This window comes from Triturus cristatus, chromosome 10 (assembly GCF_964204655.1).
Source record: "Triturus cristatus chromosome 10, aTriCri1.1, whole genome shotgun sequence".
NCBI lineage: Eukaryota > Metazoa > Chordata > Amphibia > Caudata > Salamandridae > Triturus > Triturus cristatus.
This window is the reverse complement of record NC_140593.1, coordinates 824,780,194-824,852,282: the sequence shown is the minus strand read 5'-3', so window position 1 is coordinate 824,852,282 and position 72,089 is coordinate 824,780,194.

Below are 72,089 nucleotides of genomic sequence, written 5' to 3'. Positions count from 1 at the left end.
AGGCATTAAAGTGACTCTAAACACACTTGTTTTTGTTCCAAAAGTGATAATTTACATGGAATAGTCATTTGCAGTCAAAAAATTAAACATTAAAAAATTTACATTTCTGACCATCTGGAGAAATTTCGACAGGTCACGGGTCATCGTTTTTCACCAGAAAATTGATTTTTTGGACTGTAGAAAAATTGATTCAAAATGTCATTTGGATTGTGCCTCATGTTGAATAACTCTTTTTAAAGCCTCAATGTGACCAAAATTGCCTTATTACAGACATTTTCTCCTATTCAGAAGCTTCTATTTCGGCCTATTTCAGGCATTAAAGTGACTCTAAACACACTTGTTTTTGTTCCAAAAGTGATAATTTACATGGAATAGTCATTTGCAGTCAAAAAATTAAACATTAAAAAATTTCCATTTCTGACCATCTGGAGAAATTTCGACAGGTCACGGGTCATCGTTTTTCATCAGAAAATTGATTTTTTGGACTGTAGAAAAATTGATTCAAAATGTCATTTGGAATGTGCCTCATGTTGAAGAACTACTTTTTAAAGCCCCAATGTGACCAAAATTGCCATTATTACAGACTTTTTCTCCTATTCAGAAGCTTCTATTTCGACCAATTTCCTGCATTAAAGTGACTCTAAACACACTTGTTTTTGTTCCAAAAGTGATAATTTACATGGAATAGTTATTTGCAGTCAAAAAATTAAACTTAAAAAATTTTCCATTTCTGACCATCTGGAGAATTTTCGACAGGTCACGGGTCATCGTTTTTCATCAAAAAATTGATTTTTTGGACTGTAGAAAAATTGATTCAAAATGTCTTTTGGAATGTGCCTCATGTTGAATAACTACTTTTTAAAGCCTCAATGTGACCAAAATTACCATTATTACAGACTTTTTCTCCTATTCAGAAGCTTCTATTTCGACCAATTTCAGGCATTAAAGTGACTTAGTCTAAACACACTTGTTTTTGTTCCAAAAGTGATAATTTACATGGAATAGTCATTTGCAGTCAAAAAATTAAACTTAAAAATTTTTCCATTTCTGACCATCTGGAGAAATTTCGACAGGTCACGGGTCATCGTTTTTCATCAAAAAATTGATTTTTTGGACTGTAGAAAAATTGATTCAAAATGTCTTTTGGAATGTGCCTCATGTTGAATAACTACTTTTTAAAGCCTCAATGTGACCAAAATTACCATTATTACAGACTTTTTCTCCTATTCAGAAGCTTCTATTTCGACAATTTCAGGCTTTAAAGTGACTCTAAACACACTTGTTTTTGTTCCAAAAGTGATAATTTACATGGAATAGTCATTTGCAGTCAAACAATTAAACTTAAAAAAATTTCCATTTCTGACCATCTGGAGAAATTTCGACGGGTCACGGGTCATCGTTTTTCATCAGAAAATTGATTTTTTGGACTGTAGAAAAATTGATTCAAAATGTCATTTGGAATGTGCCTCATGTTGAAGAACTACTTTAAAGCCTCAATGTGACCAAAATTGCCATTATTACAGACTTTTTCTCCTATTCAGAAGCTTCTCTTTTGACCAGTTTAAGGCATTAAAGTGACTCTAAACACACTTGTTTTTGTTCCAAAAGTGATAATTTACATGGAATAGTCATTTGCAGTCAAAAAATTAAACATTAAAAAATTTACATTTCTGACCATCTGGAGAAATTTCGACAGGTCACGGGTCATCGATTTTTCACCAGAAAATTGATTTTTTGGACTGTAGAAAAATTGATTCAAAATGTCATTTGGAATGTGCCTCATGTTGAAGAACTACTTTTTAAAGCCTCAATGTGACCAAAATTGCCATTATTACAGACTTTTTCTCCTATTCAGAAACTTCTATTTCGACCAATTTAAGGCATTACAGTGACTCTAAACACACTTGTTTTTGTTCCAAAAGTGATAATTTACATGGAATAGTCATTTGCAGTCAAAAAATTAAACATAAAAAAATTTCCATTTCTGACCATCTGGAGGATTTTCGACAGGTCCCGGGTCATCGTTTTTCATCAGAAAATTGATTTTTTGGACTGTAGAAAAATTGATTCAAAATGTCATTTGGATTGTGCCTCATGTTGAATAACTACTTTTTAGAGCCTCAATGTGACCAAAATTGCCTTATTACAGACATTTTCTCCTATTCAGAAGCTTCTATTTCGACCAATTTCAGGCATTAAAGTGACTCTAAACACACTTGTTTTTGTTCCAAAAGTGATAATTTACATGGAATAGTCATTTGCAGTCAAAAAATTAACCATTAAAAAATTTCCATTTCTGACCATCTGGAGAAATTTCGACAGGTCACGGGTCATCGTTTTTCATCAGAAAATTGATTTTTTGGACTGTAGAAAAATTGATTCAAAATGTCATTTGGATTGTGCCTCATGTTGAATAACTCTTTTTAAAGCCTCAATGTGACCAAAATTGCCTTATTACAGACATTTTCTCCTATTCAGAAGCTTCTATTTCGGCCTATTTCAGGCATTAAAGTGACTCTAAACACACTTGTTTTTGTTCCAAAAGTGATAATTTACATGGAATAGTCATTTGCAGTCAAAAAATTAAACATTAAAAAATTTCCATTTCTGACCATCTGGAGAAATTTCGACAGGTCACGGGTCATCGTTTTTCATCAGAAAATTGATTTTTTGGACTGTAGAAAAATTGATTCAAAATGTCATTTGGAATGTGCCTCATGTTGAAGAACTACTTTTTAAAGCCCCAATGTGACCAAAATTGCCATCATTACAGACTTTTTCTCCTATTCAGAAGCTTCTATTTCGACCAATTTCCTGCATTAAAGTGACTCTAAACACACTTGTTTTTGTTCCAAAAGTGATAATTTACATGGAATAGTCATTTGCAGTCAAAAAATTAAACTTAAAAAAATTTCCATTTCTGACCATCTGGAGAAATTTGGACAGGTCGCGGGTCATCGTTTTTCAACAGAAAATTGATTTTTTGGACTGTAGAAAAATTGATTCAAAATGTCTTTTGGAATGTGCCTCATGTTGAATAACTACTTTTTAAAGCCTCAATGTGACCAAAATTGCCATTATTACAGACATTTTCTCCTATTCAGAAGCTTCTATTTCGACCAATTTCAGGCATTAAAGTGACTCTAAACACACTTGTTTTTGTTCCAAAAGTGATAATTTACATGGAATAGTCATTTGCAGTCAAAAAATTAAACATTAAAAAATTTACATTTCTGATCATCTGGAGAAATTTCGACAGGTCACGGGTCATCGTTTTTCATCAGAAAATTGATTTTTTGGACTGTAGAAAAATTGATTCAAAATGTCATTTGGAATGTGCCTCATGTTGAAGAACTACTTTTTAAAGCCTCAATGTGACCAAAATTGCCTTATTACAGACATTTTCTCCTATTCAGAAGCTTCTATTTCGACCAATTTAAGGCATTACAGTGACTCTAAACACACTTGTTTTTGTTCCAAAAGTGATAATTTACATGGAATAGTCATTTGCAGTCAAAAAATTAAACATAAAACAATTTCCATTTCTGACCATCTGGAGGATTTTCGACAGGTCCCGGGTCATCGTTTTTCATCAGAAAATTGATTATTTGGACTGTAGAAAAATTGATTCAAAATGTCATTTGGATTGTGCCTCATGTTGAATAACTACTTTTTAAAGCCTCAATGTGACCAAAATTGCCTTATTACAGACATTTTCTCCTATTCAGAAGCTTCTATGTCGAACAATTTCAGGCATTAAAGTGACTCTAAACACACTTGTTTTTGTTCCAAAAGTGATAATTTACATGGAATAGTCATTTGCAGTCAAAAAATTAAATATAAAAAAATTTCCATTTCTGACCATCTGGAGAAATTTCGACAGGTCACGGGTCATCGTTTTTCATCAGAAAATTGATTTTTTGACTGTAGAAAAATTGATTCAAAATGTAATTTTGATTGTGCCTCATGTTGAATAACTCTTTTTAAAGCCTCAATGTGACCAAAATTGCCTTATTACAGACATTTTCTCCTATTCAGAAGCTTCTATTCCGGCCTATTTCAGGCATTAAAGTGACTCTAAACACACTTGTTTTTGTTCCAAAAGTGATAATTTACATGGAATAGTCATTTGCAGTCAAAAAATTAAACATTAAAAAATTTCCATTTCTGACCATCTGGAGAAATTTCGACAGGTCACGGGTCATCGTTTTTCATCAGAAAATTGATTTTTTGGACTGTAGAAAAATTGATTCAAAATGTCATTTGGAATGTGCCTCATGTTGAATAACTACTTTTTAAAGCCTCAATGTGACCAAAATTGCTATTATTACAGACTTTTTCTCCTATTCAGAAGCTTCTATTTCGACCAATTTCCAGCATAAAAGTGACTCTAAACACACTTGTTTTAGTTCCAAAAGTGATAATTTACATGGAATAGTTATTTGCAGTCAAAAAATTAAACTTAAAATTTTTTCCATTTCTGACCATCTGGAGAAATTTCGACAGGTCACGGGTCATCGTTTTTCATCAAAAAATTGATTTTTTGGACTGTTGAAAAATTGATTCAAAATGTCTTTTGGAATGTGCCTCATGTTGAATAACTACTTTTTAAAGCCTCAATGTGACCAAAATTGCCATTATTACAGACATTTTCTACTATTCAGAAAATTCTATTTCAACCAATTTCAGGCATTAAAGTGACTATAAACAAACTTGTTTTTGTTCCAAAACTGATAATTTACATGGAATAGTCATTTGCAGTCAAAAAATTAAACATTAAAAAATTTCCATTTCTGACCATCTGGAGAAATTTCGACGGGTCACTGGTCATCGTTTTTCATCAGAAAATTGATTTTTTGGACTGTAGAAAAATTGATTCAAAATGTCATTTGGAATGTGCCTCATGTTGAAGAAATAATTTTTAAAGCCTCAATGTGACCAAAATTGCCATTATTACAGACTTTTTCTCCTATTCAGAAGCTTCTATTTCGACCAATTTCAGGCATTAAAGTGACTCTAAACACACTTGTTTTTGTTCCAAAAGTGATAATTTACATGGAATAGTCATTTGCAGTCAAAAAATGAACCATAAAAAAATTTCCATTTCTGACCATCTGGAGAAATTTCGACAGGTCACGGGTCATCGTTTTTCATCAGAAAATTGATTTTTTGGACTGTAGAAAAATTGATTCAAAATGTCATTTGGAATGTGCCTCATGTTGAATAACTACTTTTTAAAGCCTCAATGTGACCAAAATTGCTATTATTACAGACTTTTTCTCCTATTCAGAAGCTTCTATTTCGACCAATTTCCAGCATAAAAGTGACTCTAAACACACTTGTTTTAGTTCCAAAAGTGATAATTTACATGGAATAGTTATTTGCAGTCAAAAAATTAAACTTAAAATTTTTTCCATTTCTGACCATCTGGAGAAATTTCGACAGGTCACGGGTCATCGTTTTTCATCAAAAAATTGATTTTTTGGACTGTTGAAAAATTGATTCAAAATGTCATTTGGAATGTGCCTCATGTTGAAGAACTACTTTTTAAAGCCTCAATGTGACCAAAATTACCATTATTACAGACTTTTTCTCCTATTCAGAAGCTTCATTTCGACAATTTCAGGCTTTAAAGTGACTCTAAACACACTTGTTTTTGTTCCAAAAGTGATAATTTCCATGGAATAGTCATTTGCAGTCAAAAAATTAAACTTTAAAAAATTTCCATTTCTGACCATCTGGAGAAATTTCGACAGGTCACGGGTCATCGTTTTTTAACAGAAAATTGATTTTTTGGACTGTAGAAAAATTGATTCAAAATGTCTTTTGGAATGTGCCTCATGTTGAATAACTACTTTTTAAAGCCTCAATGTGACCAAAATTGCCATTATTACAGACATTTTCTACTATTCAGAAAATTCTATTTCGACCAATTTCAGGCATTAAAGTGACTATAAACAAACTTGTTTTTGTTCCAAAACTGATAATTTACATGGAATAGTCATTTGCAGTCAAAAAATTAAACATTAAAAAATTTCCATTTCTGACCATCTGGAGAAATTTCGACGGGTCACTGGTCATCGTTTTTCATCAGAAAATTGATTTTTTGGACTGTAGAAAAATTGATTCAAAATGTCATTTGGAATGTGCCTCATGTTGAAGAAATAATTTTTAAAGCCTCAATGTGACCAAAATTGCCATTATTACAGACTTTTTCTCCTATTCAGAAGCTTCTATTTCGACCAATTTCAGGCATTAAAGTGACTCTAAACACACTTGTTTTTGTTCCAAAAGTGATAATTTACATGGAATAGTCATTTGCAGTCAAAAAATTAACCATAAAAAAATTTCCATTTCTGACCATCTGGAGAAATTTCGACAGGTCACGGGTCATCGTTTTTCATCAGAAAATTGATTTTTTGGACTGTAGAAAAATTGATTCAAAATGTCATTTGGATTCTGCCTCATGTTGAATAACTCTTTTTAAAGCCTCAATGTGACCAAAATTGCCTTATTACAGACATTTTCTTCTATTCAGAAGCTTCTATTTCGGCCTATTTCAGGCATTAAAGTGACTCTAAACACACTTGTTTTTGTTCCAAAAGTGATAATTTACATGGAATAGTTATTTGTAGTCAAAAAATTAAACTTGAAAATTTTTCCATTTCTGACCATCTGGAGAAATTTCGACAGGTCACGGGTCATCGTTTTTCATCAAAAAATTGATTTTTTGGACTATAGAAAAATTGATTCAAAATGTCTTTTGGAATGTGCCTCATGTTGAATAACTACTTTTTAATCCTCAATGTGACCAAAATTACCATTATTACAGACTTTTTCTCCTATTCAGAAGCTTCTATTTCGACAATTTCAGGCTTTAAAGTAACTCTAAACACACTTGTTTTTGTTCCAAAAGTGATCATTTACATAGAATAGTCTTTTGCAGTCAAAAAATTAAACTTTAAAAAATTTCCATTTCTGACCATCTGGAGAAATTTCGACAGGTCACGGGTCATCATTTTTCAACAGAAAATTGATTTTTTGGACTGTAGAAAAATTGATTCAAAATGTCTTTTGGAATGTGCCTCCTGTTGAATTACTACTTTTTAAAGCCTCAATGTGACCAAAATTGCCATTATTACAGACATTTTCTACTATTCAGAAGCTTCTATTTCGACCAATTTCAGGCATTAAAGTGACTCTAAACACACTTGTTTTTGTTCCAAAAGTGATAATTTACATGGAATAGTCATTTGCAGTCAAAAAATTTAACATTAAAAAATTTCTATTTCTGACCATCTGGAGAAATTTCGACAGGTCACTGGTCATCGTTTTTCATCAGAAAATTGATTTTTTGGACTGTAGAAAAATTGATTCAAAATGTCATTTGGAATGTGCCTCATGTTGAATAACTACTTTTTAAAGCCTCAATGTGACCAAAATTGCCATTATTACAGACATTTTCTACTATTCAGAAAATTCTATTTCGACCAATTTCAGGCATTAAAGTGACTATAAACAAACTTGTTTTTGTTCCAAAACTGATAATTTACATGGAATAGTCATTTGCAGTCAAAAAATTTAACATTAAAAAATTTCTATTTCTGACCATCTGGAGAAATTTCGACAGGTCACTGGTCATCGTTTTTTAACAGAAAATTGATTTTTTGGACTGTAGAAAAATTGATTCAAAATGTCTTTTGGAATGTGCCTCATGTTGAATAACTACTTTTTAAAGCCTCAATGTGACCAAAATTGCCATTATTACAGACATTTTCTACTATTCAGAAAATTCTATTTCGACCAATTTCAGGCATTAAAGTGACTATAAACAAACTTGTTTTTGTTCCAAAACTGATAATTTACATGGAATAGTCATTTGCAGTCAAAAAATTAAACATTAAAAAAATTCCATTTCTGACCATCTGGAGAAATTTCGACGGGTCACTGGTCATCGTTTTTCATCAGAAAATTGATTTTTTGGACTGTAGAAAAATTGATTCAAAATGTCATTTGGAATGTGCCTCATGTTGAAGAAATAATTTTTAAAGCCTCAATGTGACCAAAATTGCCATTATTACAGACTTTTTCTCCTATTCAGAAGCTTCTATTTCGACCAATTTCAGGCATTAAAGTGACTCTAAACACACTTGTTTTTGTTCCAAAAGTGATAATTTACATGGAATAGTTATTTGCAGTCAAAAAATTAAACTTGAAAATTTTTCCATTTCTGACCATCTTGAGAAATTTCGACAGGTCACGGGTCATCGTTTTTCATCAAAAAATTGATTTTTTGGACTGTTGAAAAATTGATTCAAAATGTCTTTTGGAATGTGCCTCATGTTGAATAACTACTTTTTAAAGCCTCAATGTGACCAAAATTACCATTATTACAGACTTTTTCTCCTATTCAGAAGCTTCATTTCGACAATTTCAGGCTTTAAAGTGACTCTAAACACACTTGTTTTTGTTCCAAAAGTGATAAATTCCATGGAATAGTCATTTGCAGTCAAAAAATTAAACTTTAAAAAATTTCCATTTCTGACCATCTGGAGAAATTTCGACAGGTCACGGGTCATCGTTTTTTAACAGAAAATTGAATTTTTGGACTGTAGAAAAATTGATTCAAAATGTCTTTTGGAATGTGCCTCATGTTGAATAACTACTTTTTAAAGCCTCAATGTGACCAAAATTGCCATTATTACAGACATTTTCTACTATTCAGAAAATTCTATTTCGACCAATTTCAGGCATTAAAGTGACTATAAACAAACTTGTTTTTGTTCCAAAACTGATAATTTACATGGAATAGTCATTTGCAGTCAAAAAATTAAACATTAAAAAATTTCCATTTCTGACCATCTGGAGAAATTTCGACGGGTCACTGGTCATCGTTTTTCATCAGAAAATTGATTTTTTGGACTGTAGAAAAATTGATTCAAAATGTCATTTGGAATGTGCCTCATGTTGAAGAAATAATTTTTAAAGCCTCAATGTGACCAAAATTGCCATTATTACAGACTTTTTCTCCTATTCAGAAGCTTCTATTTCGACCAATTTCAGGCATTAAAGTGACTCTAAACACACTTGTTTTTGTTCCAAAAGTGATAATTTACATGGAATAGTCATTTGCAGTCAAAAAATTAACCATAAAAAAATTTCCATTTCTGACCATCTGGAGAAATTTCGACAGGTCACGGGTCATCGTTTTTCATCAGAAAATTGATTTTTTGGACTGTAGAAAAATTGATTCAAAATGTCATTTGGATTGTGCCTCATGTTGAATAACTCTTTTTAAAGCCTCAATGTGACCAAAATTGCCTTATTACAGACATTTTCTTCTATTCAGAAGCTTCTATTTCGGCCTATTTCAGGCATTAAAGTGACTCTAAACACACTTGTTTTTGTTCCAAAAGTGATAATTTACATGGAATAGTTATTTGTAGTCAAAAAATTAAACTTGAAAATTTTTCCATTTCTGACCATCTGGAGAAATTTCGACAGGTCACAGGTCATCGTTTTTCATCAAAAAATTGATTTTTTGGACTGTAGAAAAATTGATTCAAAATGTCTTTTGGAATGTGCCTCATGTTGAATAACTACTTTTTAAAGCCTCAATGTGACCAAAATTACCATTATTACAGACTTTTTCTCCTATTCAGAAGCTTCTATTTCGACAATTTCAGGCTTTAAAGTGACTCTAAACACACTTGTTTTTGTTCCAAAAGTGATCATTTACATAGAATAGTCTTTTGCAGTCAAAAAATTAAACTTTAAAAAATTTCCATTTCTGACCATCTGGAGAAATTTCGACAGGTCACGGGTCATCATTTTTCAACAGAAAATTGATTTTTTGGACTGTAGAAAAATTGATTCAAAATGTCTTTTGGAATGTGCCTCCTGTTGAATAACTACTTTTTAAAGCCTCAATGTGACCAAAATTGCCATTATTACAGACATTTTCTACTATTCAGAAGCTTCTATTTCGACCAATTTCAGGCATTAAAGTGACTCTAAACACACTTGTTTTTGTTCCAAAAGTGATAATTTACATGGAATAGTCATTTGCAGTCAAAAAATTTAACATTAAAAAATTTCCATTTCTGACCATCTGGAGAAATTTCGACAGGTCACGGGTCATTGTTTTTTAACAGAAAATTGATTTTTTGGACTGTAGAAAAATTGATTCAAAATGTCTTTTGGAATGTGCCTCATGTTGAATAACTACTTTTTAAAGCCTCAATGTGACCAAAATTGCCATTATTACAGACATTTTCTACTATTCAGAAAATTCTATTTCGACCAATTTCAGGCATTAAAGTGACTATAAACAAACTTGTTTTTGTTCCAAAACTGATAATTTACATGGAATAGTCATTTGCAGTCAAAAAATTAAACATTAAAAAATTTCCATTTCTGACCATCTGGAGAAATTTCGACGGGTCACTGGTCATCATTTTTCATCAGAAAATTGATTTTTTGGACTGTAGAAAAATTGATTCAAAATGTCATTTGGAATGTGCCTCATGTTGAAGAAATAATTTTTAAAGCCTCAATGTGACCAAAATTGCCATTATTACAGACTTTTTCTCCTATTCAGAAGCTTCTATTTCTACCAATTTCAGGCATTAAAGTGACTCTAAACACACTTGTTTTTGTTCCAAAAGTGATAATTTACATGGAATAGTTATTTGCAGTCAAAAAATTAAACTTGAAAATTTTTCCATTTCTGACCATCTTGAGAAATTTCGACAGGTCACGGGTCATCGTTTTTCATCAAAAAATAGATTTTTTGGACTGTAGAAAAATTGATTCAAAATGTCTTTTGGAATGTGCCTCATGTTGAATAACTACTTTTTAAAGCCTCAATGTGACCAAAATTACCATTATTACAGACTTTTTCTCCTATTCAGAAGCTTCTATTTCGACAATTTCAGGCTTTAAAGTGACTCTAAACACACTTGTTTTTGTTCCAAAAGTGATAATTTACATAGAATAGTCTTTTGCAGTCAAAAAATTAAACTTTAAAAAATTTCCATTTCTGACCATCTGGAGAAATTTCGACAGGTCACGGGTCATCATTTTTCAACAGAAAATGGATTTTTTGGACTGTAGAAAAATTGATTCAAAATGTCTTTTGGAATGTGCCTCCTGTTGAATAACTACTTTTTAAAGCCTCAATGTGACCAAAATTGCCATTATTACAGACATTTTCTACTATTCAGAAGCTTCTATTTCGACCAATTTCAGGCATTAAAGTGACTCTAAACACACTTGTTTTTGTTCCAAAAGTGATAATTTACATGGAATAGTCATTTGCAGTCAAAAAATTAAACTTAAAAATTTTTCCATTTCTGACCATCTGGAGAAATTTCGACAGGTCACGGGTCATCGTTTTTCATCAAAAAATTGATTTTTTGGACTGTAGAAAAATTGATTCAAAATGTCTTTTGGAATGTGCCTCATGTTGAATAACTACTTTTTAAAGCCTCAATGTGACCAAAATTACCATTATTACAGACTTTTTCTCCTATTCAGAAGCTTCTATTTCGACAATTTCAGGCTTTAAAGTGACTCTAAACACACTTGTTTTTGTTCCAAAAGTGATAATTTACATGGAATAGTCATTTGCAGTCAAACAATTAAACTTAAAAAAATTTCCATTTCTGACCATCTGGAGAAATTTCGACGGGTCACGGGTCATCGTTTTTCATCAGAAAATTGATTTTTTGGACTGTAGAAAAATTGATTCAAATTGTCATTTGGAATGTGCCTCATGTTGAAGAACTACTTTAAAGCCTCAATGTGACCAAAATTGCCATTATTACAGACTTTTTCTCCTATTCAGAAGCTTCTCTTTTGACCAGTTTAAGGCATTAAAGTGACTCTAAACACACTTGTTTTTGTTCCAAAAGTGATAATTTACATGGAATAGTCATTTGCAGTCAAAAAATTAAACATTAAAAAATTTACATTTCTGACCATCTGGAGAAATTTCGACAGGTCACGGGTCATCGTTTTTCACCAGAAAATTGATTTTTTGGACTGTAGAAAAATTGATTCAAAATGTCATTTGGAATGTGCCTCATGTTGAAGAACTACTTTTTAAAGCCTCAATGTGACCAAAATTGCCATTATTACAGACTTTTTCTCCTATTCAGAAGCTTCTATTTCGACCAATTTAAGGCATTACAGTGACTCTAAACACACTTGTTTTTGTTCCAAAAGTGATAATTTACATGGAATAGTCATTTGCAGTGAAAAAATTAAACATAAAAAAATTTCCATTTCTGACCATCTGGAGGATTTTCGACAGGTCCCGGGTCATCGTTTTTCATCAGAAAATTGATTTTTTGGACTGTAGAAAAATTGATTCAAAATGTCATTTGGATTGTGCCTCATGTTGAATAACTACTTTTTAGAGCCTCAATGTGACCAAAATTGCCTTATTACAGACATTTTCTCCTATTCAGAAGCTTCTATTTCGACCAATTTCAGGCATTAAAGTGACTCTAAACACACTTGTTTTTGTTCCAAAAGTGATAATTTACATGGAATAGACATTTGCAGTCAAAAAATTAACCATTAAAAAATTTCCATTTCTGACCATCTGGAGAAATTTCGACAGGTCACGGGTCATCGTTTTTAATCAGAAAATTGATTTTTTGGACTGTAGAAAAATTGATTCAAAATGTCATTTGGATTGTGCCTCATGTTGAATAACTCTTTTTAAAGCCTCAATGTGACCAAAATTGCCTTATTACAGACATTTTCTCCTATTCAGAAGCTTCTATTTCGGCCTATTTCAGGCATTAAAGTGACTCTAAACACACTTATTTTTGTTCCAAAAGTGATAATTTACATGGAATAGTCATTTGCAGTCAAAAAATTAAACTTTAAAAAAATTCCATTTCTGACCATCTGGAGAAATTTCGACAGGTCACGGGTCATCGTTTTTCATCAGAAAATTGATTTTTTGGACTGTAGAAAAATTGATTCAAAATGTCATTTGGAATGTGCCTCATGTTGAAGAACTACTTTTTAAAGCCCCAATGTGACCAAAATTGCCATTATTACAGACTTTTTCTCCTATTCAGAAGCTTCTATTTCGACCAATTTCCTGCATTAAAGTGACTCTAAACACACTTGTTTTTGTTCCAAAAGTGATAATTTACATGGAATAGTTATTTGCAGTCAAAAAATTAAACTTAAAAATTTTTCCATTTCTGACCATCTGGAGAATTTTCAACAGGTCACGGGTCATCGTTTTTCATCAAAAAATTGATTTTTTGAACTGTAGAAAAATTGATTCAAAATGTCTTTTGGAATGTGCCTCATGTTGAATAACTACTTTTTAAAGCCTCAATGTGACCAAAATTACCATTATTACAGACTTTTTCTCCTATTCAGAAGCTTCTATTTCGACCAATTTCAGGCATTAAAGTGACTCTAAACACACTTGTTTTTGTTCCAAAAGTGATAATTTACATGGAATAGTCATTTGCAGTCAAACAATTAAACTTAAAAAAATTTCCATTTCTGACCATCTGGAGAAATTTCGACGGGTCACGGGTCATCGTTTTTCATCAGAAAATTGATTTTTTGGACTGTAGAAAAATTGATTCAAAATGTCATTTGGAATGTGCCTCATGTTGAAGAACTACTTTAAAGCCTCAATGTGACCAAAATTGCCATTATTACAGACTTTTTCTCCTATTCAGAAGCTTCTCTTTTGACCAGTTTAAGGCATTAAAGTGACTCTAAACACACTTGTTTTTGTTCCAAAAGTGATAATTTACATGGAATAGTCATTTGCAGTCAAAAAATTAAACATTAAAAAATTTACATTTCTGACCATCTGGAGAAATTTCGACAGGTCACGGGTCATCGTTTTTCACCAGAAAATTGATTTTTTGGACTGTAGAAAAATTGATTCAAAATGTCATTTGGATTGTGCCTCATGTTGAATAACTCTTTTTAAAGCCTCAATGTGACCAAAATTGCCTTATTACAGACATTTTCTCCTATTCAGAAGCTTCTATTTCGGCCTATTTCAGGCATTAAAGTGACTCTAAACACACTTGTTTTTGTTCCAAAAGTGATAATTTACATGGAATAGTCATTTGCAGTCAAAAAATTAAACATTAAAAAATTTCCATTTCTGACCATCTGGAGAAATTTCGACAGGTCACGGGTCATCGTTTTTCATCAGAAAATTGATTTTTTGGACTGTAGAAAAATTGATTCAAAATGTCATTTGGAATGTGCCTCATGTTGAAGAACTACTTTTTAAAGCCCCAATGTGACCAAAATTGCCATTATTACAGACTTTTTCTCCTATTCAGAAGCTTCTATTTCGACCAATTTCCTGCATTAAAGTGACTCTAAACACACTTGTTTTTGTTCCAAAAGTGATAATTTACATGGAATAGTTATTTGCAGTCAAAAAATTAAACTTAAAAAATTTTCCATTTCTGACCATCTGGAGAATTTTCGACAGGTCACGGGTCATCGTTTTTCATCAAAAAATTGATTTTTTGGACTGTAGAAAAATTGATTCAAAATGTCTTTTGGAATGTGCCTCATGTTGAATAACTACTTTTTAAAGCCTCAATGTGACCAAAATTACCATTATTACAGACTTTTTCTCCTATTCAGAAGCTTCTATTTCGACCAATTTCAGGCATTAAAGTGACTTAGTCTAAACACACTTGTTTTTGTTCCAAAAGTGATAATTTACATGGAATAGTCATTTGCAGTCAAAAAATTAAACTTAAAAATTTTTCCATTTCTGACCATCTGGAGAAATTTCGACAGGTCACGGGTCATCGTTTTTCATCAAAAAATTGATTTTTTGGACTGTAGAAAAATTGATTCAAAATGTCTTTTGGAATGTGCCTCATGTTGAATAACTACTTTTTAAAGCCTCAATGTGACCAAAATTACCATTATTACAGACTTTTTCTCCTATTCAGAAGCTTCTATTTCGACAATTTCAGGCTTTAAAGTGACTCTAAACACACTTGTTTTTGTTCCAAAAGTGATAATTTACATGGAATAGTCATTTGCAGTCAAACAATTAAACTTAAAAAAATTTCCATTTCTGACCATCTGGAGAAATTTCGACGGGTCACGGGTCATCGTTTTTCATCAGAAAATTGATTTTTTGGACTGTAGAAAAATTGATTCAAAATGTCATTTGGAATGTGCCTCATGTTGAAGAACTACTTTAAAGCCTCAATGTGACCAAAATTGCCATTATTACAGACTTTTTCTCCTATTCAGAAGCTTCTCTTTTGACCAGTTTAAGGCATTAAAGTGACTCTAAACACACTTGTTTTTGTTCCAAAAGTGATAATTTACATGGAATAGTCATTTGCAGTCAAAAAATTAAACATTAAAAAATTTACATTTCTGACCATCTGGAGAAATTTCGACAGGTCACGGGTCATCGTTTTTCACCAGAAAATTGATTTTTTGGACTGTAGAAAAATTGATTCAAAATGTCATTTGGAATGTGCCTCATGTTGAAGAACTACTTTTTAAAGCCTCAATGTGACCAAAATTGCCATTATTACAGACTTTTTCTCCTATTCAGAAACTTCTATTTCGACCAATTTAAGGCATTACAGTGACTCTAAACACACTTGTTTTTGTTCCAAAAGTGATAATTTACATGGAATAGTCATTTGCAGTCAAAAAATTAAACATAAAAAAATTTCCATTTCTGACCATCTGGAGGATTTTCGACAGGTCCCGGGTCATCGTTTTTCATCAGAAAATTGATTTTTTGGACTGTAGAAATATTGATTCAAAATGTCATTTGGATTGTGCCTCATGTTGAATAACTACTTTTTAGAGCCTCAATGTGACCAAAATTGCCTTATTACAGACATTTTCTCCTATTCAGAAGCTTCTATTTCGACCAATTTCAGGCATTAAAGTGACTCTAAACACACTTGTTTTTGTTCCAAAAGTGATAATTTACATGGAATAGTCATTTGCAGTCAAAAAATTAACCATTAAAAAATTTCCATTTCTGACCATCTGGAGAAATTTCGACAGGTCACGGGTCATCGTTTTTCATCAGAAAATTGATTTTTTGGACTGTAGAAAAATTGATTTAAAATGTCATTTGGATTGTGCCTCATGTTGAATAACTCTTTTTAAAGCCTCAATGTGACCAAAATTGCCTTATTACAGACATTTTCTCCTATTCAGAAGCTTCTATTTCGGCCTATTTCAGGCATTAAAGTGACTCTAAACACACTTGTTTTTGTTCCAAAAGTGATAATTTACATGGAATAGTCATTTGCAGTCAAAAAACTTAAACATTAAAAAATTTCCATTTCTGACCATCTGGAGAAATTTCGACAGGTCACGGGTCATCGTTTTTCATCAGAAAATTGATTTTTTGGACTGTAGAAAAATTGATTCAAAATGTCATTTGGAATGTGCCTCATGTTGAAGAACTACTTTTTAAAGCCCCAATGTGACCAAAATTGCCATTATTACAGACTTTTTCTCCTATTCAGAAGCTTCTATTTCGACCAATTTCCTGCATTAAAGTGACTCTAAACACACTTGTTTTTGTTCCAAAAGTGATAATTTACATGGAATAGTCATTTGCAGTCAAAAAATTAAACTTAAAAAAATTTCCATTTCTGACCATCTGGAGAAATTTGGACAGGTCGCGGGTCATCGTTTTTCAACAGAAAATTGATTTTTTGGACTGTAGAAAAATTGATTCAAAATGTCTTTTGGAATGTGCCTCATGTTGAATAACTACTTTTTAAAGCCTCAATGTGATCAAAATTGCCATTATTACAGACATTTTCTACTATTCAGAAGCTTCTATTTTGACCAATTTCAGGCATTAAAGTGACTCTAAACACACTTGTTTTTGTTCCAAAAGTGATAATTTACATGGAATAGTCATTTGCAGTCAAAAAACTTAAACATTAAAAAATTTCCATTTCTGACCATCTGGAGAAATTTCGACGGGTCACGGGTCATCGTTTTTCATCAGAAAATTGATTTTTTGGACTGTAGAAAAATTGATTCAAAATGTCATTTGGAATGTGCCTCATGTTGAAGAACTACTTTTTAAAGCCTCAATGTGACCAAAATTGCCTTATTACAGACATTTTCTCCTATTCAGAAGCTTCTATTTCGACCAATTTCAGGCATTAAAGTGACTCTAAACACACTTGTTTTTGTTCCAAAAGTGATAATTTACATGGAACAGTCATTTGCAGTCAAAAAATTAAACATTAAAAAATTTCCATTTCTGACCATCTGGAGAAATTTCGACAGGTCACGGGTCATCGTTTTTCATCAGAAAATTGATTTTTTGGACTGTAGAAAAATTGATTCAAAATGTCATTTGGAATGTGCCTCATTTTGAAGAACTACTTTTTAAAGCCTCAATGTGACCAAAATTGCCATTATTACAGACTTTTTCTCCTATTCAGAAGCTTCTATTTCGACCAATTTAAGGCATTACAGTGACTCTAAACACACTTGTTTTTGTTCCAAAAGTGATAATTTACATGGAATAGTCTTTTGCATTCAAAAAATTAAACATAAAAAAAATTCCATTTCTGACCATCTGGAGAAATTTGGACAGGTCACGGGTCATCGTTTCTCAACAGAAAATTGATTTTTTGGACTGTAGAAAAATTGATTCAAAATGTCTTTTGGAATGTGCCTCATGTTGAATAACTACTTTTTAAAGCCTCAATGTGACCAAAATTGCCATTATTACAGACATTTTCTACTATTCAGAAGCTTCTATTTCGACCAATTTCAGGCATTAAAGTGACTCTAAACACACTTGTTTTTGTTCCAAAAGTGATAATTTACATGGAATAGTCATTTGCAGTCAAAAAATTAAACATAAAAAAATTTCCATTTCTGACCATCTGGAGAAATTTCGACAGGTCCCGGGTCATCGTTTTTCATCAGAAAATGGATTTTTTGGACTGTAGAAAAATTGATTCAAAATATCTTTTGGAATGTGCCTCATGTTGAATAACTACTTTTTAAAGCCTCAATGTGACCAAAATTGCCATTATTACAGACATTTTCTACTATTCAGAAGCTTCTATTTCAACCAATTTCAGGCATTAAAGTGACTCTAAACACACTTGTTTTTGTTCCAAAAGTGATAATTTACTTTGAATAGTCATTTGCAGTCAAAAAACTTAAACATTAAAAAATTTCCATTTCTGACCATCTGGAGAAATTTCGACGGGTCACGGGTCATCGTTTTTCATCAGAAAATTGATTTTTTGGACTGTAGAAAAATTGATTCAAAATGTCATTTGGAATGTGCCTCATGTTGAAGAACTACTTTTTAAAGCCTCAATGTGACCAAAATTGCCTTATTACAGACATTTTCTCCTATTCAGAAGCTTCTATTTCGACCAATTTCAGGCATTAAAGTGACTCTAAACACACTTGTTTTTGTTCCAAAAGTGATAATTTACATGGAATAGTCATTTGCAGTCAAAAAATTAAACATTAAAAAATTTACATTTCTGACCATCTGGAGAAATTTCGACAGGTCACGGGTCATCGTTTTTCATCAGAAAATTGATTTTTTGGACTGTAGAAAAATTGATTCAAAATGTCATTTGGAATGTGCCTCATGTTGAAGAACTACTTTTTAAAGCCCCAACGTGACCAAAATTGCCATTATTACAGACTTTTACTCCTATTCAGAAGCTTCTATTTCGACCAATTTAAGGCATTAAAGTGACTCTAAACACACTTGTTTTTGTTCCAAAAGTGATACTTTACATGGAATAGTCATTTGCAGTCAAAAAATTAAACATAAAAAAATTTCCATTTCTGACCATCTGGAGAAATTTCGACAGGTCCCGGGTCATCGTTTTTCATCAGAAAATGGATTTTTTGGACTGTAGAAAAATTGATTCAAAATGTCATTTGGATTGTGCCTCATGTTGAATAACTCTTTTTAAAGCCTCAATGTGACCAAAATTGCCTTATTACAGACATTTTCTCCTATTCAGAAGCTTCTATTTCGGCCTATTTCAGGCATTAAAGTGACTCTAAACACACTTGTTTTTGTTCCAAAAGTGATAATTTACATGGAATAATCATTTGCAGTCAAAAAATTAAACATTCAAAAATTTCCATTTCCGACCATCTGGAGAAATTTCGACAGGTCACGGGTCATCGTTTTTCATCAGAAAATTGATTTTTTGGACTGTAGAAAAATTGATTCAAAATGTCATTTGGAATGTGCCTCTTGTTGAAGAACTACTTTTTAAAGCCTCAATGTGACCAAAATTGCCATTATTACAGACTTTTTCTCCTATTCAGAAGCTTCTATTTCGACCAATTTAAGGCATTACAGTGACTCTAAACACACTTGTTTTTGTTCCAAAAGTGATAATTTACATGGAATAGTCATTTGCAGTCAAAAAATTAAACATAAAACAATTTCCATTTCTGACCATCTGGAGGATTTTCGACAGGTCCCGGGTCATCGTTTTTCATCAGAAAATTGATTTTTTGGACTGTAGAAAAATTGATTCAAAATGTCATTTGGATTGTGCCTCATGTTGAAGAACTACTTTTTAAAGCCCCAATGTGACCAAAATTGCCATTATGACAGACTTTTTCTCCTATTCAGAAGCTTCTATTTCGACCAATTTAAGGCATTAAAGTGACTCTAAACACACTTGTTTTTGTTCCAAAAGTGATAATTTACATGGAATAGTCATTTGCAGTCAAAAAATTAAACATAAAAAAATTTCCATTTCTGACCATCTGGAGAAATTTCGACAGGTCACGGGTCATCGTTTTTCATCAGAAAATTGATTTTTTGACTGTAGAAAAATTGATACAAAATGTCATTTTGATTGTGCCTCATGTTGAATAACTCTTTTTAAAGCCTCAATGTGACCAAAATTGCCTTATTACAGACATTTTCTCCTATTCAGAAGCTTCTATTCCGGCCTATTTCAGGCATTAAAGTGACTCTAAACACACTTGTTTTTGTTCCAAAAGTGATAATTTACATGGAATAGTCATTTGCAGTCAAAAAATTAAACATTAAAAAATTTCCATTTCTGACCATCTGGAGAAATTTCGACAGGTCACGGGTCATCGTTTTTCATCAGAAAATTGATTTTTTGGACTGTAGAAAAATTGATTCAAAATGCCATTTGGAATGTGCCTCATGTTGAATAACTACTTTTTAAAGCCTCAATGTGACCAAAATTGCTATTATTACAGACTTTTTCTCCTATTCAGAAGCTTCTATTTCGACCAATTTCCGGCATAAAAGTGACTCTAAACACACATGTTTTAGTTCCAAAAGTGATAATTTACATGGAATAGTTATTTGCAGTCAAAAAATTAAACTTAAAATTTTTTCCATTTCTGACCATCTGGAGAAATTTCGACAGGTCACGGGTCATCGTTTTTCATCAAAAAATTGATTTTTTGGACTGTTGAAAAATTGATTCAAAATGTCTTTTGGAATGTGCCTCATGTTGAATAACTACTTTTTAAAGCCTCAATGTGACCAAAATTACCATTATTACAGACTTTTTCTCCTATTCAGAAGCTTCATTTCGACAATTTCAGGCTTTAAAGTGACTCTAAACACACTTGTTTTTGTTCCAAAAGTGATAATTTCCATGGAATAGTCATTTGCAGTCAAAAAATTAAACTTTAAAAAATTTCCATTTCTGACCATCTGGAGAAATTTCGACAGGTCACGGGTCATCGTTTTTTAACAGAAAATTGATTTTTTGGACTGTAGAAAAATTGATTCAAAATGTCTTTTGGAATGTGCCTCATGTTGAATAACTACTTTTTAAAGCCCCAAAGTGACCAAAATTGCCATTATTACATACTTTTTCTCCTATTCAGAAGCTTCTATTTCGACCAATTTCCTGCATTAAAGTGACTCTAAACACACTTGTTTTTGTTCCAAAAGTGATAATTTACATGGAATAGTTATTTGCAGTCAAAAAAGTAAACTTAAAAAATTTTCCATTTCTGATCATCTGGAGAATTTTCGACAGGTCACGGGTCATCGTTTTTCATCAAAAAATTGATTTTTTGGACTGTAGAAAAATTGATTCAAAATGTCTTTTGGAATGTGCCTCATGTTGAATAACTACTTTTTAAAGCCTCAATGTGACCAAAATTACCATTATTACAGACTTTTTCTCCTATTCAGAAGCTTCTATTTCGGCTGATTTCAGGCATTAAAGTGACTCTAAACACACTGGTTTTTGTTCCAAAAGTGATAATTTACATGGAATAGTCATTTGCAGTCAAAAAATTAAACTTAAAAAAATTTCCATTTCTGACCATCTGGAGAAATTTGGACAGGTCACGGGTCATCGTTTTTCAACAGAAAATTGATTTTTTGGACTGTAGAAAAATTGATTCAAAATGTCTTTTGGAATGTGCCTCATGTTGAATAACTACTTTTTAAAGCCTCAATGTGACCAAAATTGCCATTATTACAGACATTTTCTACTATTCAGAAGCTTCTATTTCGACCAATTTCAGGCATTAAAGTGACTCTAAACACACTTGTTTTTGTTCCAAAAGTGATAATTTACATGGAATAGTCATTTGCAGTCAAAAAACTTAAACATTAAAAAATTTCTATTTCTGACCATCTGGAGAAATTTTGACGGGTCACGGGTCATCGTTTTTCATCAGAAAATTGATTTTTTGGACTGTAGAAAAATTGATTCAAAATGTCATTTGGAATGTGCCTCATGTTGAAGAACTTCTTTTTAAAGCCCCAATGTGACCAAAATTGCCATTATTACATACTTTTTCTCCTATTCAGAAGCTTCTATTTCGACCAATTTCCTGCATTAAAGTGACTCTAAACACACTTGTTTTTGTTCCAAAAGTGATAATTTACATGGAATAGTTATTTGCAGTCAAAAAATTAAACTTAAAAATTTTTCCATTTCTGACCATCTGGAGAATTTTCGACAGGTCACGGGTCATCGTTTTTCATCAAAAAATTGATTTTTTGGACTGTAGAAAAATTGATTCAAAATGTCCTTTGGAATGTGCCTCATGTTGAATAACTACTTTTTAAAGCCTCAATGTGACCAAAATTACCATTATTACAGACTTTTTCTCCTATTCAGAAGCTTCTATTTCGGCCTATTTCAGGCATTAAAGTGACTCTAAACACACTTGTTTTTGTTCCAAAAGTAATAATTTACATGGAATAGTCATTTGCAGTCAAAAAATTAAACTTAAAAAAATTTCCATTTCTGACCATCTGGAGAAATTTGGACAGGTCACGGGTCATCGTTTTTCATCAGAAAATTGATTTTTTGGACTGTAGAAAAATTGATTCAAAATGTCATTTGGATTGTGCCTCATGTTGAAGAACTACTTTTTAAAGCCCCAATGTGACCAAAATTGCCATTATGACAGACTTTTTCTCCTATTCAGAAGCTTCTATTTCGACCAATTTAAGGCATTAAAGTGACTCTAAACACACTTGTTTTTGTTCCAAAAGTGATAATTTACATGGAATAGTCATTTGCAGTCAAAAAATTAAACATAAAAAAATTTCCATTTCTGACCATCTGGAGAAATTTCGACAGGTCACGGGTCATCGTTTTTCATCAGAAAATTGATTTTTTGACTGTAGAAAAATTGATACAAAATGTCATTTTGATTGTGCCTCATGTTGAATAACTCTTTTTAAAGCCTCAATGTGACCAAAATTGCCTTATTACAGACATTTTCTCCTATTCAGAAGCTTCTATTTCGACCAATTTCCGGCATAAAAGTGACTCTAAACACACATGTTTTAGTTCCAAAAGTGATAATTTACATGGAATAGTTATTTGCAGTCAAAAAATTAAACTTAAAATTTTTTCCATTTCTGACCATCTGGAGAAATTTCGACAGGTCACGGGTCATCGTTTTTCATCAAAAAATTGATTTTTTGGACTGTTGAAAAATTGATTCAAAATGTCTTTTGGAATGTGCCTCATGTTGAATAACTACTTTTTAAAGCCTCAATGTGACCAAAATTACCATTATTACAGACTTTTTCTCCTATTCAGAAGCTTCATTTCGACAATTTCAGGCTTTAAAGTGACTCTAAACACACTTGTTTTTGTTCCAAAAGTGATAATTTCCATGGAATAGTCATTTGCAGTCAAAAAATTAAACTTTAAAAAATTTCCATTTCTGACCATCTGGAGAAATTTCGACAGGTCACGGGTCATCGTTTTTTAACAGAAAATTGATTTTTTGGACTGTAGAAAAATTGATTCAAAATGTCTTTTGGAATGTGCCTCATGTTGAATAACTACTTTTTAAAGCCCCAATGTGACCAAAATTGCCATTATTACATACTTTTTCTCCTATTCAGAAGCTTCTATTTCGACCAATTTCCTGCATTAAAGTGACTCTAAACACACTTGTTTTTGTTCCAAAAGTGATAATTTACATGGAATAGTTATTTGCAGTCAAAAAAGTAAACTTAAAAAATTTTCCATTTCTGATCATCTGGAGAATTTTCGACAGGTCACGGGTCATCGTTTTTCATCAAAAAATTGATTTTTTGGACTGTAGAAAAATTGATTCAAAATGTCTTTTGGAATGTGCCTCATGTTGAATAACTACTTTTTAAAGCCTCAATGTGACCAAAATTACCATTATTACAGACTTTTTCTCCTATTCAGAAGCTTCTATTTCGGCTGATTTCAGGCATTAAAGTGACTCTAAACACACTGGTTTTTGTTCCAAAAGTGATAATTTACATGGAATAGTCATTTGCAGTCAAAAAATTAAACTTAAAAAAATTTCCATTTCTGACCATCTGGAGAAATTTGGACAGGTCACGGGTCATCGTTTTTCAACAGAAAATTGATTTTTTGGACTGTAGAAAAATTGATTCAAAATGTCTTTTGGAATGTGCCTCATGTTGAATAACTACTTTTTAAAGCCTCAATGTGACCAAAATTGCCATTATTACAGACATTTTCTACTATTCAGAAGCTTCTATTTCGACCAATTTCAGGCATTAAAGTGACTCTAAACACACTTGTTTTTGTTCCAAAAGTGATAATTTACATGGAATAGTCATTTGCAGTCAAAAAACTTAAACATTAAAAAATTTCTATTTCTGACCATCTGGAGAAATTTCGACGGGTCACGGGTCATCGTTTTTCATCAGAAAATTGATTTTTTGGACTGTAGAAAAATTGATTCAAAATGTCATTTGGAATGTGCCTCATGTTGAAGAACTTCTTTTTAAAGCCCCAATGTGACCAAAATTGCCATTATTACATACTTTTTCTCCTATTCAGAAGCTTCTATTTTGACCAATTTCCTGCATTAATGTGACTCTAAACACACTTGTTTTTGTTCCAAAAGTGATAATTTACATGGAATAGTTATTTGCAGTCAAAAAATTAAACTTAAAAAATTTTCCATTTCTGACCATCTGGAGAATTTTCGACAGGTCACGGGTCATCGTTTTTCATCAAAAAATTGATTTTTTGGACTGTAGAAAAATTGATTCAAAATGTCCTTTGGAATGTGCCTCATGTTGAATAACTACTTTTTAAAGCCTCAATGTGACCAAAATTACCATTATTACAGACTTTTTCTCCTATTCAGAAGCTTCTATTTCGGCCTATTTCAGGCATTAAAGTGACTCTAAACACACTTGTTTTTGTTCCAAAAGTAATAATTTACATGGAATAGTCATTTGCAGTCAAAAAATTAAACTTAAAAAAATTTCCATTTCTGACCATCTGGAGAAATTTGGACAGGTCACGGGTCATCGTTTTTCAACCGAAAATTGATTTTTTGGACTGTAGAAAAATTGATTCAAAATGTCTTTTGGAATGTGCCTCATGTTGAATAACTACTTTTTAAAGCCTCAATGTGACCAAAATTGCCATTATTACAGACATTTTCTACTATTCAGAAGCTTCTATTTCGACCAATTTCAGGCATTAAAGTGACTCTAAACACACTTGTTTTTGTTCCAAAAGTGATAATTTACATGGGATAGTCATTTGCAGTCAAAAAACTTAAACATTAAAAGATTTCCATTTCTGACCATCTGGAGAAATTTCGACGGGTCACGGGTCATCGTTTTTCATCAGAAAATTGATTTTTTGGACTGTAGAAAAATTGATTCAAAATGTCATTTGGAATGTGCCTCATGTTGAAGAACTACTTTTTAAAGCCCCAATGTGACCAAAATTGCCATTATTACAGACTTTTTCTCCTATTCAGAAGCTTCTATTTCGACCAATTTCCGGCATTAAAGTGACTCTAAACACACTTGTTTTTGTTCCAAAAGTGATAATTTACATGGAATAGTTTTTTGCATTCAAAAAATTAAACTTAAAAAATTTTCCATTTCTGATCATCTGGAGAATTTTCGACAGGTCACGGGTCATCGTTTTTCATCAAAAAATTGATGTTTTGGACTGTAGAAAAATTGATTCAAAATGTCTTTTGGAATGTGCCTCATGTTGAATAACTACTTTTTAAAGCCTCAATGTGACCAAAATTACCATTATTACAGACTTTTTCTCCTATTCAGAAGCTTCTATTTCGGCTGATTTCAGGCATTAAAGTGACTCTAAACACACTTGTTTTTGTTCCAAAAGTGATAATTTACATGGAATAGTCATTTGCAGTCAAAAAATTAAACTTAAAAAAATTTCCATTTCTGACCATCTGGAGAAATTTGGACAGGTCACGGGTCATCGTTTTTCAACAGAAAATTGATTTTTTGGACTGTAGAAAAATTGATTCAAAATGTCTTTTGGAATGTGCCTCATGTTGAATAACTACTTTTTAAAGCCTCAATGTGACCAAAATTGCCATTATTACAGACATTTTCTACTATTCAGAAGCTTCTATTTCGACCAATTTCAGGCATTAAAGTGACTCTAAACACACTTGTTTTTGTTCCAAAAGTGATAATTTATATGGAATAGTCATTTGCAGTCAAAAAACTTAAACATTAAAAAATTTCTATTTCTGACCATCTGGAGAAATTTCGACGGGTCACGGGTCATCGTTTTTCATCAGAAAATTGATTTTTTGGACTGTAGAAAAATTGATTCACAATGTCATTTGGAATGTGCCTCATGTTGAAGAACTACTTTTTAAAGCCTCTCTGTGACCAAAATTGCCTTATTACAGACATTTTCTCATATTCAGAAGCTTCTATTTCGACCAATTTCAGGCATTAAAGTGACTCTAAACACACTTGTTGTTGTTCCAAAAGTGATAATTTACATGGAATAGTCATTTGCAGTCAAAAAATTAAACATAAAAAAATTTCCATTTCTGACCATCTGGAGAAATTTCGACAGGTCACGGGTCATCGTTTTTCATCAGAAAATTGATTTTTTTGACTGTAGAAAAATTGATTCAAAATGTCATTTGGAATGTGCCTCATGTTGAAGAACTACTTTTTAAAGCCCCAATGTGACCAAAATTGCCATTATTACAGACTTTTTCTCCTATTCAGAAGCTTCTATTTCGACCAATTTAAGGCATTAAAGTGACTCTAAACACACTTGTTTTTGTTCCAAAAGTGATACTTTACATGGAATAGTCATTTGCAGTCAAAAAATTAAACATAAAAAAATTTCCATTTCTGACCATCTGGAGAAATTTCGACAGGTCCCGGGTCATCGTTTTTCATCAGAAAATGGATTTTTTGGACTGTAGAAAAATTGATTCAAAATGTCTTTTGGAATGTGCCTCATGTTGAATAACTACTTTTTAAAGCCTCAATGTGACCAAAATTGCCATTATTACAGACATTTTCTACTATTCAGAAGCTTCTATTTCGACCAATTTCAGGCATTAAAGTGACTCTAAACACACTTGTTTTTGTTCCAAAAGTGATAATTTACATGGAATGGTCATTTGCAGTCAAAAAACTTAAACATTAAAAAATTTCCATTTCTGACCATCTGGAGAAATTTCGACGGGTCACGGGTCATCGTTTTTCATCAGAAAATTGATTTTTTGGACTGTAGAATAATTGATTCAAAATGTCATTTGGAATGTGCCTCATGTTGAAGAACTACTTTTTAAAGCCTCAATGTGACCAAAATTGCCTTATTACAGACATTTTCTCCTATTCAGAAGCTTCTATTTCGACCAATTTCAGGCATTAAAGTGACTCTAAACACACTTGTTTTTGTTCCAAAAGTGATCATTTACATGGAATAGTCATTTGCAGTCAAAAAAATTAAACATTAAAAAATTTACATTTCTGATCATCTGGAGAAATTTCGACAGGTCACGGGTCATCGTTTTTCATCAGAAAATTGATGTTTTGGACTGTAGAAAAATTGATTCAAAATGTCATTTGGAATGTGCCTCATGTTGAAGAACTACTTTTTAAAGCCTCAATGTGACCAAAATTGCCATTATTACAGACTTTTTCTCCTATTCAGAAGCTTCTATTTCGACCAATTTAAGGCATTACAGTGACTCTAAACACACTTGTTTTTGTTCCAAAAGTGATAATTTACATGGAATAGTCATTTGCAGTCAAAAAATTAAACATAAAACAATTTCCATTTCTGACCATCTGGAGGATTTTCGACAGGTCCCGGGTCATCGTTTTTCATCAGAAAATTGATTTTTTGGACTGTAGAAAAATTGATTCAAAATGTCATTTGGATTGTGCCTCATGTTGAATACCTACTTTTTAAAGCCTCAATGTGACCAAAATTGCCTTATTACAGACATTTTCTCCTATTCAGAAGCTTCTATGTCGAACAATTTCAGGCATTAAAGTGACTCTAAACACACTTGTTTTTGTTCCAAAAGTGATAATTTACATGGAATAGTCATTTGCAGTCAAAAAATAAACATTAAAAAATTTCCATTTCTGACCATCTGGAGAAATTTCGACGGGTCATGGGTCATCGTTTTTCATCAGAAAATTGATTTTTTGGACTGTAGAAAAATTGATTCAAAATGTCATTTGGAATGTGCCTCATGTTGAAGAACTACTTTTTAAAGCCTCAATGTGACCAAAATTGCCTTATTACAGACATTTTTCTCCTATTCAGAAGCTTCTATTTCGACCAATTTCAGGCATTAAAGTGACTCTAAACACACTTGTTTTTGTTCCAAAAGTGATAATTTACATGGAATAGTCATTTGCAGTCAAAAAATTAAACATAAAAAAATTTCCATTTCTGACCCTCTGGAGAAATTTCGACAGGTCACGGGTCATCGTTTTTCATCAGAAAATTGATTTCTTGGACTGTAGAAAAATTCATTCAAAATGTCATTTGGAATGTGCCTCATGTTGAAGAACTACTTTTTAAAGCCCCAATGTGACCAAAATTGCCATTATGACAGACTTTTTCTCCTATTCAGAGGCTTCTATTTCGACCAATTTAAGGCATTAAAGTGACTCTAAACACACTTGTTTTTGTTCCAAAAGTGATACTTTACATGGAATAGTCATTTGCAGTCAAAAAATTAAACATAAAAAAATTTCCATTTCTGACCATCTGGAGAAATTTCGACAGGTCACGGGTCATCGTTTTTCATCAAAAATGGATTTTTTGGACTGTAGAAAAATTGATTCAAAATGTCATTTGGATTGTGCCTCATGTTGAATAACTCTTTTTAAAGCCTCAATGTGACCAAAATTGCCTTATTACAGACATTTTCTCCTATTCAGAAGCTTCTATTTCGGCCTATTTCAGGCATTAAAGTGACTCTAAACACACTTGTTTGTGTTCCAAAAGTGATAATTTACATGGAATAGTCATTTGTAGTCAAAAAAGTTAAACATTAAAAAATTTCCATTTCTGACCATCTGGAGAAATTGTGACAGGTCACGGGTCATCGTTTTTCATCAGAAAATTGATTTTTTGGACTGTAGAAAAATTGATTCAAAATGTCATTTGGAATGTGCCTCATGTTGAAGAACTACTTTTTAAAGCCTCAATGTGACCAAAATTGCCATTATTACAGACATTTTCTCCTATTCAGAAGCTTCTATTTCGACCAATTTAAGGCATTACAGTGACTCTAAACACACTTGTTTTTGTTCCAAAAGTGATAATTTACATGGAATAGTCATTTGCAGTCAAAAAATTAAACATAAAACAATTTCCATTTCTGACCATCTGCAGGATTTTCGACAGGTCCCGGGTCATCGTTTTTCATCAGAAAATTGATTTTTTGACTGTAGAAAAATTGATTCAAAATGTAATTTTGATTGTGCCTCATGTTGAATAACTCTTTTTAAAGCCTCAATGTGACCAAAATTGCCTTATTACAGACATTTTCTCCTATTCAGAAGCTTCTATTCCGGCCTATTTCAGGCATTAAAGTGACTCTAAACACACTTGTTTTTGTTCCAAAAGTGATAATTTACATGGAATAGTCATTTGCAGTCAAAAAATTAAACATTAAAAAATTTCCATTTCTGACCATCTGGAGAAATTTCGACAGGTCACGGGTCATCGTTTTTCATCAGAAAATTGATTTTTTGGACTGTAGAAAAATTGATTCAAAATGTCATTTGGAATGTGCCTCATGTTGAATAACTACTTTTTAAAGCCTCAATGTGACCAAAATTGCTATTATTACCGACTTTTTCTCCTATTCAGAAGCTTCTATTTCGACCAATTTCCGGCATAAAAGTGACTCTAAACACACTTGTTTTTGTTCCAAAACTGATAATTTACATGGAATAGTCATTTGCAGTCAAAAAATTAAACATTAAAAAATTTCCATTTCTGACCATCTGGAGAAATTTCGACAGGTCACGGGTCATCGTTTTTCATCAGAAAATTGATTTTTTGGACTGTAGAAAAATTGATTCAAAATGTCTTTTGGAATGTGCCTCATGTTGAATAACTACTTTTTAAAGCCTCAATGTGACCAAAATTACCATTATTACAGACTTTTTCTCCTATTCAGAAGCTTCATTTCGACAATTTCAGGCTTTAAAGTGACTCTAAACACACTTGTTTTTGTTCCAAAAGTGATAATTTCCATGGAATAGTCATTTGCAGTCAAAAATTAAACTTTAAAAAATTTCCATTTCTAACCATCTGGAGAAATTTCGACAGGTCACGGGTCATCGTTTTTTAACAGAAAATTGATTTTTTGGACTGTAGAAAAATTGATTCAAAATGTCTTTTGGAATGTGCCTCAGGTTGAATAACTACTTTTTAAAGCCTCAATGTGACCAAAATTGCCATTATTACAGACATTTTCTACTATTCAGAAAATTCTATTTCGACCAATTTCAGGCATTAAAGTGACTATAAACAAACTTGTTTTTGTTCCAAAACTGATAATTTACATGGAATAGTCATTTGCAGTCAAAAAATTAAACATTAAAAAATTTCCATTTCTGACCATCTGGAGAAATTTCGACGGGTCACTGGTCATCGTTTTTCATCAGAAAATTGATTTTTTGGACTGTAGAAAAATTGATTCAAAATGTCATTTGGAATGTGCCTCATGTTGAAGAAATAATTTTTAAAGCCTCAATGTGACCAAAATTGCCATTATTACAGACTTTTTCTCCTATTCAGAAGCTTCTATTTCGACCAATTTCAGGCATTAAAGTGACTCTAAACACACTTGTTTTTGTTCCAAAAGTGATAATTTACATGGAATAGTCATTTGCAGTCAAAAAATTAACCATAAAAAAATTTCCATTTCTGACCATCTGGAGAAATTTCGACAGGTCACGGGTCATCGTTTTTCATCAGAAAATTGATTTTTTGGACTGTAGAAAAATTGATTCAAAATGTCATTTGGATTGTGCCTCATGTTGAATAACTCTTTTTAAAGCCTCAATGTGACCAAAATTGCCTTATTACAGACATTTTCTCCTATTCAGAAGCTTCTATTTCGGCCTATTTCAGGCATTAAAGTGACTCTAAACACACTTGTTTTTGTTCCAAAAGTGATAATTTACATGGAATAGTCATTTGCAGTCAAAAAATGTAACATTAAAAAATTTCCATTTCTGACCATCTGGAGAAATTTCGACAGGTCACGGGTCATCGTTTTTCATCAGAAAATTGATTTTTTGGACTGTAGAAAAATTGATTCAAAATGTCATTTGGAATGTGCCTCATGTTGAATAACTACTTTTTAAAGCCTCAATGTGACCAAAATTGCTATTATTACAGACTTTTTCTCCTATTCAGAAGCTTCTATTTCGACCAATTTCCTGCATAAAAGTGACTCTAAACACACTTGTTTTTGTTCCAAAAGTGATAATTTACATGGAATAGTCATTTGCAGTCAAAAAACTTAAACATTAAAAAATTTCTATTTCTGACCATCTGGAGAAATTTCGACGGGTCACGGGTCATCGTTTTTCATCAGAAAATTGATTTTTTGGACTGTAGAAAAATTGATTCAAAATGTCATTTGGAATGTGCCTCATGTTGAAGAACTTCTTTTTAAAGCCCCAATGTGACCAAAATTGCCATTATTACATACTTTTTCTCCTATTCAGAAGCTTCTATTTCGACCAATTTCCTGCATTAATGTGACTCTAAACACACTTGTTTTTGTTCCAAAAGTGATAATTTACATGGAATAGTTATTTGCAGTCAAAAAATTAAACTTAAAAATTTTTCCATTTCTGACCATCTGGAGAATTTTCGACAGGTCACGGGTCATCGTTTTTCATCAAAAAATGGATTTTTTGGACTGTAGAAAAATTGATTCAAAATGTCCTTTGGAATGTGCCTCATGTTGAATAACTACTTTTTAAAGCCTCAATGTGACCAAAATTACCATTATTACAGACTTTTTCTCCTATTCAGAAGCTTCTATTTCGGCCTATTTCAGGCATTAAAGTGACTCTAAACACACTTGTTTTTGTTCCAAAAGTAATAATTTACATGGAATAGTCATTTGCAGTCAAAAAATTAAACTTAAAAAAATTTCCATTTCTGACCATCTGGAGAAATTTGGACAGGTCACGGGTCATCGTTTTTCAACCGAAAATTGATTTTTTGGACTGTAGAAAAATTGATTCAAAATGTCTTTTGGAATGTGCCTCATGTTGAATAACTACTTTTTAAAGCCTCAATGTGACCAAAATTGCCATTATTACAGACATTTTCTACTATTCAGAAGCTTCTATTTCGACCAATTTCAGGCATTAAAGTGACTCTAAACACACTTGTTTTTGTTCCAAAAGTGATAATTTACATGGAATAGTCATTTGCAGTCAAAAAACTTAAACATTAAAAGATTTCCATTTCTGACCATCTGGAGAAATTTCGACGGGTCACGGGTCATCGTTTTTCATCAGAAAATTGATTTTTTGGACTGTAGAAAAATTGATTCAAAATGTCATTTGGAATGTGCCTCATGTTGAAGAACTACTTTTTAAAGCCCCAATGTGACCAAAATTGCCATTATTACAGACTTTTTCTCCTATTCAGAAGCTTCTATTTCGACCAATTTCCGGCATTAAAGTGACTCTAAACACACTTGTTTTTGTTCCAAAAGTGATAATTTACATGGAATAGTTTTTTGCATTCAAAAAATTAAACTTAAAAAATTTTCCATTTCTGATCATCTGGAGAATTTTCGACAGGTCACGGGTCATCGTTTTTCATCAAAAAATTGATGTTTTGGACTATAGAAAAATTGATTCAAAATGTCTTTTGGAATGTGCCTCATGTTGAATAACTACTTTTTAAAGCCTCAATGTGACCAAAATTACCATTATTACAGACTTTTTCTCCTATTCAGAAGCTTCTATTTCGGCTGATTTCAGGCATTAAAGTGACTCTAAACACACTTGTTTTTGTTCCAAAAGTGATAATTTACATGGAATAGTCATTTGCAGTCAAAAAATTAAACTTAAAAAAATTTCCATTTCTGACCATCTGGAGAAATTTGGACAGGTCACGGGTCATCGTTTTTCAACAGAAAATTGATTTTTTGGACTGTAGAAAAATTGATTCAAAATGTCTTTTGGAATGTGCCTCATGTTGAATAACTACTTTTTAAAGCCTCAATGTGACCAAAATTGCCATTATTACAGACATTTTCTACTATTCAGAAGCTTCTATTTCGACCAATTTCAGGCATTAAAGTGACTCTAAACACACTTGTTGTTGTTCCAAAAGTGATAATTTACATGGAATAGTCATTTGCAGTCAAAAAATTAAACATAAAAAAATTTCCATTTCTGACCATCTGGAGAAATTTCGACAGGTCACGGGTCATCGTTTTTCATCAGAAAATTGATTTTTTTGACTGTAGAAAAATTGATTCAAAATGTCATTTGGAATGTGCCTCATGTTGAAGAACTACTTTTTAAAGCCCCAATGTGACCAAAATTGCCATTATTACAGACTTTTTCTCCTATTCAGAAGCTTCTATTTCGACCAATTTAAGGCATTAAAGTGACTCTAAACACACTTGTTTTTGTTCCAAAAGTGATACTTTACATGGAATAGTCATTTGCAGTCAAAAAATTAAACATAAAAAAATTTCCATTTCTGACCATCTGGAGAAATTTCGACAGGTCCCGGGTCATCGTTTTTCATCAGAAAATGGATTTTTTGGACTGTAGAAAAATTGATTCAAAATGTCTTTTGGAATGTGCCTCATGTTGAATAACTACTTTTTAAAGCCTCAATGTGACCAAAATTGCCATTATTACAGACATTTTCTACTATTCAGAAGCTTCTATTTCGACCAATTTCAGGCATTAAAGTGACTCTAAACACACTTGTTTTTGTTCCAAAAGTGATAATTTACATGGAATAGTCATTTGCAGTCAAAAAACTTAAACATTAAAAAATTTCCATTTCTGACCATCTGGAGAAATTTCGACGGGTCACGGGTCATCGTTTTTCATCAGAAAATTGATTTTTTGGACTGTAGAATAATTGATTCAAAATGTCATTTGGAATGTGCCTCATGTTGAAGAACTACTTTTTAAAGCCTCAATGTGACCAAAATTGCCTTATTACAGACATTTTCTCCTATTCAGAAGCTTCTATTTCGACCAATTTCAGGCATTAAAGTGACTCTAAACACACTTGTTTTTGTTCCAAAAGTGATCATTTACATGGAATAATCATTTGCAGTCAAAAAAATTAAACATTAAAAAATTTACATTTCTGATCATCTGGAGAAATTTCGACAGGTCACGGGTCATCGTTTTTCATCAGAAAATTGATTTTTTGGACTGTAGAAAAATTGATTCAAAATGTCATTTGGAATGTGCCTCATGTTGAAGAACTACTTTTTAAAGCCTCAATGTGACCAAAATTGCCATTATTACAGACTTTTTCTCCTATTCAGAAGCTTCTATTTCGACCAATTTAAGGCATTACAGTGACTCTAAACACACTTGTTTTTGTTCCAAAAGTGATAATTTACATGGAATAGTCATTTGCAGTCAAAAAATTAAACATAAAACAATTTCCATTTCTGACCATCTGGAGGATTTTCGACAGGTCCCGGGTCATCGTTTTTCATCAGAAAATTGATTTTTTGGACTGTAGAAAAATTGATTCAAAATGTCATTTGGATTGTGCCTCATGTTGAATACCTACTTTTTAAAGCCTCAATGTGACCAAAATTGCCTTATTACAGACATTTTCTCCTATTCAGAAGCTTCTATGTCGAACAATTTCAGGCATTAAAGTGACTCTAAACACACTTGTTTTTGTTCCAAAAGTGATAATTTACATGGAATAGTCATTTGCAGTCAAAAAATAAACATTAAAAAATTTCCATTTCTGACCATCTGGAGAAATTTCGACGGGTCATGGGTCATCGTTTTTCATCAGAAAATTGATTTTTTGGACTGTAGAAAAATTGATTCAAAATGTCATTTGGAATGTGCCTCATGTTGAAGAACTACTTTTTAAAGCCTCAATGTGACCAAAATTGCCTTATTACAGACATTTTTCTCCTATTCAGAAGCTTCTATTTCGACCAATTTCAGGCATTAAAGTGACTCTAAACACACTTGTTTTTGTTCCAAAAGTGATAATTTACATGGAATAGTCATTTGCAGTCAAAAAATTAAACATAAAAAAATTTCCATTTCTGACCCTCTGGAGAAATTTCGACAGGTCACGGGTCATCGTTTTTCATCAGAAAATTGATTTCTTGGACTGTAGAAAAATTCATTCAAAATGTCATTTGGAATGTGCCTCATGTTGAAGAACTACTTTTTAAAGCCCCAATGTGACCAAAATTGCCATTATGACAGACTTTTTCTCCTATTCAGAGGCTTCTATTTCGACCAATTTAAGGCATTAAAGTGACTCTAAACACACTTGTTTTTGTTCCAAAAGTGATACTTTACATGGAATAGTCATTTGCAGTCAAAAAATTAAACATAAAAAAATTTCCATTTCTGACCATCTGGAGAAATTTCGACAGGTCACGGGTCATCGTTTTTCATCAAAAATGGATTTTTTGGACTGTAGAAAAATTGATTCAAAATGTCATTTGGATTGTGCCTCATGTTGAATAACTCTTTTTAAAGCCTCAATGTGACCAAAATTGCCTTATTACAGACATTTTCTCCTATTCAGAAGCTTCTATTTCGGCCTATTTCAGGCATTAAAGTGACTCTAAACACACTTGTTTGTGTTCCAAAAGTGATAATTTACATGGAATAGTCATTTGCAGTCAAAAAAGTTAAACATTAAAAAATTTCCATTTCTGACCATCTGGAGAAATTGTGACAGGTCACGGGTCATCGTTTTTCATCAGAAAATTGATTTTTTGGACTGTAGAAAAATTGATTCAAAATGTCATTTGGAATGTGCCTCATGTTGAAGAACTACTTTTTAAAGCCTCAATGTGACCAAAATTGCCATTATTACAGACATTTTCTCCTATTCAGAAGCTTCTATTTCGACCAATTTAAGGCATTACAGTGACTCTAAACACACTTGTTTTTGTTCCAAAAGTGATAATTTACATGGAATAGTCATTTGCAGTCAAAAAATTAAACATAAAACAATTTCCATTTCTGACCATCTGCAGGATTTTCGACAGGTCCCGGGTCATCGTTTTTCATCAGAAAATTGATTTTTTGACTGTAGAAAAATTGATTCAAAATGTAATTTTGATTGTGCCTCATGTTGAATAACTCTTTTTAAAGCCTCAATGTGACCAAAATTGCCTTATTACAGACATTTTCTCCTATTCAGAAGCTTCTATTCCGGCCTATTTCAGGCATTAAAGTGACTCTAAACACACTTGTTTTTGTTCCAAAAGTGATAATTTACATGGAATAGTCATTTGCAGTCAAAAAATTAAACATTAAAAAATTTCCATTTCTGACCATCTGGAGAAATTTCGACAGGTCACGGGTCATCGTTTTTCATCAGAAAATTGATTTTTTGGACTGTAGAAAAATTGATTCAAAATGTCATTTGGAATGTGCCTCATGTTGAATAACTACTTTTTAAAGCCTCAATGTGACCAAAATTGCTATTATTACCGACTTTTTCTCCTATTCAGAAGCTTCTATTTCGACCAATTTCCGGCATAAAAGTGACTCTAAACACACTTGTTTTTGTTCCAAAACTGATAATTTACATGGAATAGTCATTTGCAGTCAAAAAATTAAACATTAAAAAATTTCCATTTCTGACCATCTGGAGAAATTTCGACAGGTCACGGGTCATCGTTTTTCATCAGAAAATTGATTTTTTGGACTGTAGAAAAATTGATTCAAAATGTCTTTTGGAATGTGCCTCATGTTGAATAACTACTTTTTAAAGCCTCAATGTGACCAAAATTACCATTATTACAGACTTTTTCTCCTATTCAGAAGCTTCATTTCGACAATTTCAGGCTTTAAAGTGACTCTAAACACACTTGTTTTTGTTCCAAAAGTGATAATTTCCATGGAATAGTCATTTGCAGTCAAAAATCAAACTTTAAAAAATTTCCATTTCTAACCATCTGGAGAAATTTCGACAGGTCACGGGTCATCGTTTTTTAACAGAAAATTGATTTTTTGGACTGTAGAAAAATTGATTCAAAATGTCTTTTGGAATGTGCCTCATGTTGAATAACTACTTTTTAAAGCCTCAATGTGACCAAAATTGCCATTATTACAGACATTTTCTACTATTCAGAAAATTCTATTTCGACCAATTTCAGGCATTAAAGTGACTATAAACAAACTTGTTTTTGTTCCAAAACTGATAATTTACATGGAATAGTCATTTGCAGTCAAAAAATTAAACATTAAAAAATTTCCATTTCTGACCATCTGGAGAAATTTCGACGGGTCACTGGTCATCGTTTTTCATCAGAAAATTGATTTTTTGGACTGTAGAAAAATTGATTCAAAATGTCATTTGGAATGTGCCTCATGTTGAAGAAATAATTTTTAAAGCCTCAATGTGACCAAAATTGCCATTATTACAGACTTTTTCTCCTATTCAGAAGCTTCTATTTCGACCAATTTCAGGCATTAAAGTGACTCTAAACACACTTGTTTTTGTTCCAAAAGTGATAATTTACATGGAATAGTCATTTGCAGTCAAAAAATTAACCATAAAAAAATTTCAATTTCTGACCATCTGGAGAAATTTCGACAGGTCACGGGTCATCGTTTTTCATCAGAAAATTGATTTTTTGGACTGTAGAAAAATTGATTCAAAATGTCATTTGGATTGTGCCTCATGTTGAATAACTCTTTTTAAAGCCTCAATGTGACCAAAATTGCCTTATTACAGACATTTTCTCCTATTCAGAAGCTTCTATTTCGGCCTATTTCAGGCATTAAAGTGACTCTAAACACACTTGTTTTTGTTCCAAAAGTGATAATTTACATGGAATAGTCATTTGCAGTCAAAAAATGTAACATTAAAAAATTTCCATTTCTGACCATCTGGAGAAATTTCGACAGGTCACGGGTCATCGTTTTTCAACAGAAAATTGATTTTTTGGACTGTAGAAAAATTGATTCAAAATGTCTTTTGGAATGTGCCTCATGTTGAATAACTACTTTTTAAAGCCTCAATGTGACCAAAATTGCCATTATTACAGACATTTTCTACTATTCAGAAGCTTCTATTTCGACCAATTTCAGGCATTAAAGTGACTCTAAACACACTTGTTTTTGTTCCAAAAGTGATAATTTACATGGAATAGTCATTTGCAGTCAAAAAACTTAAACATTAAAAAATTTCTATTTCTGACCATCTGGAGAAATTTCGACGGGTCACGGGTCATCGTTTTTCATCAGAAAATTGATTTTTTGGACTGTAGAAAAATTGATTCAAAATGTCATTTGGAATGTGTCTCATGTTGAAGAACTACTTTTTAAAGCCTCAATGTGACCAAAATTGCCTTATTACAGACATTTTCTCGTATTCAGAAGCTTCTATTTCGACCAATTTCAGGCATTAAAGTGACTCTAAACACACTTGTTGTTGTTCCAAAAGTGATAATTTACATGGAATAGTCATTTGCAGTCAAAAAATTAAACATAAAAAAATTTCCATTTCTGACCATCTGGAGAAATTTCGACAGGTCACGGGTCATCGTTTTTCATCAGAAAATTAATTTTTTGGACTGTAGAAAAATTGATTCAAAATGTCATTTGGAATGTGCCTCATGTTGAAGAACTACTTTTTAAAGCCCCAATGTGACCAAAATTGCCATTATTACAGACTTTTTCTCCTATTCAGAAGCTTCTATTTCGACCAATTTAAGGCATTAAAGTGACTCTAAACACACTTGTTTTTGTTCCAAAAGTGATACTTTACATGGAATAGTCATTTGCAGTCAAAAAATTAAACATAAAAAAATTTCCATTTCTGACCATCTGGAGAAATTTCGACAGGTCCCGGGTCATCGTTTTTCATCAGAAAATGGATTTTTTGGACTGTAGAAAAATTGATTCAAAATGTCTTTTGGAATGTGCCTCATGTTGAATAACTACTTTTTAAAGCCTCAATGTGACCAAAATTGCCATTATTACAGACATTTTCTACAATTCAGAAGCTTCTATTTCGACCAATTTCAGGCATTAAAGTGACTCTAAACACACTTGTTTTTGTTCCAAAAGTGATAATTTACATGGAATAGTCATTTGCAGTCAAAAAACTTAAACATTAAAAAATTTCCATTTCTGACCATCTGGATAAATTTCGACGGGTCATGGGTCATCGTTTTTCATCAGAAAATTGATTTTTTGGACTGTAGAAAAATTGATTCAAAATGTCATTTGGAATGTGCCTCATGTTGAAGAACTACTTTTTAAAGCCTCAATGTGACCAAAATTGCCTTATTACAGACATTTTCTCCTATTCAGAAGCTTCTATTTCGACCAATTTAAGGCATTACAGTGACTCTAAACACACTTGTTTTTGTTCCAAAAGTGATAATTTACATGGAATAGTCATTTGCAGTCAAAAAATTAAACATAAAACAATTTCCATTTCTGACCATCTGGAGGATTTTCGACAGGTCCCGGGTCATCGTTTTTCATCAGAAAATTGATTTTTTGGACTGTAGAAAAATTGATTCAAAATGTCATTTGGATTGTGCCTCATGTTGAATACCTACTTTTTAAAGCCTCAATGTGACCAAAATTGCCTTATTACAGACATTTTCTCCTATTCAGAAGCTTCTATGTCGAACAATTTCAGGCATTAAAGTGACTCTAAACACACTTGTTTTTGTTCCAAAAGTGATAATTTACATGGAATAGTCATTTGCAGTCAAAAAATAAACATTAAAAAATTTCCATTTCTGACCATCTGGAGAAATTTCGACGGGTCACGGGTCATCGTTTTTCATCAGAAAATTGATTTTTTGGACTGTAGAAAAATTGATTCAAAATGTCATTTGGAATGTGCCTCATGTTGAAGAACTACTTTTTAAAGCCTCAATGTGACCAAAATTGCCTTATTACACACATTTTTCTCCTATTCAGAAGCTTCTATTTCGACCAATTTCAGGCATTAAAGTGACTCTAAACACACTTGTTTTTGTTCCAAAAGTGATAATTTACATGGAATAGTCATTTGCAGTCAAAAAATTAAACATAAAAAAATTTCCATTTCTGACCCTCTGGAGAAATTTCGACAGGTCACGGGTCATCGTTTTTCATCAGCAAATTGATTTCTTGGACTGTAGAAAAATTGATTCAAAATGTCATTTGGAATGTGCCTCATGTTGAAGAACTACTTTTTAAAGCCCCAATGTGACCAAAATTGCCATTATGACAGACTTTTTCTCCTATTCAGAACCTTCTATTTCGACCAATTTAAGGCATTAAAGTGACTCTAAACACACTTGTTTTTGTTCCAAAAGTGATACTTTACATGGAATAGTCATTTGCAGTCAAAAAATTAACCATAAAAAAATTTCCATTTCTGACCATCTGGAGAAATTTCGACAGGTCACGGGTCATCGTTTTTCATCAGAAAATTGATTTTTTGGACTGTAGAAAAATTGATTCAAAATGTCATTTGGATTGTGCCTCATGTTGAATAACTCTTTTTAAAGCCTCAATGTGACCAAAATTGCCTTATTACAGACATTTTCTCCTATTCAGAAGCTTCTATTTCGGCCTATTTCAGGCATTAAAGTGACTCTAAACACACTTGTTTGTGTTCCAAAAGTGATAATTTACATGGAATAGTCATTTGCAGTCAAAAAAGTTAAACATTAAAAAATTTCCATTTCTGACCATCTGGAGAAATTGTGACAGGTCACGAGTCATCGTTTTTCATCAGAAAATTGATTTTTTGGACTGTAGAAAAATTGATTCAAAATGTCATTTGGAATGTGCCTCATGTTGAAGAACTACTTTTTAAAGCCTCAATGTGACCAAAATTGCCATTATTACAGACTTTTTCTCCTATTCAGAAGCTTCTATTTCGACCAATTTAAGGCATTACAGTGACTCTAAACACACTTGTTTTTGTTCCAAAAGTGATAATTTACATGGAATAGTCATTTGCAGTCAAAAAATTAAACATAAAACAATTTCCATTTCTGACCATCTCGAGGATTTTCGACAGGTCCCGGGTCATCGTTTTTCATCAGAAAATTGATTATTTGGACTGTAGAAAAATTGATTCAAAATGTCATTTGGATTGTGCCTCATGTTGAATAACTACTTTTTAAAGCCTCAATGTGACCAAAATTGCCTTATTACAGACATTTTCTCCTATTCAGAAGCTTCTATGTCGAACAATTTCAGGCATTAAAGTGACTCTAAACACACTTGTTTTTGCTCCAAAAGTGATAATTTACATGGAATAGTCATTTGCAGTCAAAAAATTAAACATTAAAAAATTTCCATTTCTGACCCTCTGGAGAAATTTCGACAGGTCACGGGTCATCGTTTTTCATCAGCAAATTGATTTCTTGGACTGTAGAAAAATTGATTCAAAATGTCATTTGGAATGTGCCTCATGTTGAAGAACTACTTTTTAAAGCCCCAATGTGACCAAAATTGCTATTATTACCGACTTTTTCTCCTATTCAGAAGCTTCTATTTCGACCAATTTCCGGCATAAAAGTGACTCTAAACACACTTGTTTTAGTTCCAAAAGTGATAATTTACATGGAATAGTTATTTGCAGTCAAAAAATTAAACTTAAAATTTTTTCCATTTCTGACCATCTGGAGAAATTTCGACAGGTCACGGGTCATCGTTTTTCATCAAAAAATTGATTTTTTGGACTGTTGAAAAATTGATTCAAAATGTCTTTTGGAATGTGCCTCATGTTGAATAACTACTTTTTAAAGCCTCAATGTGACCAAAATTACCATTATTACAGACTTTTTCTCCTATTCAGAAGCTTCATTTCGACAATTTCAGGCTTTAAAGTGACTCTAAACACACTTGTTTTTGTTCCAAAAGTGATAATTTCCATGGAATAGTCATTTGCAGTCAAAAATTAAACTTTAAAAAATTTCCATTTCTGACCATCTGGAGAAATTTCGACAGGTCACGGGTCATCGTTTTTTAACAGAAAATTGATTTTTTGGACTGTAGAAAAATTGATTCAAAATGTCTTTTGGAATGTGCCTCATGTTGAATAACTACTTTTTAAAGCCTCAATGTGACCAAAATTGCCATTATTACAGACATTTTCTACTATTCAGAAAATTCTATTTCGACCAATTTCAGGCATTAAAGTGACTATAAACAAACTTGTTTTTGTTCCAAAACTGATAATTTACATGGAATAGTCATTTGCAGTCAAAAAATTAAACATTAAAAAATTTCCATTTCTGACCATCTGGAGAAATTTCGACGGGTCACTGGTCATCGTTTTTCATCAGAAAATTGATTTTTTGGACTGTAGAAAAATTGATTCAAAATGTCATTTGGAATGTGCCTCATGTTGAAGAAATAATTTTTAAAGCCTCAATGTGACCAAAATTGCCATTATTACAGACTTTTTCTCCTATTCAGAAGCTTCTATTTTGACCAATTTAAGGCATTACAGTGACTCTAAACGCACTTGTTTTTGTTCCAAAAGTGATAATTTACATGGAATAGTCATTTGCAGTCAAAAAATTAAACATAAAAAAATTTCCATTTCTGACCATCTGGAGGATTTTCGACAGGTCCCGGGTCATCGTTTTTCATCAGAAAATTGATTTTTTGGACTGTAGAAAAATTGATTCAAAATGTCATTTGGAATGTGCCTCATGTTGAATAACTACTTTTTAAAGCCTCAATGTGACCAAAATTGCTATTATTACAGACTTTTTCTCCTATTCAAAGCTTCTATTTCGACCAATTTCCTGCATAAAAGTGACTCTAAACACACTTGTTTTTGTTCCAAAAGTGATAATTTACATGGAATAGTTATTTGCAGTCAAAAAATTAAACTTGAAAATTTTTCCATTTCTGACCATCTGGAGAAATTTCGACAGGTCACGGGTCATCGTTTTTCATCAAAAAATTGATTTTTTGGACTGTAGAAAAATTGATTCAAAATGTCTTTTGGAATGTGCCTCATGTTGAATAACTACTTTTTAAAGCCTCAATGTGACCAAAATTACCATTATTACAGACTTTTTCTCCTATTCAGAAGCTTCTATTTCGACAATTTCAGGCTTTAAAGTGACTCTAAACACACTTGTTTTTGTTCCAAAAGTGATAATTTACATAGAATAGTCTTTTGCAGTCCAAAAATTAAACTTTAAAAAATTTCCATTTCTGACCATCTGGAGAAATTTCGACAGGTCACGGGTCATCAGTTTTCATCAAAAAATTGATTTTTTGGACTGTAGAAAAATTGATTCAAAATGTCTTTTGGAATGTGCCTCCTGTTGAATAACTACTTTTTAAAGCCTCAATGTGACCAAAATTGCCATTATTACAGACTTTTTCTCCTATTCAGAAGCTTCTATTTCGACAATTTCAGGCATTAAAGTGACTCTAAACACACTTGTTTTTGTTCCAAAAGTGATAATTTACATGGAATAGTCATTTGCAGTCAAACAATTAAACTTAAAAATGTTTCCATTTCTGACCATCTGGAGAAATTTCGACGGGTCACGGGTCATCGATTTTCATCAGAAAATTGATTTTTTGGACTGTAGAAAAATTGATTCAAAATGTCATTTGGAATGTGCCTCATGTTGAATAACTACTTTTTAAAGCCTCAATGTGACCAAAATTGCTATTATTACAGACTTTTTCTCCTATTCAGAAGCTTCTATTTCGACCAATTTCCGGCATAAAAGTGACTCTAAACACACTTGTTTTAGTTCCAAAAGTGATAATTTACATGGAATAGTTATTTGCAGTCAAAAAATTAAACTTAAAATTTTTTCCATTTCTGACCATCTGGAGAAATTTCGACAGGTCATGGGTCATCGTTTTTCATCAAAAAATTGATTTTTTGGACTGTAGAAAAATTGATTCAAAATGTCTTTTGGAATGTGCCTCATGTTGAATAACTACTTTTTAAAGCCTCAATGTGACCAAAATTGCCATTATTACAGACATTTTCTACTATTCAGAAAATTCTATTTCGACCAATTTCAGGCATTAAAGTGACTATAAACAAACTTGTTTTTGTTCCAAAACTGATAATTTACATGGAATAGTCATTTGCAGTCAAAAAATTAAACATTAAAAAATTTCCATTTCTGACCATCTGGAGAAATTTCGACGGGTCACTGGTCATCGTTTTTCATCAGAAAATTGATTTTTTGGACTGTAGAAAAATTGATTCAAAATGTCATTTGGAATGTGCCTCATGTTGAAGAAATAATTTTTAAAGCCTCAATGTGACCAAAATTGCCATTATTACAGACTTTTTCTCCTATTCAGAAGCTTCTATTTCGACCAATTTCAGGCATTAAAGTGACTCTAAACACACTTGTTTTTGTTCCAAAAGTGATAATTTACATGGAATAGTCATTTGCAGTCAAAAAATTAACCATAAAAAAATTTCCATTTCTGACCATCTGGAGAAATTTCGACAGGTCACGAGGTCACGGGTCATCGTTTTTCATCAGAAAATTGATTTTTTGGACTGTAGAAAAATTGATTCAAAATGTCATTTGGATTGTGCCTCATGTTGAATAACTCTTTTTAAAGCCTCAATGTGACCAAAATTGCCTTATTACAGACATTTTCTCCTATTCAGAAGCTTCTATTTCGGCCTATTTCAGGCATTAAAGTGACTCTAAACACACTTGTTTTTGTTCCAAAAGTGATAATTTACATGGAATAGTCATTTGCAGTCAAAAAATTTAACATTAAAAAATTTCCATTTCTGACCATCTGGAGAAATTTCGACAGGTCACGGGTCATCGTTTTTCATCAGAAAATTGATTTTTTGGACTGTAGAAAAATTGATTCAAAATGTCATTTGGAATGTGCCTCATGTTGAATAACTACTTTTTAAAGCCTCAATGTGACCAAAATTGCTATTATTACAGACTTTTTCTCCTATTCAGAAGCTTCTATTTCGACCAATTTCCTGCATAAAAGTGACTCTAAACACACTTGTTTTTGTTCCAAAAGTGATAATTTACATGGAATAGTTATTTGCAGTCAAAAAATTAAACTTGAAAATTTTTCCATTTCTGACCATCTGGAGAAATTTCGACAGGTCACGGGTCATCGTTTTTCATCAAAAAATTGATTTTTTGGACTGTAGAAAAATTGATTCAAAATGTCTTTTGGAATGTGCCTCATGTTGAATAACTACTTTTTAAAGCCTCAATGTGACCAAAATTACCATTATTACAGACTTTTTCTCCTATTCAGAAGCTTCTATTTCGACAATTTCAGGCTTTAAAGTGACTCTAAACACACTTGTTTTTGTTCCAAAAGTGATAATTTACATAGAATAGTCTTTTGCAGTCAAAAAATTAAACTTTAAAAAATTTCCATTTCTGACCATCTGGAGAAATTTCGACAGGTCACGGGTCATCATTTTTCAACAGAAAATTGATTTTTTGGACTGTAGAAAAATTGATTCAAAATGTCTTTTGGAATGTGCCTCCTGTTGAATAACTACTTTTTAAAGCCTCAATGTGACCAAAATTGCCATTATTACAGACATTTTCTACTATTCAGAAGCTTCTATTTCGACCAATTTCAGGCATTAAAGTGACTCTAAACACACTTGTTTTTGTTCCAAAAGTGATAATTTACATGGAATAGTCATTTGCAGTCAAAAAATTAAACTTAAACATTTTTCCATTTCTGACCATCTGGAGAAATTTCGACAGGTCACGGGTCATCGTTTTTCATCAAAAAATTGATTTTTTGGACTGTAGAAAAATTGATTCAAAATGTCTTTTGGAATGTGCCTCATGTTGAATAACTACTTTTTAAAGCCTCAATGTGACCAAAATTACCATTATTACAGACTTTTTCTCCTATTCAGAAGCTTCATTTTGACAATTTCAGGCTTTAAAGTGACTCTAAACACACTTGTTTTTGTTTCAAAAGTGATCATTTACATGGAATAGTCATTTGCAGTCAAAAAATTAAACTTTTGAAATTTTTTTATTTCTGACCATCTGGAGAAATTTCGACGGGTCACGGGTCATCGTTTTTCATCAGAAAATTGATTTTTTGGACTGTAGAAAAATTGATTCAAAATGTCATTTGGAATGTGCCTCATGTTGAAGAACTACTTTTTAAAGCCTCATTGTGACCAAAATTGCCATTATTACAGACTTTTTCTCCTATTCAGAAGCTTCTCTTTTGACCAGTTTAAGGCATTAAAGTGACTCTAAACACACTTGTTTTTGTTCCAAAAGTGATAATTTACATGGAATAGTCATTTGCAGTCAAAAAATTAAACATTAAAAAATTTACATTTCTGACCATCTGGAGAAATTTCGACAGGTCACGGGTCATCGTTTTTCATCAGAAAATTGATTTTTTGGACTGTAGAAAAATTGATTCAAAATGTCATTTGGATGGTGCCTCATGTTGAATAACTACTTTTTAGAGCCTCAATGTGACCAAAATTGCCTTATTACAGACATTTTCTCCTATTCAGAAGCTTCTATTTCGACCAATTTCAGGCATTAAAGTGACTCTAAACACACTTGTTTTTGTTCCAAAAGTGATAATTTACATGGAATAGTCATTTGCAGTCAAAAAATTAACCATAAAAAAATTTCCATTTCTGACCATCTGGAGAAATTTCGACAGGTCACGGGTCATCGTTTTTCATCAGAAAATTGATTTTTTGGACTGTTGAAAAATTGATTCAAAATGTCATTTGGATTGTGCCTCATGTTGAATAACGCTTTTTAAAGCCTCAATGTGACCAAAATTGCCATTATTACAGACTTTTTCTCCTATTCAGAAGCTTCTATTTCGACCAATTTCAGGCATTAAAGTGACTCTAAACACACTTGTTTTTGTTCCAAAAGTGATAATTTACATGGAATAGTCATTTGCAGTCAAAAAATTAAACTTAAAAATTTTTCCATTTCTGACCATCTGGAGAAATTTCGACAGGTCACGGGTCATCGTTTTTCATCAAAAAATTGATTTTTTGGACTGTAGAAAAATTTATTCCAAATGTCTTTTGGAATGTGCCTCATGTTGAATAACTACTTTTTAAAGCCTCAATGTGACCAAAATTACCATTATTACAGACTTTTTCTCCTATTCAGAAGCTTCATTTCGACAATTTCAGGCTTTAAAGTGACTCTAAACACACTTGTTTTTGTTCCAAAAGTGATAATTTCCATGGAATAGTCATTTGCAGTCAAAAAATTAAACATTAAAAAATTTCCATTTCTGACCATCTGGAGAAATTTCGACAGGTCACGGGTCATCGTTTTTTTAACAGAAAATTGATTTTTTGGACTGTAGAAAAATTGATTCAAAATGTCTTTTGGAATGTGCCTCATGTTGAATAACTACTTTTTAAAGCCTCAATGTGACCAAAATTGCCATTATTACAGACATTTTCTACTATTCAGAAAATTCTATTTCGACCAATTTCAGGCATTAAAGTGACTATAAACAAACTTGTTTTTGTTCCAAAACTGATAATTTACATGGAATAGTCATTTGCAGTCAAAAAATTAAACATTAAAAAATTTCCATTTCTGACCATCTGGAGAAATTTCGACGGGTCACTGGTCATCGTTTTTCATCAGAAAATTGATTTTTTGGACTGTAGAAAAATTGATTCAAAATGTCATTTGGAATGTGCCTCATGTTGAAGAAATAATTTTTAAAGCCTCAATGTGACCAAAATTGCCATTATTACAGACTTTTTCTCCTATTCAGAAGCTTCTATTTCGACCAATTTCAGGCATTAAAGTGACTCTAAACACACTTGTTTTTGTTCCAAAAGTGATAATTTACATGGAATAGTCATTTGCAGTCAAAAAATTAACCATAAATAAATTTCCATTTCTGACCATCTGGAGAAATTTCGACAGGTCACGGGTCATCGTTTTTCATCAGAAAATTGATTTTTTGGACTGTAGAAAAATTGATTCAAAATGTCATTTGGATTGTGCCTCACGTTGAATAACTCTTTTTAAAGCCTCAATGTGACCAAAATTGCCTTATTACAGACATTTTATCCTATTCAGAAGCTTCTATTTCGGCCTATTTCAGGCATTAAAGTGACTCTAAACACACTTGTTTTTGTTCCAAAAGTGATAATTTACATGGAATAGTCATTTGCAGTCAAAAAATTTAACATTAAAAAATTTCCATTTCTGACCATCTGGAGAAATTTCGACAGGTCACGATCATCGTTTTTCATCAAAAAATTGATTTTTTGGACTGTAGAAAAATTGATTCAAAATGTCTTTTGGAATGTGCCTCATGTTGAATAACTACTTTTTAAAGCCTCAATGTGACCAAAATTACCATTATTACAGACTTTTTCTCCTATTCAGAAGCTTCTATTTCGACAATTTCAGGCTTTAAAGTGACTCTAAACACACTTGTTTTTGTTCCAAAAGTGATAATTTACATAGAATAGTCTTTTGCAGTCAAAAAATTAAACTTTAAAAAATTTCCATTTCTGACCATCTGGAGGATTTTCGACAGGTCCCGGGTCATCGTTTTTCATCAAAAAATTGATTTTTTGGACTGTAGAAAAATTGATTCAAAATGTCTTTTGGAATGTGCCTCATGTTGAATAACTACTTTTTAAAGCCTCAATGTGACCAAAATTACCATTATTACAGACTTTTTCTCCTATTCAGAAGCTTCTATTTCGACAATTTCAGGCTTTAAAGTGACTCTAAACACACTTGTTTTTGTTCCAAAAGTGATAACTTACATGGAATAGTCATTTGCAGTCAAACAATTAAACTTAAAAAAATTTCCATTTCTGACCATCTGGAGAAATTTCGACGGGTCACGGGTCATCGTTTTTCATCAGAAAATTGATTTTTTGGACTGTAGAAAAATTGATTCAAAATGTCATTTGGAATGTGCCTCATGTTGAAGAACTACTTTTTAAAGCCTCAATGTGACCAAAATTGCCATTATTACAGACTTTTTCTCCTATTCAGAAGCTTCTCTTTTGACCAGTTTAAGGCATTAAAGTGACTCTAAACACACTTGTTTTTGTTCCAAAAGTGATAATTTACATGGAATAGTCATTTGCAGTCAAAAAATTAAACATTAAAAAATTTACATTTCTGACCATCTGGAGAAATTTCGACAGGTCACGGGTCATCGTTTTTCATCAGAAAATTGATTTTTTGGACTGTAGAAAAATTGATTCAAAATGTCATTTGGAATGTGCCTCATGTTGAAGAACTACTTTTTAAAGCCTCAATGTGACCAAAATTGCCATTATTACAGACTTTTTCTCCTATTCAGAAGCTTCTATTTCGACCAATTTAAGGCATTACAGTGACTCTAAACGCACTTGTTTTTGTTCCAAAAGTGATAATTTACATGGAATAGTCATTTGCAGTCAAAAAATTAAACATAAAAAAATTTCCATTTCTGACCATCTGGAGGATTTTCGACAGGTCCCGGGTCATCGTTTTTCATCAGAAAATTGATTTTTTGGACTGTAGAAAAATTGATTCAAAATGTCATTTGGATGGTGCCTCATGTTGAATAACTACTTTTTAGAGCCTCAATGTGACCAAAATTGCCTTATTACAGACATTTTCTCCTATTCAGAAGCTTCTATTTCGACCAATTTCAGGCATTAAAGTGACTCAAAACACACTTGTTTTTGTTCCAAAAGTGATAATTTACATGGAATAGTCATTTGCAGTCAAAAAATTAACCATAAAAAAATTTCCATTTCTGACCATCTGGAGAAATTTCGACAGGTCACGGGTCATCGTTTTTCATCAGAAAATTGATTTTTTGGACTGTAGAAAAATTGATTCAAAATGTCATTTGGATTGTGCCTCATGTTGAATAACGCTTTTTAAAGCCTCAATGTGACCAAAATTGCCATTATTACAGACTTTTTCTCCTATTCAGAAGCTTCTATTTCGACCAATTTCAGGCATTAAAGTGACTCTAAACACACTTGTTTTTGTTCCAAAAGTGATAATTTACATGGAATAGTCATTTGCAGTCAAAAAATTAAACTTAAAAATTTTTCCATTTCTGACCATCTGGAGAAATTTCGACAGGTCACGGGTCATCGTTTTTCATCAAAAAATTGATTTTTTGGACTGTAGAAAAATTGATTCCAAATGTCATTTGGAATGTGCCTCATGTTGAATAACTACTTTTTAAAGCCTCAATGTGACCAAAATTACCATTATTACAGACTTTTTCTCCTATTCAGAAGCTTCTATTTCGACAATTTCAGGCTTTAAAGTGACTCTAAACACACTTGTTTTTGTTCCAAAAGTGATAATTTACATGGAATAGTCATTTGCAGTCAAACAATTAAACTTAAAAAAATTTCCATTTCTGACCATCTGGAGAAATTTCGACGGGTCACGGGTCATCGTTTTTAATCAGAAAATTGATTTTTTGGACTGTAGAAAAATTGATTCAAAATGTCATTTGGAATGTGCCTCATGTTGAATAACTACTTTTTAAAGCCTCAATGTGACCAAAATTGCTATTATTACAGACTTTTTCTCCTATTCAGAAGCTTCTATTTCGACCAATTTCCGGCATAAAAGTGACTCTAAACACACTTGTTTTTGTTCCAAAAGTGATAATTTCCATGGAATAGTCATTTGCAGTCAAAAAATGAAACATTAAAAAATTTCCATTTCTGACCATCTGGAGAAATTTCGACAGGTCACGGGTCATCGTTTTTTAACAGAAAATTGATTTTTTGGATTGTAGAAAAATTGATTGAAAATGTCTTTTGGAATGTGCCTCATGTTGAATAACTACTTTTTAAAGCCTCAATGTGACCAAAATTGCCATTATTACAGACATTTTCTACTATTCAGAAAATTCTATTTCGACCAATTTCAGGCATTAAAGTGACTATAAACAAACTTGTTTTTGTTCCAAAACTGATAATTTACATGGAATAGTCATTTGCAGTCAAAAAATTAAACATTAAAAAATTTCCATTTCTGACCATCTGGAGAAATTTCGACGGGTCACTGGTCATCGTTTTTCATCAGAAAATTGATTTTTTGGACTGTAGAAAAATTGATTCAAAATGTCATTTGGAATGTGCCTCATGTTGAAGAAATAATTTTTAAAGCCTCAATGTGACCAAAATTGCCATTATTACAGACTTTTTCTCCTATTCAGAAGCTTCTATTTCGACCAATTTCAGGCATTAAAGTGACTCTAAACACACTTGTTTTTGTTCCAAAAGTGATAATTTACATGGAATAGTCATTTGCAGTCAAAAAATTAACCATAAAAAATTTCCATTTCTGACCATCTGGAGAAATTTCGACAGGTCACGGGTCATCGTTTTTCATCAGAAAATTGATTTTTTGGACTGTAGAAAAATTGATTCAAAATGTCATTTGGATTGTGCCTCATGTTGAATAACTCTTTTTAAAGCCTCAATGTGACCAAAATTGCCTTATTACAGACATTTTCTCCTATTCAGAAGCTTCTATTTCGGCCTATTTCAGGCATTAAAGTGACTCTAAACACACTTGTTTTTGTTCCAAAAGTGATAATTTACATGGAATAGTCATTTGCAGTCAAAAAATTTAACATTAAAAAATTACCATTTCTGACCATCTGGAGAAATTTCGACAGGTCACGGGTCATCGTTTTTCATCAGAAAATTGATTTTTTGGACTGTAGAAAAATTGATTCAAAATGTCATTTGGAATGTGCCTCATGTTGAATAACTACTTTTTAAAGCCTCAATGTGACCAAAATTGCTATTATTACAGACTTTTTCTCCTATTCAGAAGCTTCTATTTCGACCAATTTCCTGCATAAAAGTGACTCTAAACACACTTGTTTTTGTTCCAAAAGTGATAATTTACATGGAATAGTTATTTGCAGTCAAAAAATTAAACTTGAAAATTTTTCCATTTCTGACCATCTGGAGAAATTTCGACAGGTCACGGGTCATCGTTTTTCATCAAAAAATTGATTTTTTGGACTGTAGAAAAATTGATTCAAAATGTCTTTTGGAATGTGCCTCATGTTGAATAACTACTTTTTAAAGCCTCAATGTGACCAAAATTACCATTATTACAGACTTTTTCTCCTATTCAGAAGCTTCTATTTCGACAATTTCAGGCTTTAAAGTGACTCTAAACACACTTGTTTTTGTTCCAAAAGTGATAATTTACATAGAATAGTCTTTTGCAGTCAAAAAATTAAACTTAAAAAAATTTCCATTTCTGACCATCTGGAGAAATTTCGACGGGTCACGGGTCATCGTTTTTCATCAGAAAATTGATTTTTTGGACTGTAGAAAAATTGATTCAAAATGTCATTTGGAATGTGCCTCATATTGAAGAACTACTTTTTAAAGCCTCAATGTGACCAAAATTGCCATTATTACAGACTTTTTCTCCTATTCAGAAGCTTCTCTTTTGACCAGTTTAAGGCATTAAAGTGACTCTAAACACACTTGTTTTTGTTCCAAAAGTGATAATTTACATGGAATAGTCATTTGCAGTCAAAAAATTAAACATTAAAAAATTTACATTTCTGACCATCTGGAGAAATTTCGACAGGTCACGGGTCATCGTTTTTCATCAGAAAATTGATTTTTTGGACTGTAGAAAAATTGATTCAAAATGTCATTTGGAATGTGCCTCATGTTGAAGAACTACTTTTTAAAGCCTCAATGTGACCAAAATTGCCATTATTACAGACTTTTTCTCCTATTCAGAAGCTTCTATTTCGACCAATTTAAGGCATTACAGTGACTCTAAACGCACTTGTTTTTGTTCCAAAAGTGATAATTTACATAGAATAGTCTTTTGCAGTCAAAAAATTAAACTTTAAAAAATTTCCATTTCTGACCATCTGGAGGATTTTCGACAGGTCCCGGGTCATCGTTTTTCATCAAAAAATTGATTTTTTGGACTGTAGAAAAATTGATTCAAAATGTCTTTTGGAATGTGCCTCATGTTGAATAACTACTTTTTAAAGCCTCAATGTGACCAAAATTACCATTATTACAGACTTTTTCTCCTATTCAGAAGCTTCTATTTCGACAATTTCAGGCTTTAAAGTGACTCTAAACACACTTGTTTTTTTCCAAAAGTGATAACTTACATGGAATAGTCATTTGCAGTCAAACAATTAAACTTAAAAAAATTTCCATTTCTGACCATCTGGAGAAATTTCGACGGGTCACGGGTCATCGTTTTTCATCAGAAAATTGATTTTTTGGACTGTAGAAAAATTGATTCAAAATGTCATTTGGAATGTGCCTCATGTTGAAGAACTACTTTTTAAAGCCTCAATGTGACCAAAATTGCCATTATTACAGACTTTTTCTCCTATTCAGAAGCTTCTCTTTTGACCAGTTTAAGGCATTAAAGTGACTCTAAACACACTTGTTTTTGTTCCAAAAGTGATAATTTACATGGAATAGTCATTTGCAGTAAAAAAATTAAACATTAAAAAATTTACATTTCTGACCATCTGGAGAAATTTCGACAGGTCACGGGTCATCGTTTTTCATCAGAAAATTGATTTTTTGGACTGTAGAAAAATTGATTCAAAATGTCATTTGGAATGTGCCTCATGTTGAAGAACTACTTTTTAAAGCCTCAATGTGACCAAAATTGCCATTATTACAGACTTTTTCTCCTATTCAGAAGCTTCTATTTCGACCAATTTAAGGCATTACAGTGACTCTAAACGCACTTGTTTTTGTTCCAAAAGTGATAATTTACATGGAATAGTCATTTGCAGTCAAAAAATTTAACATTAAAAAATTTCCATTTCTGACCATCTGGAGAAATTTCGACAGGTCACGGGTCATCGTTTTTCATCAGAAAATTGATTTTTTGGACTGTAGAAAAATTGATTCAAAATGTCATTTGGAATGTGCCTCATGTTGAATAACTACTTTTTAAAGCCTCAATGTGACCAAAATTGCTATTATTACAGACTTTTTCTCCTATTCAGAAGCTTCTATTTCGACCAATTTCCTGCATAAAAGTGACTCTAAACACACTTGTTTTTGTTCCAAAAGTGATAATTTACATGGAATAGTTATTTGCAGTCAAAAAATTAAACTTGAAAATTTTTCCATTTCTGACCATCTGGAGAAATTTCGACAGGTCACGGGTCATCGTTTTTCATCAAAAAATTGATTTTTTGGACTGTAGAAAAATTGATTCAAAATGTCTTTTGGAATGTGCCTCATGTTGAATAACTACTTTTTAAAGCCTCAATGTGACCAAAATTACCATTATTACAGACTTTTTCTCCTATTCAGAAGCTTCTATTTCGACAATTTCAGGCTTTAAAGTGACTCTAAACACACTTGTTTTTGTTCCAAAAGTGATAACTTACATGGAATAGTCATTTGCAGTCAAACAATTAAACTTAAAAAAATTTCCATTTCTGACCATCTGGAGAAATTTCGACGGGTCACGGGTCATCGTTTTTCATCAGAAAATTGATTTTTTGGACTGTAGAAAAATTGATTCAAAATGTCATTTGGAATGTGCCTCATGTTGAAGAACTACTTTTTAAAGCCTCAATGTGACCAAAATTGCCATTATTACAGACTTTTTCTCCTATTCAGAAGCTTCTCTTTTGACCAGTTTAAGGCATTAAAGTGACTCTAAACACACTTGTTTTTGTTCCAAAAGTGATAATTTACATGGAATAGTCATTTGCAGTCAAAAAATTAAACATTAAAAAATTTACATTTCTGACCATCTGGAGAAATTTCGACAGGTCACGGGTCATCGTTTTTCATCAGAAAATTGATTTTTTTGGACTGTAGAAAAATTGATTCAAAATGTCATTTGGAATGTGCCTCATGTTGAAGAACTACTTTTTAAAGCCTCAATGTGACCAAAATTGCCATTATTACAGACTTTTTCTCCTATTCAGAAGCTTCTATTTCGACCAATTTAAGGCATTACAGTGACTCTAAACGCACTTGTTTTTGTTCCAAAAGTGATAATTTACATGGAATAGTCATTTGCAGTCAAAAAATTAAACATAAAAAAATTTCCATTTCTGACCATCTGGAGGATTTTCGACAGGTCCCGGGTCATCGTTTTTCATCAGAAAATTGATTTTTTGGACTGTAGAAAAATTGATTCAAAATGTCATTTGGATGGTGCCTCATGTTGAATAACTACTTTTTAGAGCCTCAATGTGACCAAAATTGCCTTATTACAGACATTTTCTCCTATTCAGAAGCTTCTATTTCGACCAATTTCAGGCATTAAAGTGACTCTAAACACACTTGTTTTTGTTCCAAAAGTGATAATTTACATGGAATAGTCATTTGCAGTCAAAAAATTAACCATAAAAAAATTTCCATTTCTGACCATCTGGAGAAATTTCGACAGGTCACGGGTCATCGTTTTTCATCAGAAAATTGATTTTTTGGACTGTAGAAAAATTGATTCAAAATGTCATTTGGATTGTGCCTCATGTTGAATAACGCTTTTTAAAGCCTCAATGTGACCAAAATTGCCATTATTACAGACTTTTTCTCCTATTCAGAAGCTTCTATTTCGACCAATTTCAGGCATTAAAGTGACTCTAAACACACTTGTTTTTGTTCCAAAAGTGATAATTTACATGGAATAGTCATTTGCAGTCAAAAAATTAAACTTAAAATTTTTTCCATTTCTGACCATCTGGAGAAATTTCGACAGGTCGGGTCATCGTTTTTCATCAAAAAATTGATTTTTTGGACTGTAGAAAAATTGATTCCAAATGTCATTTGGAATGTGCCTCATGTTGAATAACTACTTTTTAAAGCCTCAATGTGACCAAAATTACCATTATTACAGACTTTTTCTCCTATTCAGAAGCTTCTATTTCGACAATTTCAGGCTTTAAAGTGACTCTAAACACACTTGTTTTTGTTCCAAAAGTGATAATTTACATGGAATAGTCATTTGCAGTCAAACAATTAAACGTAAAAAAATTTCCATTTCTGACCATCTGGAGAAATTTCGACGGGTCACGGGTCATCGTTTTTAATCAGAAAATTGATTTTTTGGACTGTAGAAAAATTGATTCAAAATGTCATTTGGAATGTGCCTCATGTTGAATAACTACTTTTTAAAGCCTCAATGTGACCAAAATTGCTATTATTACAGACTTTTTCTCCTATTCAGAAGCTTCTATTTCGACCAATTTCCGGCATAAAAGTGACTCTAAACACACTTGTTTTTGTTCCAAAAGTGATAATTTCCATGGAATAGTCATTTGCAGTCAAAAAATGAAACATTAAAAAATTTCCATTTCTGACCATCTGGAGAAATTTCGACAGGTCACGGGTCATCGTTTTTTAACAGAAAATTGATTTTTTGGATTGTAGAAAAATTGATTCAAAATGTCTTTTGGAATGTGCCTCATGTTGAATAACTACTTTTTAAAGCCTCAATGTGACCAAAATTGCCATTATTACAGACATTTTCTACTATTCAGAAAATTCTATTTCGACCAATTTCAGGCATTAAAGTGACTATAAACAAACTTGTTTTTGTTCCAAAACTGATAATTTACATGGAATAGTCATTTGCAGTCAAAAAATTAAACATTAAAAAATTTCCATTTCTGACCATCTGGAGAAATTTCGACGGGTCACTGGTCATCGTTTTTCATCAGAAAATTGATTTTTTGGACTGTAGAAAAATTGATTCAAAATGTCATTTGGAATGTGCCTCATGTTGAAGAAATAATTTTTAAAGCCTCAATGTGACCAAAATTGCCATTATTACAGACTTTTTCTCCTATTCAGAAGCTTCTATTTCGACCAATTTCAGGCATTAAAGTGACTCTAAACACACTTGTTTTTGTTCCAAAAGTGATAATTTACATGGAATAGTCATTTGCAGTCAAAAAATTAACCATAAAAAAATTTCCATTTCTGACCATCTGGAGAAATTTCGACAGGTCACGGGTCATCGTTTTTCATCAGAAAATTGATTTTTTGGACTGTAGAAAAATTGATTCAAAATGTCATTTGGATTGTGCCTCATGTTGAATAACTCTTTTTAAAGCCTCAATGTGACCAAAATTGCCTTATTACAGACATTTTCTCCTATTCAGAAGCTTCTATTTCGGCCTATTTCAGGCATTAAAGTGACTCTAAACACACTTGTTTTTGTTCCAAAAGTGATAATTTACATGGAATAGTCATTTGCAGTCAAAAAATTTAACATTAAAAAATTTCCATTTCTGACCATCTGGAGAAATTTCGACAGGTCACGGGTCATCGTTTTTCATCAGAAAATTGATTTTTTGGACTGTAGAAAAATTGATTCAAAATGTCATTTGGAATGTGCCTCATGTTGAATAACTACTTTTTAAAGCCTCAATGTGACCAAAATTGCTATTATTACAGACTTTTTCTCCTATTCAGAAGCTTCTATTTCGACCAATTTCCTGCATAAAAGTGACTCTAAACACACTTGTTTTTGTTCCAAAAGTGATAATTTACATGGAATAGTTATTTGCAGTCAAAAAATTAAACTTGAAAATTTTTCCATTTCTGACCATCTGGAGAAATTTCGACAGGTCACGGGTCATCGTTTTTCATCAAAAAATTGATTTTTTGGACTGTAGAAAAATTGATTCAAAATGTCTTTTGGAATGTGCCTCATGTTGAATAACTACTTTTTAAAGCCTCAATGTGACCAAAATTACCATTATTACAGACTTTTTCTCCTATTCAGAAGCTTCTATTTCGACAATTTCAGGCTTTAAAGTGACTCTAAACACACTTGTTTTTGTTCCAAAAGTGATAATTTACATAGAATAGTCTTTTGCAGTCAAAAAATTAAACTTAAAAAAATTTCCATTTCTGACCATCTGGAGAAATTTCGACGGGTCACGGGTCATCGTTTTTCATCAGAAAATTGATTTTTTGGACTGTAGAAAAATTGATTCAAAATGTCATTTGGAATGTGCCTCATATTGAAGAACTACTTTTTAAAGCCTCAATGTGACCAAAATTGCCATTATTACAGACTTTTTCTCCTATTCAGAAGCTTCTCTTTTGACCAGTTTAAGGCATTAAAGTGACTCTAAACACACTTGTTTTTGTTCCAAAAGTGATAATTTACATGGAATAGTCATTTGCAGTCAAAAAATTAAACATTAAAAAATTTACATTTCTGACCATCTGGAGAAATTTCGACAGGTCACGGGTCATCGTTTTTCATCAGAAAATTGATTTTTTGGACTGTAGAAAAATTGATTCAAAATGTCATTTGGAATGTGCCTCATGTTGAAGAACTACTTTTTAAAGCCTCAATGTGACCAAAATTGCCATTATTACAGACTTTTTCTCCTATTCAGAAGCTTCTATTTCGACCAATTTAAGGCATTACAGTGACTCTAAACGCACTTGTTTTTGTTCCAAAAGTGATAATTTACATAGAATAGTCTTTTGCAGTCAAAAAATTAAACTTTAAAAAATTTCCATTTCTGACCATCTGGAGGATTTTCGACAGGTCCCGGGTCATCGTTTTTCATCAAAAAATTGATTTTTTGGACTGTAGAAAAATTGATTCAAAATGTCTTTTGGAATGTGCCTCATGTTGAATAACTACTTTTTAAAGCCTCAATGTGACCAAAATTACCATTATTACAGACTTTTTCTCCTATTCAGAAGCTTCTATTTCGACAATTTCAGGCTTTAAAGTGACTCTAAACACACTTGTTTTTGTTCCAAAAGTGATAACTTACATGGAATAGTCATTTGCAGTCAAACAATTAAACTTAAAAAAATTTCCATTTCTGACCATCTGGAGAAATTTCGACGGGTCACGGGTCATCGTTTTTCATCAGAAAATTGATTTTTTGGACTGTAGAAAAATTGATTCAAAATGTCATTTGGAATGTGCCTCATGTTGAAGAACTACTTTTTAAAGCCTCAATGTGACCAAAATTGCCATTATTACAGACTTTTTCTCCTATTCAGAAGCTTCTCTTTTGACCAGTTTAAGGCATTAAAGTGACTCTAAACACACTTGTTTTTGTTCCAAAAGTGATAATTTACATGGAATAGTCATTTGCAGTCAAAAAATTAAACATTAAAAAATTTACATTTCTGACCATCTGGAGAAATTTCGACAGGTCACGGGTCATCGTTTTGCATCAGAAAATTGATTTTTTGGACTGTAGAAAAATTGATTCAAAATGTCATTTGGAATGTGCCTCATGTTGAAGAACTACTTTTTAAAGCCTCAATGTGACCAAAATTGCCATTATTACAGACTTTTTCTCCTATTCAGAAGCTTCTATTTCGACCAATTTAAGGCATTACAGTGACTCTAAACGCACTTGTTTTTGTTCCAAAAGTGATAATTTACATGGAATAGTCATTTGCAGTCAAAAAATTAAACATAAAAAAATTTCCATTTCTGACCATCTGGAGGATTTTCGACAGGTCCCGGGTCATCGTTTTTCATCAGAAAATTGATTTTTTGGACTGTAGAAAAATTGATTCAAAATGTCATTTGGATGGTGCCTCATGTTGAATAACTACTTTTTAGAGCCTCAATGTGACCAAAATTGCCTTATTACAGACATTTTCTCCTATTCAGAAGCTTCTATTTCGACCAATTTCAGGCATTAAAGTGACTCTAAACACACTTGTTTTTGTTCCAAAAGTGATAATTTACATGGAATAGTCATTTGCAGTCAAAAAATTAACCATAAAAAAATTTCCATTTCTGACCATCTGGAGAAATTTCGACAGGTCACGGGTCATCGTTTTTCATCAGAAAATTGATTTTTTGGACTGTAGAAAAATTGATTCAAAATGTCATTTGGATTGTGCCTCATGTTGAATAACGCTTTTTAAAGCCTCAATGTGACCAAAATTGCCATTATTACAGACTTTTTCTCCTATTCAGAAGCTTCTATTTCGACCAATTTCAGGCATTAAAGTGACTCTAAACACACTTGTTTTTGTTCCAAAAGTGATAATTTACATGGAATAGTCATTTGCAGTCAAAAAATTAAACTTAAAAATTTTTCCATTTCTGACCATCTGGAGAAATTTCGACAGGTCACGGGTCATCGTTTTTCATCAAAAAATTGATTTTTTGGACTGTAGAAAAATTGATTCAAAATGTCTTTTGGAATGTGCCTCATGTTGAATAACTACTTTTTAAAGCCTCAATGTGACCAAAATTACCATTATTACAGACTTTTTCTTCTATTCAGAAGCTTCTATTTCGACAATTTCAGGCTTTAAAGTGACTCTAAACACACTTGTATTTGTTCCAAAAGTGATAATTTACATGGAATAGTCATTTGCAGTCAAACAATTAAACTTAAAAAAATTTCCATTTCTGACCATCTGGAGAAATTTCGACGGGTCACGGGTCATCGTTTTTCATCAGAAAATTGATTTTTTGGACTGTAGAAAAATTGATTCAAAATGTCATTTGGAATGTGCCTCATGTTGAATAACTACTTTTTAAAGCCTCAATGTGACCAAAATTGCTATTATTACAGACTTTTTCTCCTATTCAGAAGCTTCTATTTCGACCAATTTCCGGCATAAAAGTGACTCTAAACACACTTGTTTTAGTTCCAAAAGTGATAATTTACATGGAATAGTTATTTGCAGTCAAAAAATTAAACTTAAAATTTTTTCCATTTCTGACCATCTGGAGAAATTTCGACAGGTCACGGGTCATCGTTTTTCATCAAAAAATTGATTTTTTGGACTGTTGAAAAATTGATTCAAAATGTCTTTTGGAATGTGCCTCATGTTGAATAACTACTTTTTAAAGCCTCAATGTGACCAAAATTACCATTATTACAGACTTTTTCTCCTATTCAGAAGCTTCATTTCGACAATTTCAGGCTTTAAAGTGACTCTAAACACACTTGTTTTTGTTCCAAAAGTGATAATTTCCATGGAATAGTCATTTGCAGTCAAAAAATGAAACATTAAAAAATTTCCATTTCTGACCATCTGGAGAAATTTCGACAGGTCACGGGTCATCGTTTTTTAACAGAAAATTGATTTTTTGGACTGTAGAAAAATTGATTCAAAATGTCTTTTGGAATGTGCCTCATGTTGAATAACTACTTTTTAAAGCCTCAATGTGACCAAAATTGCCATTATTACAGACATTTTCTACTATTCAGAAAATTCTATTTCGACCAATTTCAGGCATTAAAGTGACTATAAACAAACTTGTTTTTGTTCCAAAACTGATAATTTACATGGAATAGTCATTTGCAGTCAAAAAATTAAACATTAAAAAATTTCCATTTCTGACCATCTGGAGAAATTTCGACGGGTCACTGGTCATCGTTTTTCATCAGAAAATTGATTTGTTGGACTGTAGAAAAATTGATTCAAAATGTCATTTGGAATGTGCCTCATGTTGAAGAAATAATTTTTAAAGCCTCAATGTGACCAAAATTGCCATTATTACAGACTTTTTCTCCTATTCAGAAGCTTCTATTTCGACCAATTTCAGGCATTAAAGTGACTCTAAACACACTTGTTTTTGTTCCAAAAGTGATAATTTACATGGAATAGTCATTTGCAGTCAAAAAATTAACCATAAAAAAATTTCCATTTCTGACCATCTGGAGAAATTTCGACAGGTCACGGGTCATCGTTTTTCATCAGAAAATTGATTTTTTGGACTGTAGAAAAATTGATTCAAAATGTCATTTGGATTGTGCCTCATGTTGAATAACTCTTTTTAAAGCCTCAATGTGACCAAAATTGCCTTATTACAGACATTTTCTCCTATTCAGAAGCTTCTATTTCGGCCTATTTCAGGCATTAAAGTGACTCTAAACACACTTGTTTTTGTTCCAAAAGTGATAATTTACATGGAATAGTCATTTGCAGTCAAAAAATTTAACATTAAAAAATTTCCATTTCTGACCATCTGGAGAAATTTCGACAGGTCACGGGTCATCGTTTTTCATCAGAAAATTGATTTTTTGGACTGTAGAAAAATTGATTCAAAATGTCATTTGGAATGTGCCTCATGTTGAATAACTACTTTTTAAAGCCTCAATGTGACCAAAATTGCTATTATTACAGACTTTTTCTCCTATTCAGAAGCTTCTATTTCGACCAATTTCCTGCATAAAAGTGACTCTAAACACACTTGTTTTTGTTCCAAAAGTGATAATTTACATGGAATAGTTATTTGCAGTCAAAAAATTAAACTTGAAAATTTTTCCATTTCTGACCATCTGGAGAAATTTCGACAGGTCACGGGTCATCGTTTTTCATCAAAAAATTGATTTTTTGGACTGTAGAAAAATTGATTCAAAATGTCTTTTGGAATGTGCCTCATGTTGAATAACTACTTTTTAAAGCCTCAATGTGACCAAAATTACCATTATTACAGACTTTTTCTCCTATTCAGAAGCTTCTATTTCGACAATTTCAGGCTTTAAAGTGACTCTAAACACACTTGTTTTTGTTCCAAAAGTGATAATTTACATAGAATAGTCTTTTGCAGTCAAAAAATTAAACTTTAAAAAATTTCCATTTCTGACCATCTGGAGGATTTTCGACAGGTCCCGGGTCATCGTTTTTCATCAAAAAATTGATTTTTTGGACTGTAGAAAAATTGATTCAAAATGTCTTTTGCAATGTGCCTCATGTTGAATAACTACTTTTTAAAGCCTCAATGTGACCAAAATTACCATTATTACAGACTTTTTCTCCTATTCAGAAGCTTCTATTTCGACAATTTCAGGCTTTAAAGTGACTCTAAACACACTTGTTTTTGTTCCAAAAGTGATAACTTACATGGAATAGTCATTTGCAGTCAAACAATTAAACTTAAAAAAATTTCCATTTCTGACCATCTGGAGAAATTTCGACGGGTCACGGGTCATCGTTTTTCATCAGAAAATTGATTTTTTGGACTGTAGAAAAATTGATTCAAAATGTCATTTGGAATGTGCCTCATATTGAAGAACTACTTTTTAAAGCCTCAATGTGACCAAAATTGCCATTATTACAGACTTTTTTTCCTATTCAGAAGCTTCTCTTTTGACCAGTTTAAGGCATTAAAGTGACTCTAAACACACTTGTTTTTGTTCCAAAAGTGATAATTTACATGGAATAGTCATTTGCAGTCAAAAAATTAAACATTAAAAAATTTACATTTCTGACCATCTGGAGAAATTTCGACAGGTCACGGGTCATCGTTTTTCATCAGAAAATTGATTTTTTGGACTGTAGAAAAATTGATTCAAAATGTCATTTGGAATGTGCCTCATGTTGAAGAACTACTTTTTAAAGCCTCAATGTGACCAAAATTGCCATTATTACAGACTTTTTCTCCTATTCAGAAGCTTCTATTTCGACCAATTTAAGGCATTACAGTGACTCTAAACGCACTTGTTTTTGTTCCAAAAGTGATAATTTACATAGAATAGTCTTTTGCAGTCAAAAAATTAAACTTTAAAAAATTTCCATTTCTGACCATCTGGAGGATTTTCGACAGGTCCCGGGTCATCGTTTTTCATCAAAAAATTGATTTTTTGGACTGTAGAAAAATTGATTCAAAATGTCTTTTGGAATGTGCCTCATGTTGAATAACTACTTTTTAAAGCCTCAATGTGACCAAAATTACCATTATTACAGACTTTTTCTCCTATTCAGAAGCTTCTATTTCGACAATTTCAGGCTTTAAAGTGACTCTAAACACACTTGTTTTTGTTCCAAAAGTGATAACTTACATGGAATAGTCATTTGCAGTCAAACAATTAAACATTAAAAAATTTCCATTTCTGACCATCTGGAGAAATTTCGACAGGTCACGGGTCATCGTTTTTTAACAGAAAATTGATTTTTTGGACTGTAGAAAAATTGATTCAAAATGTCTTTTGGAATGTGCCTCATGTTGAATAACTACTTTTTAAAGCCTCAATGTGACCAAAATTGCTATTATTACAGACTTTTTCTCCTATTCAGAAGCTTCTATTTCGACCAATTTCCTGCATAAAAGTGACTCTAAACACACTTGTTTTTGTTCCAAAAGTGATAATTTACATGGAATAGTTATTTGCAGTCAAAAAATTAAACTTGAAAATTTTTCCATTTCTGACCATCTGGAGAAATTTCGACAGGTCACGGGTCATCGTTTTTCATCAAAAAATTGATTTTTTGGACTGTAGAAAAATTGATTCAAAATGTCTTTTGGAATGTGCCTCATGTTGAATAACTACTTTTTAAAGCCTCAATGTGACCAAAATTACCATTATTACAGACTTTTTCTCCTATTCAGAAGCTTCTATTTCGACAATTTCAGGCTTTAAAGTGACTCTAAACACACTTGTTTTTGTTCCAAAAGTGATAACTTACATGGAATAGTCATTTGCAGTCAAACAATTAAACTTAAAAAAATTTCCATTTCTGACCATCTGGAGAAATTTCGACGGGTCACGGGTCATCGTTTTTCATCAGAAAATTGATTTTTTGGACTGTAGAAAAATTGATTCAAAATGTCATTTGGAATGTGCCTCATGTTGAAGAACTACTTTTTAAAGCCTCAATGTGACCAAAATTGCCATTATTACAGACTTTTTCTCCTATTCAGAAGCTTCTCTTTTGACCAGTTTAAGGCATTAAAGTGACTCTAAACACACTTGTTTTTGTTCCAAAAGTGATAATTTACATGGAATAGTCATTTGCAGTCAAAAAATTAAACATTAAAAAATTTACATTTCTGACCATCTGGAGAAATTTCGACAGGTCACGGGTCATCGTTTTTCATCAGAAAATTGATTTTTTTGGACTGTAGAAAAATTGATTCAAAATGTCATTTGGAATGTGCCTCATGTTGAAGAACTACTTTTTAAAGCCTCAATGTGACCAAAATTGCCATTATTACAGACTTTTTCTCCTATTCAGAAGCTTCTATTTCGACCAATTTAAGGCATTACAGTGACTCTAAACGCACTTGTTTTTGTTCCAAAAGTGATAATTTACATGGAATAGTCATTTGCAGTCAAAAAATTAAACATAAAGAAATTTCCATTTCTGACCATCTGGAGGATTTTCGACAGGTCCCGGGTCATCGTTTTTCATCAGAAAATTGATTTTTTGGACTGTAGAAAAATTGATTCAAAATGTCATTTGGATGGTGCCTCATGTTGAATAACTACTTTTTAGAGCCTCAATGTGACCAAAATTGCCTTATTACAGACATTTTCTCCTATTCAGAAGCTTCTATTTCGACCAATTTCAGGCATTAAAGTGACTCTAAACACACTTGTTTTTGTTCCAAAAGTGATAATTTACATGGAATAGTCATTTGCAGTCAAAAAATTAACCATAAAAAAATTTCCATTTCTGACCATCTGGAGAAATTTCGACAGGTCACGGGTCATCGTTTTTCATCAGAAAATTGATTTTTTGGACTGTAGAAAAATTGATTCAAAATGTCATTTGGATTGTGCCTCATGTTGAATAACGCTTTTTAAAGCCTCAATGTGACCAAAATTGCCATTATTACAGACTTTTTCTCCTATTCAGAAGCTTCTATTTCGACCAATTTCAGGCATTAAAGTGACTCTAAACACACTTGTTTTTGTTCCAAAAGTGATAATTTACATGGAATAGTCATTTGCAGTCAAAAAATTAAACTTAAAATTTTTCCATTTCTGACCATCTGGAGAAATTTCGACAGGTCACGGGTCATCGTTTTTCATCAAAAAATTGATTTTTTGGACTGTAGAAAAATTGATTCCAAATGTCATTTGGAATGTGCCTCATGTTGAAGAACTACTTTTTAAAGCCTCAATGTGACCAAAATTGCCATTATTACAGACTTTTTTTCCTATTCAGAAGCTTCTCTTTTGACCAGTTTAAGGCATTAAAGTGACTCTAAACACACTTGTTTTTGTTCCAAAAGTGATAATTTACATGGAATAGTCATTTGCAGTCAAAAAATTAAACATTAAAAAATTTACATTTCTGACCATCTGGAGAAATTTCGACAGGTCACGGGTCATCGTTTTTCATCAGAAAATTGATTTTTTGGACTGTAGAAAAATTGATTCAAAATGTCATTTGGAATGTGCCTCATGTTGAAGAACTACTTTTTAAAGCCTCAATGTGACCAAAATTGCCATTATTACAGACTTTTTCTCCTATTCAGAAGCTTCTATTTCGACCAATTTAAGGCATTACAGTGACTCTAAACGCACTTGTTTTTGTTCCAAAAGTGATAATTTACATAGAATAGTCTTTTGCAGTCAAAAAATTAAACTTTAAAAAATTTCCATTTCTGACCATCTGGAGGATTTTCGACAGGTCCCGGGTCATCGTTTTTCATCAAAAAATTGATTTTTTGGACTGTAGAAAAATTGATTCAAAATGTCTTTTGGAATGTGCCTCATGTTGAATAACTACTTTTTAAAGCCTCAATGTGACCAAAATTACCATTATTACAGACTTTTTCTCCTATTCAGAAGCTTCTATTTCGACAATTTCAGGCTTTAAAGTGACTCTAAACACACTTGTTTTTGTTCCAAAAGTGATAACTTACATGGAATAGTCATTTGCAGTCAAACAATTAAACATTAAAAAATTTCCATTTCTGACCATCTGGAGAAATTTCGACAGGTCACGGGTCATCGTTTTTTAACAGAAAATTGATTTTTTGGACTGTAGAAAAATTGATTCAAAATGTCTTTTGGAATGTGCCTCATGTTGAATAACTACTTTTTAAAGCCTCAATGTGACCAAAATTGCTATTATTACAGACTTTTTCTCCTATTCAGAAGCTTCTATTTCGACCAATTTCCTGCATAAAAGTGACTCTAAACACACTTGTTTTTGTTCCAAAAGTGATAATTTACATGGAATAGTTATTTGCAGTCAAAAAATTAAACTTGAAAATTTTTCCATTTCTGACCATCTGGAGAAATTTCGACAGGTCACGGGTCATCGTTTTTCATCAAAAAATTGATTTTTTGGACTGTAGAAAAATTGATTCAAAATGTCTTTTGGAATGTGCCTCATGTTGAATAACTACTTTTTAAAGCCTCAATGTGACCAAAATTACCATTATTACAGACTTTTTCTCCTATTCAGAAGCTTCTATTTCGACAATTTCAGGCTTTAAAGTGACTCTAAACACACTTGTTTTTGTTCCAAAAGTGATAACTTACATGGAATAGTCATTTGCAGTCAAACAATTAAACTTAAAAAAATTTCCATTTCTGACCATCTGGAGAAATTTCGACGGGTCACGGGTCATCGTTTTTCATCAGAAAATTGATTTTTTGGACTGTAGAAAAATTGATTCAAAATGTCATTTGGAATGTGCCTCATGTTGAAGAACTACTTTTTAAAGCCTCAATGTGACCAAAATTGCCATTATTACAGACTTTTTCTCCTATTCAGAAGCTTCTCTTTTGACCAGTTTAAGGCATTAAAGTGACTCTAAACACACTTGTTTTTGTTCCAAAAGTGATAATTTACATGGAATAGTCATTTGCAGTCAAAAAATTAAACATTAAAAAATTTACATTTCTGACCATCTGGAGAAATTTCGACAGGTCACGGGTCATCGTTTTTCATCAGAAAATTGATTTTTTTGGACTGTAGAAAAATTGATTCAAAATGTCATTTGGAATGTGCCTCATGTTGAAGAACTACTTTTTAAAGCCTCAATGTGACCAAAATTGCCATTATTACAGACTTTTTCTCCTATTCAGAAGCTTCTATTTCGACCAATTTAAGGCATTACAGTGACTCTAAACGCACTTGTTTTTGTTCCAAAAGTGATAATTTACATGGAATAGTCATTTGCAGTCAAAAAATTAAACATAAAGAAATTTCCATTTCTGACCATCTGGAGGATTTTCGACAGGTCCCGGGTCATCGTTTTTCATCAGAAAATTGATTTTTTGGACTGTAGAAAAATTGATTCAAAATGTCATTTGGATGGTGCCTCATGTTGAATAACTACTTTTTAGAGCCTCAATGTGACCAAAATTGCCTTATTACAGACATTTTCTCCTATTCAGAAGCTTCTATTTCGACCAATTTCAGGCATTAAAGTGACTCTAAACACACTTGTTTTTGTTCCAAAAGTGATAATTTACATGGAATAGTCATTTGCAGTCAAAAAATTAACCATAAAAAAATTTCCATTTCTGACCATCTGGAGAAATTTCGACAGGTCACGGGTCATCGTTTTTCATCAGAAAATTGATTTTTTGGACTGTAGAAAAATTGATTCAAAATGTCATTTGGATTGTGCCTCATGTTGAATAACGCTTTTTAAAGCCTCAATGTGACCAAAATTGCCATTATTACAGACTTTTTCTCCTATTCAGAAGCTTCTATTTCGACCAATTTCAGGCATTAAAGTGACTCTAAACACACTTGTTTTTGTTCCAAAAGTGATAATTTACATGGAATAGTCATTTGCAGTCAAAAAATTAAACTTAAAATTTTTCCATTTCTGACCATCTGGAGAAATTTCGACAGGTCACGGGTCATCGTTTTTCATCAAAAAATTGATTTTTTGGACTGTAGAAAAATTGATTCCAAATGTCATTTGGAATGTGCCTCATGTTGAATAACTACTTTTTAAAGCCTCAATGTGACCAAAATTACCATTATTACAGACTTTTTCTCCTATTCAGAAGCTTCTATTTCGACAATTTCAGGCTTTAAAGTGACTCTAAACACACTTGTTTTTGTTCCAAAAGTGATAATTTACATGGAATAGTCATTTGCAGTCAAACAATTAAACTTAAAAAAATTTCCATTTCTGACCATCTGGAGAAATTTCGACGGGTCACGGGTCATCGTTTTTAATCAGAAAATTGATTTTTTGGACTGTAGAAAAATTGATTCAAAATGTCATTTGGAATGTGCCTCATGTTGAATAACTACTTTTTAAAGCCTCAATGTGACCAAAATTGCTATTATTACAGACTTTTTCTCCTATTCAGAAGCTTCTATTTCGACCAATTTCCGGCATAAAAGTGACTCTAAACACACTTGTTTTTGTTCCAAAAGTGATAATTTCCATGGAATAGTCATTTGCAGTCAAAAAATGAAACATTAAAAAATTTCCATTTCTGACCATCTGGAGAAATTTCGACAGGTCACGGGTCATCGTTTTTTAACAGAAAATTGATTTTTTGGATTGTAGAAAAATTGATTCAAAATGTCTTTTGGAATGTGCCTCATGTTGAATAACTACTTTTTAAAGCCTCAATGTGACCAAAATTGCCATTATTACAGACATTTTCTACTATTCAGAAAATTCTATTTCGACCAATTTCAGGCATTAAAGTGACTATAAACAAACTTGTTTTTGTTCCAAAACTGATAATTTACATGGAATAGTCATTTGCAGTCAAAAAATTAAACATTAAAAAATTTCCATTTCTGACCATCTGGAGAAATTTCGACGGGTCACTGGTCATCGTTTTTCATCAGAAAATTGATTTTTTGGACTGTAGAAAAATTGATTCAAAATGTCATTTGGAATGTGCCTCATGTTGAAGAAATAATTTTTAAAGCCTCAATGTGACCAAAATTGCCATTATTACAGACTTTTTCTCCTATTCAGAAGCTTCTATTTCGACCAATTTCAGGCATTAAAGTGACTCTAAACACACTTGTTTTTGTTCCAAAAGTGATAATTTACATGGAATAGTCATTTGCAGTCAAAAAATTAACCATAAAAAAATTTCCATTTCTGACCATCTGGAGAAATTTCGACAGGTCACGGGTCATCGTTTTTCATCAGAAAATTGATTTTTTGGACTGTAGAAAAATTGATTCAAAATGTCATTTGGATTGTGCCTCATGTTGAATAACTCTTTTTAAAGCCTCAATGTGACCAAAATTGCCTTATTACAGACATTTTCTCCTATTCAGAAGCTTCTATTTCGGCCTATTTCAGGCATTAAAGTGACTCTAAACACACTTGTTTTTGTTCCAAAAGTGATAATTTACATGGAATAGTCATTTGCAGTCAAAAAATTTAACATTAAAAAATTTCCATTTCTGACCATCTGGAGAAATTTCGACAGGTCACGGGTCATCGTTTTTCATCAGAAAATTGATTTTTTGGACTGTAGAAAAATTGATTCAAAATGTCATTTGGAATGTGCCTCATGTTGAATAACTACTTTTTAAAGCCTCAATGTGACCAAAATTGCTATTATTACAGACTTTTTCTCCTATTCAGAAGCTTCTATTTCGACCAATTTCCTGCATAAAAGTGACTCTAAACACACTTGTTTTTGTTCCAAAAGTGATAATTTACATGGAATAGTTATTTGCAGTCAAAAAATTAAACTTGAAAATGTTTCCATTTCTGACCATCTGGAGAAATTTCGACAGGTCACGGGTCATCGTTTTTCATCAAAAAATTGATTTTTTGGACTGTAGAAAAATTGATTCAAAATGTCTTTTGGAATGTGCCTCATGTTGAATAACTACTTTTTAAAGCCTCAATGTGACCAAAATTACCATTATTACAGACTTTTTCTCCTATTCAGAAGCTTCTATTTCGACAATTTCAGGCTTTAAAGTGACTCTAAACACACTTGTTTTTGTTCCAAAAGTGATAATTTACATAGAATAGTCTTTTGCAGTCAAAAAATTAAACTTAAAAAAATTTCCATTTCTGACCATCTGGAGAAATTTCGACGGGTCACGGGTCATCGTTTTTCATCAGAAAATTGATTTTTTGGACTGTAGAAAAATTGATTCAAAATGTCATTTGGAATGTGCCTCATATTGAAGAACTACTTTTTAAAGCCTCAATGTGACCAAAATTGCCATTATTACAGACTTTTTCTCCTATTCAGAAGCTTCTCTTTTGACCAGTTTAAGGCATTAAAGTGACTCTAAACACACTTGTTTTTGTTCCAAAAGTGATAATTTACATGGAATAGTCATTTGCAGTCAAAAAATTAAACATTAAAAAATTTACATTTCTGACCATCTGGAGAAATTTCGACAGGTCACGGGTCATCGTTTTTCATCAGAAAATTGATTTTTTGGACTGTAGAAAAATTGATTCAAAATGTCATTTGGAATGTGCCTCATGTTGAAGAACTACTTTTTAAAGCCTCAATGTGACCAAAATTGCCATTATTACAGACTTTTTCTCCTATTCAGAAGCTTCTATTTCGACCAATTTAAGGCATTACAGTGACTCTAAACGCACTTGTTTTTGTTCCAAAAGTGATAATTTACATAGAATAGTCTTTTGCAGTCAAAAAATTAAACTTTAAAAAATTTCCATTTCTGACCATCTGGAGGATTTTCGACAGGTCCCGGGTCATCGTTTTTCATCAAAAAATTGATTTTTTGGACTGTAGAAAAATTGATTCAAAATGTTTTTTGGAATGTGCCTCATGTTGAATAACTACTTTTTAAAGCCTCAATGTGACCAAAATTACCATTATTACAGACTTTTTCTCCTATTCAGAAGCTTCTATTTCGACAATTTCAGGCTTTAAAGTGACTCTAAACACACTTGTTTTTGTTCCAAAAGTGATAACTTACATGGAATAGTCATTTGCAGTCAAACAATTAAACTTAAAAAAAATTCCATTTCTGACCATCTGGAGAAATTTCGACGGGTCACGGGTCATCGTTTTTCATCAGAAAATAGATTTTTTGGACTGTAGAAAAATTGATTCAAAATGTCATTTGGAATGTGCCTCATGTTGAAGAACTACTTTTTAAAGCCTCAATGTGACCAAAATTGCCATTATTACAGACTTTTTCTCCTATTCAGAAGCTTCTCTTTTGACCAGTTTAAGGCATTAAAGTGACTCTAAACACACTTGTTTTTGTTCCAAAAGTGATAATTTACATGGAATAGTCATTTGCAGTCAAAAAATTAAACATTAAAAAATTTACATTTCTGACCATCTGGAGAAATTTCGACAGGTCACGGGTCATCGTTTTTCATCAGAAAATTGATTTTTTGGACTGTAGAAAAATTGATTCAAAATGTCATTTGGAATGTGC